Source organism: Lethenteron reissneri, chromosome 35 (genome assembly GCF_015708825.2).
Source record: "Lethenteron reissneri isolate LAM-NWPU_2019-01 chromosome 35, ASM1570882v1, whole genome shotgun sequence".
Taxonomy (NCBI): Eukaryota; Metazoa; Chordata; class Hyperoartia; order Petromyzontiformes; family Petromyzontidae; genus Lethenteron; species Lethenteron reissneri.
The window spans coordinates 13637095-13691004 of NC_083813.1; the positions used below are offsets into that span (position 1 = coordinate 13637095).

The window sequence follows — 53910 nt, forward strand, 5'->3', positions numbered from 1 at the left end:
CCTGCGTTGGGTCCTTCACAACCAGGCGCTGTCTGCGAGCTCTCGTGAACTCCATTCAGCTCTCCTCCAAGCTGCGTCGGGTAGTTGAAGGAGACGCGCATGGCTCCAAAAGGGCTTTGCAGGACTTGGAGCGATGACGAGGGGCGTCCTTGAGGCCCTGGTGGATGGGAAGGCGACCGTTCTCCTCCACTCGCGTTGCGGGAGTTGTGTGGGGGGGGGGGGGGGGGAGAGATTTGTGACAGCACGGGCAGCCTGGGTGCCGGGGTGGACTTGAGGGTGCCGGGTGGACTTGCGGGTGCCGGGTGGACTTGCGGGTGCCGGGGTGGACTTGAGGGTGCCGGGGTGGACTTGCGGGTGCCGGGGTGGACTTGCGGGTGCCGGGGTGGACTTGCGGGTGCCGGGGTGGACTTGAGGGTGCCGGGGTGGACTTGAGGGTGCCGGGATGGACTTGAGGGTGCCGGGTGGACTTGCGGGTCCCAGCGAGACGCGCCGCCCTGCAGCGCGTGGCGACGCCTGCTGGTCCCCACCCCCCCCCCCACTGGTGCACGGGGGACTTGGCGACAAGTGGCGCGATGCGCGAGGCTGGCCACAGGGGGGCGTGAGACGGCAGCCAAGCGGGTTGGGAGACGTTGCTGTGGGGACAGCCACGGCAATGTCTGAGATTCAAAGAACATCGCATTAGCAAGTAGACACGGGGTTGAGGATAGGAGGAACTGAGAAGCATCGAGCTGGCCTGCAAGCGCGTTCGCACGATGACATGTGACGCTGTTTTGTTCCCGCATTGCTATTCCCCGCACACATTCAAAGCTCTCCTGCAGTTTCCATTCTGCAGTCTGCGTCATACCTATACACATTCGACAGGAGACAGTTACGTTTGATGCAGAGAATTATCCATTTACACGCAGATTTGCTTTCTCATCAAGCTAATAGTTGCACAATAGAAAAACATGCGATTTTAGGCAGTTTCACTGGTGCTTGTAGCATTTTACCCAAACTGATGGAATAAAAAACTGTAGACCTCGTATCCCTGTCTCATCATTTTATTTTGGCACAATGACCAACAATGCACCCCGACACTGTCGCACTCACAACACAACGTAAAAGTCACTTTAAAAATGTTGATTATTGAACAGAAGATTTTAGAAACAATAGCACTTTAAAGCCACCCCGTCACATCACCTAGTTTGATCCAAAAATCTGCTGTAATTCTATAATCTGTTGTAATTAGTCCTATAGATAAGAACTGAACTATACAATTACCCTGCTCATAACCATACGCTCAGAAAGTAAAATCTCATACCGATGCATGAACCAGAGCAAATCTGTGACTGCTACAACTAATGGGAGAAAAGCAGTAAAAATGGCACAGGAAGCCAGAAGCCAGGCCACAGAGCAGCAGGAAGCGCCGCCGCCGCTCCCCCCCTCAGTAGTAGGGCTGATTGTGCAGGAAGTGGGAGAATGCAGTGAAGACCTGCAGCGGCTTGTCCTTCGGGCTCATGTGGCCCGCACCCTGCCGAGCACAGCGCAGGGAGGAGAAGCAACACTGGTAATGCCACACCCACAGACTACTGTCCCCAGTTACTTCAACAGTGGGAAATCACATCGTGACCTGTCCTATATGCAACCAAATAGACAAGCAAACGATGCACCTCCTTTTCTGCAAGGTCAGAACCCTCCACATGAATGTAAACGGATTCTTGACACATTCCATCAGTCACACTGCTTTATGAGAGTGACTTCTTCCTGCAGCACTGATTTAATAAAAGCAAACTCTGTATCGTTTTGACATTCATAGTCTCAACAGCAGAGTCAAGTTTGCTTAAAGCAATTCTGGTGAACTGCCAGATGTTTGAAGGCAAGGACCCGCTCTGAGATATGGGAGGTAACCATGTGGAGGGACAGATATGGATATGGGAAAGAGAGCCATATTCTGCTTATTTATTGTGTTACTTATATTCTCCACAACAACACGAATTAGTACCGTGTGTTGTCTATGCAAGGTGTGCGTGTGAGGAGAGAGGATGCGTGTTTGTGAGCCTGACCCGCACGGTGAGGAAGGCAAGGTTTTGGAACTCCTTGATGAAGCCACCAATCTGGTTGCTGCCCCCATCCTTGTAGAGCCAAGGCCGTCGCTCCACGGTCACCTAACACCACCGGCCATGCACACAGCGTTCACCCATGTCGCCGTGAGTGTGAAACAGTCACCTTCATTATCTGATCATAGGAAACAACTGAAGACGTAATTATCATGACTGTTACCACTAAAATGTGCCCAAGAGCAGAATAAGACTCTATAAAACTAAAGCTCACATCTTGTTTTACAGACCAGTTTCAACAGGCCAACAATCATTACATGCAATACTGGCTGGACGATTGGCTAAAGACCATGGGGTTTTCTGTAAAGTGGTTGAGCATAGGCTCAAAGGCCAAAACACATCAAGCTACCAGCAACAAACAGACTATCAAATGTAATAAAGCAAGTAACACGTTCCTTCAACCGAGTAGGGTTATAAGAGTTTGGGCAGAGACAAACAGGTGGGAATTCCGAAGTGGAGCAGTGTGAGGGAAGAAGCGGCAAGATAAAAGTGATTTAACCTGCAGTGTGGCGAGTTAAGTGGCCTCGAAGTGCACCTAGCATGGCACAAGCGCCGTGGTGACGTTCTTGTTGTTATTATGAGTGTGTCATTGCAAACTGCAGTGTGGTGGTTGTACGGTGTGGATGAGACAGCTTGGTAGACAGTCCTCAACATGGGTGGAGGAATCAATGAGTGAAGTTCACAGGAAACGTAACCCTGGTAGTAGCGACTGATCAGTGGTGAATGCAGTGGTCAAGACCTAGAAAATATAATCTAAACAGTGGTTAACTCTCACAATTTCTTGACATGCGAGCGAATCAAGTGATAGCAGCAGTGACGCTTCGCGTCCACGAGAGGGCAGCATTGTTCAACTGAGGCCCAACGCTTGTGCACAACTTGGTGCCTGGCAGCTTCAATACAACGAACGAGTCGGAGTCTCTCTGAAGCACCTTCTGCTGCAAGGACTCAACGAACCACTCCTCCCCCAGGAAGTTGCAGACCATGTCCACGTCCCCATTGTAGAAGAGGATTCTGTATTTCTGTGAATGACACATCACAGAATCAGAACTTGTATTTAGACTGGAGGAATCCAATGAGCTATGGAGTTCTTGTTCACAGATGTCCAGTAGGGACTGGTCAGCAAGGTACAACAAAGTAAAACAATGATAGGAGAGCAAAAAAGAGAAAGGCACTGCACCACCCTCCTTTGAAGGTTTCCTGGCTTGGTTGGGAAGTTGGGATTGTGGTCTGGGACGTGTAGACGACCTCATGGAATAATTTATTTGTCGTGACAACTTTTTGGTTGTTTTTGGTTAATGTTTATTCTTGTTTTATTTTTGTTTCATTTTGCTTGGTAGTAGGCTTTTCACTTGCTTGGCAGTGGCTGTATATGGGATTTGATCCTGATATATAATTATTTTATAGCGTTGTGGGATGCTATTAGAATGAATTACGCTATATACATTTGAATCATTATTAAATCACGAAATATAAATAACAAAAATAATAAAAAAAAAATTTATCCGGGTTTTCAAGACTAAATGCAAGCATGGGCAAGGCAGCAAAACAACGAAAACAGTCCTAGACCACACCAAGACAAAACACCGTCCCTCAATGAAATGGGACATTAAAATTGCTTCAGCTGTAGAGTTCAATCAAAGTGGAAGTGTTCATTAGAAGTAAGACCAAGGCATTCTTGAGGCAGCGCATGTCTTGTCCAAGTGGCAAATAAAGAACCTCACCAGGGATCCCAGGAGCCGGAGATGCTGTTTCCGCATGTCCTCGTATTGCCACACAAAGTGACGATTCACAAAATCACTGCAGGGAGATAACCAGTCAGAGTTGTTAACGGCATCATCGTTTCTGTAAACATCACACTATGCACTCTCGTCTACCGTAGAAAGGCACTTAACGCAGTCTTGGTGGTGCCGTAGAGCAGTGGTTCCCAACCTCCCTGGACCCACGGACACTGTGAATCCTCAACACCAGCGTGAACTACAGTTGCTGTCAAGGATTTTGGTGTTTGGTGAAACTAATGTTTCGTGGAGCACTCCTTACTGACTTGTGGAACGCCAGTGGCCTGTGAATCACAGGTCGGGAGCCAGGCGCCTAAGTAAACACGATTACAGATTTGCAGTGGATGCAAAGGTGACATTACGCCAGAGACTAAGAAGCGCAAAGACACTTGATAAATTCAGACACCGCGCGTGGGAAGTGCGCACTTCCCTTCAACAACAGTTCTTAGCTCTTGATCACGATCAAGCACAGAAATGCCTCACACACCCATTTTCAAGATGGAATTGTTTAAATAAATGGGAGTTTTTAAAAACTCTTCAATGTGAAAAACAGGTTGAAACCCATCAGACTTGTCAGCACTTGAGCTTCCAGACAATGGGAGGCAATTTCAAAAAAGCACCGCCACGGCTTAAGGAGAGGGGGGATTGCCACGATGTGACGACAATGTAAACTCGCCCCGCCAGGGCCTGTGGACACAATGAGTCTGGGAGTGAGCGCAAAGACGCGATGAAGCGCGTCTACATCCCCCGCTGCAGGCTGTGTCTCCACGCTGCATACCCACAAACCGTGTACCCGGCCACCTGCTCCCCCGTGACTCTCAGGATCAGACGCGATCTCTCACGGTTTGCACTGTTGGTTCCCCATCTACCAGGTAGAACAATGGCTCACAACTGGAAGGTTGCGAGTTCAAATCTGGTTGGGGGTTGATCAGCCCATCATCCCTCTGGGTTGATAAAAACAAGTACTATGTTGTGGGGAAGTCATCCGTGTTTTGCTTATGGGCAGACCTGTCCCCGCTATAGGAGTGAGGAAATTCCACCACTGGCTCAAGGCCATATACATGAGATAAGCACCGTCTCATTGCTCAGTTGAGATATTTTGCAAAGCATTTTTGGATATGTTTCAGTAGGAATGGCAAGGCTACCACGGTGCTGGCCACGATATGTGGCTGCCATGGTCAGAGATGGCCCTGGCCACAACAATGCACCGGTGCAGATTTACTTCAGAAAAGGAGGCTGTGACATGTAACAGGATTAGGGAAATTACCGGGCCATACAATGGCACGGTAAACATTTCACCAGCTGCCTGTCACTTGCCGGACACTGCCAAAGCGCCTAATCCACTGCTCGATTGTTCTGCGAGAAGCCCCGCCTCCACCTCCACCATGGGCCCCCGGGGTCTCCGCCGCGTCCCCCTCGTCACCTGCAGTCCTCCCAAGGCGGTAGCACTGCAGGGATGTGTAGCGCCTTCCTCACCAAGGGGCTGTTCAGGTACGAGGCCATGGTGCTGGTGTTGGTGCATGGTGAGTCGCTGTTGAGGCCTCCACGCTGCGCATTGAATTTCCACAACCGCATGCAACAAACGACAAACAACATCCCTCAAGGAAACAGGAAAATTTACTTGCAAAACGCTTAATTTGGAAACAGAGCAATCGTGAGCCCCATTCAGCAATAACTTAGCTGGACCTTCCTAAACAAGTCAGCTACATTAGGGCTTTCTGGGAAAGCAAATGCAATAATAATGAGCAGAATTTACACTTGTGTCATGACCAAAACAAAAGCGCAAGAACACATCACACATCATCCTCTCCAACAATGCCATGGTTAGAAAGCTACACATCGACGTGCTCATGGGGGTTGGCGGCTTTTCAGTGACACGTGGCTATGGGAACTGGGACGTAATGGTGCTCAAAAACACAGCAGCAACAGTTAAAACACAATTTCAACGTCACCAAATGACGAAAAACATCAACTGATATATCAAAACATCTCCTTATGCTCATATACAAAAACGTATCGGTCGTGTTTTCACCAAGGGTAATGGAGAATACAACAAGAGTGGAACGTCACAGACTCGCAACGGTCCTGCGCTTGGACGCTTTGCTCTGCTCGTGATATCGGGGCCTCACCTCCATCACTCGCTGGTGGAGTCGGAGTCCGTGCTTCCTCAACACCAAGGATCGGCGAGGATCTGCACCGAGCGGCTTGCTGCCATTCTGCCTGTAACGACAACGACCGCCACGGCCGTCATTGTCCCCATCGACCACGATGACCCTGGGTCTCCCTTGAGACTTTCAAAAGATGTTATTTGTAACGTGGTCCTTACCTATGTATTGATAGTTAAATTATAATGTGCAATTTTATTGAGGTACGGTGGTCTGGGACTGTTGTTGATATTGTTTTGCAGCTTTGCCAAAACTTGCATTGTTTGTAAAAACCAGCAGGAACATATATATAATAGGGTTTTCCCCTTTTTTCTGGCAACAAAACACAGCAAGTTTTTTTCTTGCTGTGGTTGTCCCACCTGATGACGATTGCTTGTGTTGCGATTGAAATGTCGTGATCTATTATTTTTCTACCTACGTGACTTTACCGAAATAACCAAAGAGGATGGATTCCTGCAGTCACGAAAGCTTCAAATCAAGGTGTTAAGATGTTAAAACACCAAACTGAAACCTTTTACAAGGAATCATGTCTGCATTAACCACAATGCTTGTGGTCAGAATGCAAACACAAAACATACTCTGATAATATATGCATTGTCCTTGAAACTGATTGGTCCACGCCAGAAAAAAGGGGAAAAACCTATTATCATATTTTGGTACTAGCAAAGGAGGTCCCATGAAATATATATATACTTTTTCCTATACTTTTTCTATACAGTACTTTGCACTCCTATAGGTTTTTGTATTGTTCGTTTCTGTAACTTCTGACCCACCCCTACTGGGCATCTGTGAAAAAGAGCTTCATAGCTCCTCAGATTCCTCCAGTCGAAATAAAGATTCTGATTCTCCCAGTTGCTCGCAATCTTCCCATTAGCAACAACACCACATGCTGAGCTGTGGAGCGAGCAGCTCGCAATGGGAAGGTTGCCGTTAAAATCTTCGTTGGGGTTGATGCAGCTCATCGTCTCTCCTTCCAGGCTGTATAAAACGAGGAGCACTTTGTGGGGAAGTCAACACTCCTACCATGGGAATGTTGAATTTCCACCACTGGCTCAGGGCTGGAAACAGAAGATGAGCACTGCCTCAGCGCTCATTTGAGCAGAATGTCACTTTGATTTTGAATCCTCACAAGTGCGGTCGCCCTGGTGGCGGCTTCACGTGGTTGGGTTAACACTTCGCAAAATGGGTCATAGCAGGCACAGCCGGAATCAAACCCAGTGAGAAACCAAGGGGCAGCGTGGCGGAGGTCTACAGCTCTGCTTCCGCGAGAGCAAGCGGCGGATTGGCGGTACGCAGATGTTTACTGCACGACATCGGAATCCGTCGGTGCGCGCCTGCAGCTGACCTGGGAGCTCGGACTCCGCCCGCACATGGTGCGTACAGGTTGTAGGGGTCCAGGCCCCCCTGGAAGATGTGGCGAGCCGCCTGCTGTACCTGTAAGGGAGGCAAAGACCATCACACACCGGTGTCAAAATCAACACACGGCCGTAGCTGACATTAACACAAAGCCACAGCTTTGCCTGCACATAACGACAGATACGCGTTGGTACTCGGTGCACGCACACTCCCTTGTGCAATGCTGTACCGCATCGTTGCACTGCTTGCTCTCGGAAGAAGAGAAGTCGCACTTGCCCTGGGAGCAGCAGTACTGCTGCAAGAGGGCCCACAGGCTGCATGGCGGCACCGAGGGGGTGGCGAGAGAGGGATGGCACCAGACGGGACCGTGAGCTCAGTTGTAAGCGATTCACAGAAGAAACAAAGAAATGTTCAGTACACATGACACATTGATGCATCACTTACTCTGCTCCAAAGATGCCGTGGTAGTAAGCAAAGTAGATGGCGGAGTTGTCATTCGTAGCAATGCTGCTCAGTCCATTCCCAATTGCCAGTCCCTGGATAAAGCACACACGACTCATAGAGCAAATATGTCTCGTGTTTATTTCTTACTAGCTTTACTACACGGCTTCGCCGGGACTTGGATTCACGACGCCCGGCCGCCTTTGTCTCCCCAGTGGTGATGTTCACACACCACACCAGGCACTCGTTTGAGGCTGAGTCGACCTAGGGGAGGCCCAGGACCGGTTCAAATAATCGTCACCGGTGGTGGCCGTGAGCGGGAATCGAACTCGGGTCGCCGGGTTCGTAGCGCAGCGCGCTAACCACTACACTACAATGCGTTGCGCTTCCACGTGCGCGGGTCACGTGACAGATGTGACGTCACAGCTCACTTGCTGTGCAAAAATATATGCATTATTGAGCCCCCCCCCCAAAAATACTAAAGTCTATTTTTATAATTTTTGCATGGTGTACAGTCTGAAAAGTACCCACATGGCAAATTTCAAGTTTGTTGCATGTCGGGAAGTACGTTAAATATTTTGAACAAACACACATAATCACAAATTTCCCTTTTATATATATAGATTTTTCATATTCAATCATTCTCACCATTTCTCTTAAAATGAATGGAGTTGCTAGCCAACATAGCACGTGTTGCTTTATACTTCCACTTTCCTATTACCCCCACAGGGAAGTTACAGCTCGGCCTCAAATCCCCCAGACTCCTTGCATCACGTGCCCCTTGCCCTGTGCCCTCCAACCCCAGCATGTGCACGTCCTCACCTTGAGGTTGATGCTGGGATCCTCCATGACGCGCACGGCGAGGGTGGGCAGGTAGAAGCCCGCGTAGCTCTCCCCCGTCAGGTACAAGTCGTGTTTGCTCCACTCCGGGAACTTTACAAAGAAGCTCTTCAGCGCCAGGTAGTTGTCCATGGACACCTGTGAGCGGGGAGCAGAGGAGGACGCCAATGCAGGACGAGAGCTGTGGGAAGTGCTCACGAAGAGCAGAGCCAAAGAGTGAGGCCAGCCTTGGCATCTGGGCGACACCGACTCTTACTGCGTTGACGATGAGTGACGTAAGGTTTGGGAAGATGGCCACTGTTTGGCCGTGCCCGCTTCTTACTCCTCATTGTGTTGAGAAGGTTGAGCACTTAATGACGTCACCATCTCACCAAACACTTTTCCCAATCCATTCCTTTGCCTCCCCATGATTTCGATGTTAATACATTTTTCCCCCATTTTCTTTTGTTTTGCTCTCCCGAATCTCTGGCCCTGTCCCTTGTCTGCCCTCTTCTTCATGCTGCCTGGTGCTCATTGAATTTGGCTCCCGGTGTTTGTCCCGGATCTCAATTGGCATGGCAGCTTCGGATCTTGTCAGCACCGGAAGTCATCGGCATTGAGATTCTGGATTTGTTCGTCCCTGGACATTGTTGGTGCCAGGTCGCTGGACATTATAGATGCTGGGTCCTTGATCCGCGATGCCTCATTCACAACGTGTAGGTGGTCTCGTGTCTGCTCTGGGTGCTGTCTTCATCTCAGTCTCGCTGCCAAATCTATGGATCCGACCATCTGCCGCTGGTTCTGGCCACTTTAGCCTGGTACTTTCCCTGGCCTTGATTCACCTAATTTTTGTACAGCATCTTGCAGTTTGGCAGCACTGACACATTGAGTTCATTAATATTACAATTGTTTATCTCAGATAGCCTCACCGAGTCTCAACACTCTTGAGTCTTAAGGAGGGTCCTGCCAAGTTTTAAAGGGGGTGATGTTTGCAATGTACTGTATTTCCCAATTAATGTTCGAGTAGTTTTTCAATTTGGCCAATTTCGAGTATGACACCAATGCACAATGGCCGACTCATCCTCGACTGATGTCTAAGGAACTTTAACATCCCGTGTGACGTATACTGCGCACAGTCACTTGTTCATAAACTTGTAGTATTAACCAGGGTAGCCTTATGGATTAAAACCACTGGGCTGTGTCACCGCCATGATGCAGCGTTGATAACGAGCAATGCACGATGACGTAAAATGTTGACGTTCGGTATTGAGATTGAGTGGGACAGGACCTGGTCATCGCCGGTCGTGTAGTTCTTGTCGGCCGAGTAGGAGAAGCCCACTCCGGCTGGGGCCTCAAGGTAGAGCACACTGGAGATCTGGGCAAAGGGGACGAGGGAAGCGGGAAGAGGATGCGGTGATGCAAGGTGAACACAAGTCATGGAGAAATCAATTGGCTCATTTGAAGACTGCTCTATGATCAAGTGCTCCATGTACTTGATGTTATTGTGAAACTTGATGTTGAGTTAGGGTTTCGTGCCCTGGCTCTGGCGAATGCACTGTGGGCATGGTAAAGCGTTGTACTCGCCATGTTCCAGGAGTATGGGTTGTATTCGAGGTGGATTCCATCTGACTGCACCTGGGAAAATAAAGACATTTATTTGCCGACAGGATTTTTTACTTATATATTTATCCCGTACATTTTACAATTGTAAACTATTATATTATTAGAAACACACACCTACCCTGTACAGAGTATATATGATTATAGCTGAATCTAATTTTCCGTTCAAGTGCGAAAGCTTGGTGAAGAAAGGCTCCACACACAGCCAAAACGTGGAAAACTGCACTTGCATTACAGGTGGATGTGAGAAATGCAGGTGTAAAGATTCCTTTGTTGTGATTGGCCAGTAAAACACATTCTACCTCATGTAAAACATGTGTGGTGCAGCACTGGCTCAGGCCTACTGGAATACTGCACTCAGTACACACAGCGTTGGCTGCATCCACAGCGCCTCCAATGGCTGCCAAGATGACGCAACCCCAATACGTATGCATGTAATTCCCCAATACATATGCATGTAATTCCCCAATACTTATGCATGTAATTCCCCAATACATATGCATGTAATTCCCCAATACATATGCATGTAATTCCCCAATACATATGCATGTAATTCCCCAATACATATGCATGTAATTCCCCAATACATATGCATGTAATTCCCCAATACATATGCATGTAATTCCCCAAGCACTGATTGCTACACTTGCAATGCGACGCTTGCATCGTGAGCATACACATCCATTCGAGTGATTTCTCCCCGGCGGTGGCCGTGCAGGTCGGTGCGAGTGTGTAGGCCTCACGAGGTAGGGCCCGTTCTCTGTGATGAGCCCCTCCAGGGAGCTGCAGCCGGGGCCCCCGTTCATCCACAGCACGAGGGGGTCCTTGGAGGGGTTACCCTGAGACTCCACAAACCTGGCACACGCATGGCAAAGTGGTGTCAGTACCCAACGACAGACATGGCACCACACTCCACCTTCTACTGCCTCTGGCGTTACTGGTGACTAATACCCTCGTCTGTCTACACAAGAGTGTACTTATCATCAGAATTACATTTCACTTTGCTGAACTCAATTGTATGTACTATCAACGCTTTGAAAAGCAATTTGTCCAAGCCAATTTCCATTACAGAATTTTTAAAAATGTAATTTATGTTTGTGCAGTAGATTTTATGTCTTCTGTAATGCGTTTTGTATTTATTATTGCTCTGATTTATATTTGTTTCATTGTGACACTCTATGTTATATTGCTTTTGACATGTTGGTACCCCAGGCCACTCTTGCAAATGAGGCTTCCCTTCTCTTGCGTTCTCCCCTGGTGAAAAAAACCATTTAAAATGTGAACTAATTGGCTTTGCTATTTGCTTCATAATAAGCAAAGGTGGTTATGATGATAGTGTGGTGTCCTGGCACCGTAGTGCAGGTGCTGGTGAATGAGTGATTGCTACTCACTCACCAGTGGTGCAGGTGCAGGTGAATGAGTGATTGCTACTCACCAGTGGTGCTGGTGAATGAGTGATTGCTACTCACTCACCAGTGGTGCAGGTGCAGGTGAATGAGTGATTGCTACTCACTCACCAGTGGTGCAGGTGAATGAGTGATTGCTACTCACTCACCAGTGGTGCAGGTGAATGAGTGATTGCTACTCACCAGTGGTGCTGGTGAATGAGTGATTGCTACTCACTCACCAGTGGTGCAGGTGAATGAGTGATTGCTACTCACCAGTGGTGCTGGTGAATGAGTGATTGCTACTCACTCACCAGTGGTGCAGGTGCAGGTGAATGAGTGATTGCTACTCACCAGTGGTGCAGGTGCTGGTGAATGAGTGATTGCTACTCACTCACCAGTGGTGCAGGTGAATGAGTGATTGCTACTCACCAGTGGTGCAGGTGAATGAGTGATTGCTACTCGCCAGTGGTGCAGGTGCAGGTGAATGAGTGATTGCTACTCACTCACCAGTGGTGCAGGTGAATGAGTGATTGCTACTCACTCACCAGTGGTGCAGGTGCTGGTGAATGAGTGATTGCTACTCACTCACCAGTGGTGCAGGTGAATGAGTGATTGCTACTCACCAGTGGTGCAGGTGAATGAGTGATTGCTACTCACTCACCAGTGGTGCAGGTGAATGAGTGATTGCTACTCACCAGTAGTGCAGGCGCTTGGTGCCGGACGCGTCGAGGTAGCCCGAGTAGTGGCGGAAGGCCGGCTGCTTGGCCAGGCCGGGCAGGTAGGAGATCTCATCCTCCACAGGCGCCGCCAGCACCAGCACGCCCGCACTTGCCCCCAGCAGTAGCAGCAGCAGCATCATCGTCATCGCCTCGCCAGCCCAGTCCCAGTGTCACCCTGCGGGCAGTTTCACAGTTTCACAGTTTCGCGAGCACGCTTACAGCACCAGCAGCTATAGCCCTTCTCGAGCAGTTCCTGTACAAATATCGTAGCGCCTTTGATAGACGTTTTAAGGCGTGGGCTGTTCGCGAGCATCTTTAAGGGCCGACACGGCACGGGGGGGGGGGTAGCAAACTCCACATCCAGCCTCCTTTGTCTCCCCAGTGCTGATGTGAACACGCTGCACCAAGTAGTCCTCATTTAAGGCTGAGTCGACCTCGAGGAGGGCTGGGTCTGGTTCAGATATTGGTCAGCAATTTTGGCTGTGAGCGGGAATCAAACTCGGACGACCAGGTTTGTAGCACAGTGACCACTGCGCCACCGATCCACATTTGCGTGACTCCACGCACAGAATGGGAACCTTGTCACAGACCCGGCCCGCGTCCACTGCCCGATGCATCTGTCGGGGTTCGCACGGAGCCGCACGCTGTACCAGGCGCACGACGAGGGCGACACGCAGCGCGAGAAGACGACGAGGGTGGGTGGAGGAGTGGAGCAGCAAGAGAGGCGAAAGGCGACAGAGCGAGTGGGGAGAGGGGACACGGCGGCGGTGGGACACGCGGCGCAGATGCCGGAAGCTGCGCCGCGAACCGCACGGGGCTTTCCGAAGCATCGCGACTTCCTCTTCGTGTGTGCAACATATCAAGGGCGACTTTCACCCCACGATACACACAACACACAGCACCACCACCACCATACAACACTGCAACAACACACACCACCACCATACAACACTGCAACAACACACACCACCACCATACAACACTGCAACAACACACACCACCACCATACAACACTGCAACAACACACACCACCACCATACAACACTGCAACAACACACACCACCACCATACAACACTGCAACAACACACACCACCATACAACACTGCAACAACACACACCACCACCATACAATACTGCAACAACACACACCACCACCATACAACACTGCAACAACACACACCACCACACTACGAGACCCCCCCCCCCACACACGTGACACACACCGCGACAAAGCTCCCCCTTGTAGCCACAACATGCTGCTGGGCTAAGTGCTGCTAGCCAGCATCTATGAAGGCCGTCCGGCTACCACCACGCCCGGCGTAGACAGCCGCAGGAGGAGGAGGAGACACCGGCGAGTCTCCCCGAGTCGCCGGTACAACACGAGTCGCGGCCGCCTGCCTCACAGCGGAGCCAACCTCCTAGTGGGGGGCTCCTAGTGGGGGGCTCCTCCTACCCAGCGACTTGAACCTTCAGCGGCTCCCTGCTGATGGGTCACCACGTGCCGCTGCCACCGTCGCTTCCTGTTCTCGTCACGTGCACATCGAGTCACGCGCTCGGCGCGCGCCACGTGACTTCAAGGTCACCACCAGCTGCGACGTCAAACACGTGTCAATAACACAGCTGCAGTCCCTTTCAACGTTTAGAATAGGCGACGTTTCGGGCAATGACCCTTCTCCACAGCACATGAAGGCCAGAGATGTAGAGTAAACTGTTAAGGTTACTGTTATTGACAGTTCTGATATTCAGGTGCAAACGGAGACACGTGGACAACACGTGGGGTTGATGGAAACATCAAAGGCCATGCTCGCCCCAAGCCACGTGCGACTTGCATGGCACTATTACAGTTCGGAATAAGGGGCCTTCCATTTAGTACGGACGCATGGAGGGGGTTAACCCAAATGCGTGGCTTGCGTATGGGGGTCTACTGACAACGTACGCATAGGAAACGGGGGGGGGGGGGTGAAGCTTCGATAACAATTTGTCGACATTGGCCTTCAATTGAGTTAGTCCGGCGGTGAACTATCCGTTTGCTTAAACACGTCAATATTATTCATCCTTGATCGTTTCTGCGTCAATAAAATATCGGCCGTTCTATAGGATTCGGGGGTGGGGGGGGGGGTGTAAAAATACAGGGAGGGGGAGGGGTCAAGTTTTGACAGATTTTTGCGTACCTACTAAATGGATGGCCCCTAATAGGCGCTTACTAACAGCACTCGCCCCAACAGTTTGTATGGGCGCTATGGGGGATCTTTGGTTCTATAAATGCTCGCTTGTTAGTCATCATTACACGCGCCTTTGTCCAGCTTACGGTTCAGCAATCGTGAAAGCCATCAAAGGGGTGACAGGCGTGCGGTAATAATGAATGCCTTTAACCCGCCATTCAAGTGGCCGGCAAAGGCCGACAGTAAAATCATCTGGTTTCTTTTTTTCTCAAAGGCAGACGGAGACGCAATCGCGTGAGCTTGGAGGTGCCGAGAGAATGGGTTGACAGACCACGTTTTAGATGACAGACCACGCATACATAACAGAAACAAATAATTAGCTTCGTTGTGGAGAATATAAATATCAACATAAATAAGCTGACAATATGCCTACTTCGCAAAGGTCATTCTACATGTAAAAAAATAACTCGTCCCATCGGCCGCAAGGTCCTCTGTTAATGCATCATTTCCGCAGTATGGGTTCAACACCAACCTACGGGCCGGTTTTTACATGTAAGGTCTCATCAGCAGAGCCAGGCTTGCTTGAACCAATGCAGGTGAACTGCCAGAGGACCGGGAACTAAACAGACATGGTCATTTGCCCATGGTCCACTGATTGGAGAGAACGTACGCTGGTAAAAGACACAACTGTAACTCTTCTTATTGGTTCTTTCGGTAAAGTCACATAGAAGGGAAGTAATAAAATAATAAAATAAAACATAATAAAATTATTCTCACGACGTTTCGGCCACAACGCAAGCAGCCGTCCTCAGGTGAAAACCAGGTCCGTCGAGGCGACAGAGTCAGACTGGTTTTCACCTGAGGACGGCTGCTTGCTGTTGTGGCCGAAACGTCGTGAGAATAATTTTATTATGTTTTATTTTTATTATTTTATTACTTCCCTTCTACGTCCCTGGAAGGGATGACGACTGACGGTCAACAATAATAATGACAGTGGCAGCCAAGGGATGGAGCGCATCCTAGAGAGAGGGATAATGCCCACGAAGGAGATGGAGCAATTCAATTGTGTGCAAGGGGCTCTGTGGATTGGTGCATCGGAGGATCGTGAGGGATGGTGACATTTTGGGGAGGCCTTTTGTCCAGCAGTGGATTAAACATCACTGACGGCAACGACGATGATGATGACAAATGTGAAGATTTATTTAAAATAATGTACGTTGAAAATGGAGCCATATTAGCAGCAGTTGCGTTGATGTGAAGACAGAAACAGCCATTGCTTGCAGATCAGCAATCAACCAGGCCTGCAAGCATAGCACAGTACAACATTTTCCAAGCGTAGTATGCGTTAATATTAGTGTGGAGTAGAGATGTACGCAGTGCGCGCAGTTGAGGACGAGCAGGTGTGCACGCTGGGGCAGGAGGTTGGCGCCGGAGATGGGGGCGATGATTCGGGATTCATGAGTGCGAGAGGCGCCGTGGAGGCGACAGCTGGAGTGGGGAGCACGGGAGCACTCGGAATGAGGAGGGGTATCGAAGCGGGAGTGTGCGCGAGCTCAGGGAGTTGTCCGGGGACCAAGGGAGAAGACTTCTCGCCGCTGCCGCTCGAGCCGTCAAGGGGACCTCGCCCCTCACGCCGTCGCCGGGCGGATGTTGGCTGAACCCCCCGCCCGGGGCAGCGTAGGAGAGGGCAGCGGCGAGCTGGGAGAGAGTCGGTGAGGTTCAGAGTGGGTGAGGTGTGGAGTAGGTGAGAGCGGGTAGCAGAGTGTGTGGTGGCAGTGGAAGGCAGTCATAGGAGTGCCTACAACGGGTGCGAGAGTAGGATTAATAAAGTGTACCCATCCTCTCGGTTGAAGCATGGTCTGCTGCTGTGTCTCTCTGGGCAATCATTGGAAGGACGTTATTAACCAGGTAGAGTCTTAACTGACTGTGATGTTTCCATCCTACCTGCCTATGTCAGCTGTTATTTCCGTCTCTCTCTCTCTATGCCTCTCTCTTAAATCTCTCATGCTCACATGTTCTTGGCATTGCACTCTCATGCCTTTTTGGATTGCACTCTCATGCTCACATGCCCTTTGGATTGCACTCTCATACTTACAGGCCCTTTGGATTGCACCCGTTGGGTTGAACTCCCTTGTCGAGGAGGCCACTCTCCTCCTATCTTATGGTTACATGCTAATTTCTCACATTAACATCATGCTAATCTCTCGCATTAACATGGCCACTTCCGTGCCCTAGTCGAGGAGACCGCTCTATCTTACAGTTACATGCTAATTTCTCACATTAACATCACTAGCCCCGGCCACTTCTTTATGACCCTTGGGCTACACCCATTTCAAACCTTTTACAACAGTCTGCCTCAGCAGCAGACCATGCTTTCCCACCTGACGGACGCTTGTGTTGCGCCCAAAACGTCGTGATTTATTTTATTTTGTACCTACGTGACTTTACCGAAAGAACCAAAGAGTATGGATTCCTGCAGTCACGAAAGCTTCAAATCATAAATATATATTCTGCTGTTTTCCACTTGTGTCCTGTCAACAAAGAAGTTAGTCAACCGATGTATGAAATGTTAATACGGAAAACAAATACATCTATCAGTAAATGAGGCTTCAATCGTTATTATATTCCAAAAGGGAGACATGCTTTTAAGAATTATAGACACATTAGCCTCATATCACAAGTGTATAATTGTCAAGGTTATATTTAAAGTACACTTCGATATGAATGTAGTTTGTAGACAACATAAGCTGGCAGGTCCTCACAAAAACAACACAGGATTATAATTGGTGCACGTGGACCTAGAAGTAAGATGTACACGGTGGGATGGTAATCCACAACTTGTCCAAAGTTGAAATTTTATTGACCATTGCTCAACACACAAGTGCACGTGAAAAATACCATCTGACAGAAAACACCTGCAGTACGTACAGACTTAAACAAAAATAGTGCTGCAGTAGTGACTCAGATCTGTTTGAACATAATTACAGGAGCCTAGTAAAATATAAGAAATGATTCTGACATTTAAAAAAATGCATTATGGTTATTATGCATAAGGCTCGGTTAAAGTTGAAACTTATTATGACAGATTCAAGATTGATCAAGATTAAGGAAGTAATTGGACAAGCTTTCGAACATCAAGGCCCAAATGCAGCAACATGTTCCAGCTTGGAAAATCTAGCAGCATGCGGCCGGTGCTGGCCTTTCACTGGAATCAGAAGGGCTGCTTCTGTATGAAGTGTGAGAACATCGTGTAGGCTGCGCGGGGGTTGTCCGTGGGCACCATGTGGCCTGCACCCTGGGGTAGACATTCGCACACGCGCCGAGAGTTAATCTGCACAGTGACATGCATGTGCAGTATTCCAATGCAGGGTAACTCAGCGAGTGTGCACTGTCAGTGACGCAATGGTACGAGACAACCACGCACTCGAGATAAGTAAGCTGCACCTATTGTCACAACATTAACTTTCCTTGTACAAGTGTAAATACTCCCTCACATATAAAGCAGCTGGGTTTCAGATGAGGCCATATGTCATCATATTTCACCATAACGGCTTCCAATTATATTGACAGAAGACAAGTCACAGTCTGACAACAAAGTACGGTGTTTTGCACATCCCTTCAGTTTTTTTACATTGACTTTACAAGACACCTTGCACCAAGGCCGCCGCTAGCATCTACGAGTTCATGACTGGAACCCTGTGAGGCTCCAAATGATGCTTACATTGTCATCACAATGCACGCTGAGGGTAAATCACGGAAACCAATAAAAAAATGCACCCATGTCCTGTGCTTTGAGGGTTGTTTGTTATTTTATGCTCGTCTTTCAGAGCCAGGTGACAGCGACTTAATGAGCAGTGTGGAGGGCCCTGAGAGCACCAATGAGTTTTGTCAGGGGGCACTTGTCAACAATATGCTACTTGGTCTATCGCCAACTACATCCACAGAGTGGGTTGTCGTCATGTTGGCCCCAGATGTGGAGATTGGCTGCACATGCCCAGTATGGAACCTCTTGAGCAGGGCCCATGCCTGGAGTGGCAGGTCAAATCCAGGAAGATGAACGTTGGGGTCAGCGACGGAGCAGTGGTTTTTAATGTCTTGCGTGGAGCAATCCTCAAGCCACCTTGGTACCACCGACAGGACCCGGTGCGGCACGTTGGTCCACACGTGGTGCCTCAATGACAAGCGGGCTCGTCGATGGTTGAACATGTTCAGGTGTAGCTGGAGACTTGTATCTGCACGAATCTTCTCCAACATTGGCCACTGCCACTTCATGACAAATGCGAGGGGAAGCCGATGTTGCTCAGCACCGGCAGCCAAAGCAGTGGGGTGGGCTGTCGTGTCCTTGTGGTTAAATGCGGTTGGATGTCAACCATCTTTGTGAGTGACGACTAACACCAGACTGGTGCACAAGACTCGGCGGTAGCAGAGCAAAGGGCGACAGCAGTTGTGTGCAGCGTCTGTGTGCCTGCACCCCAGGTTAAGCTGGCCAGTTTGCCGAAGGGGTTCTTACTTATTGTCACATTGGCTTCCGTCTTCTTCAGGTGGTCTTGGAATGTGAGAGACCTGTCTAATGTCATGCCGAGGTATACTGGAAGAGTCTCATGTTTCAGGCACTGCCTATTTAGGAGAATGTTTAATTCACAGCTTCGCTAGCATTGTGAAAATGAAACACGCTTGACACCGTTTTGCATCACCCTCGGTTAAGGGTGCAATCTGCTTCAGCATTTGGCCAGTTTGACCATGTCGGTCTTCAAGACATTCTCAAGTTCTGAGCATGTGTATGCCCGTGTGCCACGGCAGATGTCGTTGCCATAGATCAACTTTCATGATTACGTGGGTGGAAAGTCATTGGTGGAGAGGTTCAACAGAGCCTAAGCATGTAGCCCTGTGGTAGGCTGTTGACTTGCAATTTCCACGTTATTACTCTGTTCCCCATATGTATCCTGAACCGCTTGTCTTGAAGTAGCAGATCAATGGTGTCCACTGTCCACCTTGGCAAGACTCTGCATATTTTAACTAGGCCAGTGTGCCAGACCATGGAGGTAGCTGTCGGGTCGATAAATACAGCTCCTGTTTTCAGGTTTTTTTCTGGAAGCCGTGATCGATGACTGTTGTCAGTGTCTGGACTAGGTCGCAAGTACTACGTCCTCCTTGAAATCAGCCTGCTCCACATGGAAAATATTTTCCACTTCTGGGGATATGCACTGAAGTACAAAATGCCCCAGAATCTTGAGGCAATACAGCCAGCAATGATATTTGGCGATATATTGCCCAATTGTGTAGGTCTTTTCCTAGTTTTTGACATCCGCTAGATCCTTTGTAGCCTCCTTTCGTTGGGCACCCATGTGATCCAATTGACCAACCACTTCCATTGAAATGTTGTCATAGCCTGTGGTTGTGCCAGATTTTAGAATGTACCTTGTCTAGTTCCGTGATTGTGAAAGGTTCCAGATGGATCTGATTGGGGCTTCTCCAGTTGTAGTGTTGTTATTTATTGTGAGGCTGCTGTTTAACAAGCCTCTCCATTGAGGCCCTTGCGACACCTAGCAAGTAGTAGGCAACTTTGTTTCGAATTGCCAAGCTAATGGCTTGGAGCTGGTGGTTGCTGAGCTGCGCCAAGACACCAACTCAGGTTCCAGTACCCGGAATGAGTGCTTTGAGGGTAATGTTTTTAAACTCTTCTATGGGATGTGGCGCACACTACACACAGCCACTTACGACTGTGACATTTATGAGGGATGCCTCTGCATTACACATTGTTTAGAGGTGACACTTTGCACCCTGTAACTTCCTAGTACAACATCTCTGTACATGTGCAAACAAAGCAAAAACACCACACTGCATAGACCGCAAGTTTCCCACATGAAAGGGCTTTTGATAGGGCAGTCACACGATGGGGTGGCTGGGAGAGTACCTTGACGGTGAGGAAGGCAAGGTTGGAGAACTCCTTGACAAAACCGGCGATTTGGCTGCTGCCATCCTCAAAGAGCCACGGCCGCCTCTCCACTGTCACCTGCACACACCGACGCAGCCCGGGGTTCAGTGGAGCCGCACACCGCTCCGGAGACACAGCTCCACACCTCACACAAACGGTTCTTGCACCATCATCCACATTGCAAGGAATCGCTTGAATGAATGAGCACTTCAGAATACTTCTTTACGAGAATGTACTCTAGCCGTAACAGTTGCAGGTGTTGTACAAATTACTCTTAATTAAAGATTTTAGAAGGTTGAGACTGGGGGCATATTTTAGCGTCTGAAAAAAACATTCCATGTTACAGCAGCTCTGTGTCTTCAGGTTTTTCTTGAAGGGACAGGTAGAGTGCTATAATTTTTGGACTGAAGAGCATACTTCATATGAATCACTGTATTTGTTTGCACTGGAATCTAATAGGTGCCTCCCATTTGATACAAACTCAAAGCAAGAGGTACTTTACTTTTACCCACGTTCTTAGTTCCGTGAGCTATGCCACACCCAGATGCCAGCTGAAGGTATCCGAGATTTGCTTCCCACCCCTGACCACAAACAAGATGGCATCACCGCCTCTGTATAGCCCTTTCCTTACTCTTTTGTCATGGAAGACGGTTTGAAGTGGCTTTTCATGCAAACTAGTCGTCTGGCATCATAGCCCCCGAATACCCCTCAAAGTACATTACTTTCATATAGCCACCGTATCGGCAGTGATGAGCATTGCCTTGGCATGGGGCAACACAGGGCAACGTGTTTATGGCCTACGGCACTGGGCCTCCTGCTTTATGTGACATAATCAGAGACCAAACGAGGGAATTACAACCACAAACATACGAATTGTCAAATACGCAGTCACAATGTGAACAAAGCTGTCAACACCCACAGGAATGTTACAATAACACAGTATCGTGTTAAAAAAAGTCGTGCGTATGTATAAAATGTACAGCATTACAATGTGTACTTCAACACATATCATCATCATCCCACTATACATTCCACATGTCAAACTTGAAGAAGTAATCTGCCCTTCACAGTATGAAAGAGAGGAAGCTTCTAGACCAAATGGAATACCTGTGGAAATCATGAAAAGAGTGAGACCAGCTTTGGATCAAAATTATTGGACATATTTACTCAATGTTTAAACAGAGACGAAATTACATTAACTGTGGAATGATGCTTTTATCAATATTTTGTCAAAAATAAAGAAAATACCGATTTTAAGAATGACCTTTTGGCCTCATTCCACATACGTAAATTGTTTTGACAATTTAGAGGTCAACCAATCACATCCAGAAAAGCTGCATTACCACTGATTACAACCATATTCTAGAAAACACAAATTAATATCAAACGCTATAATACCTGGCTTCTGCAGACAATGAAACAGCAACTGATTCAATGGTAACTGATGCAGTCATCCCGGGCCTCACAAACCAAGGCCTGAATACACAAACATAGAAAATATCAAACTATTTGTAAAGATTGAACAGATACACTGCAGTTGTCTGGAGAAATAAAATGAGTAAAGAGTGAGACAAAGCCATTTGCTCTCAAAACTACTTCTCTCGGTGCCATTTGAAGAAACTATGAAAATTATATTAAAGAAATCAAGTCTTAGGCAATGGAGAAAAGTTTGAAACATCTCAGATTTGCTGATGACATAGTCACTGTTACAACAACAACACCAAATGAAAATAAACTAGAGGAAATTAATGAATAACTTCACAAAAGGCTGCAAAGTTAAATCTAAACGTGAGAAAAACAAAAGTAACGCAAAACAAGTTCTGTCAAATGAGAATCATTTGTGGAGGTACACAACTATTTTATAAACATTGCGATTATTGAAGGCAGACCCGGATCAACATGAAGAAGTAACGAGGACAGGAAAAGTCGGTTGGAGTGCTTCTGGAAAACGTAAGTGAATAATGCAAAGCAATACACCAATGTGCCAAAATAAGCATAGCGTTAAACAGTGCATGTTGCCTGGCACGATTTGTGGATTGAAACATGGACACTGGGAAAGACGGTGGAACAAAAACGGAATGTGCACAAAGGGTGGAGAGATGCACGTTGGGATTGCACTTGAAGACAGAAAGAGGAACATGAATCGGAGACGACGTGAAACATCATGTTGCCTTTAGAGAAAGGTGATCTAGTTTGACTAGAAGACAGCGCTATAAGGCATGATGGCTGATGGACACGGCTGGTGACAGCATGGAAACTAAAAGGAGGAAACAAGCCCCACAGTATGGCCACCATGGAGATGTAGCGATAAGACCAAGATGGGGTGTGGCATTGAAAGGCCATTAGGGATGGTGCTGATGTGGGGATGCCTTCATCCAGCCGTGGATTGACCATGGCCATTGATGATACATTTTAGTGTAGTAAAGTTAGCCACTTGTTATTAAATTGTACTTAAAAAACCCCACTCCTGCACTTTCACTCACTCATGTACTGAAATGACAACGTGCAGTCAGAAGAAATGGTGGAAGAGTGCACAGCAGAGAGCGATAGGCGGCATTACACGGTGCATGCTGGGATTAAGCATTGCTGCAAGAGCCTCTTACGACTGTCCATCATGAGCTGTGATGTCCTGCAGAAGCAGATCATTAGTGCGTCTGTCCCCGTGAAATCCACACACTCGTGAGCTCGCTCACAGACACTAATCCCACTGCGCACGGCTTCGCTCACTCCACAGCGCCAGCCCTGACTGACAGCCAGCGTCTCTTGTTACGGGTTCACAAACAGCACGACACGACGCGGCGCAGAGACCACGGACTGGGAGCGTGCGGCGGAGCGACCGCCCTGGTGCTGCACGTCTCCCAACTCCTGACTGCCCCCCCCCGAAATCCATTTCAACAAACACAGCTGTGTAAAGCCCTGTCATCGGTGCGAGTACGGAAAGTAGAAGGTCATCACGAGGTCAAATCACCATCTCTTGAACCACTAAAGTGGCTCTGACCACTCTGACCCTCTGGCCGCTGAGGCCGTAACGACACAGTCTAGACGGTGGATTAAGCCAAGAGGCTGCCGCCATTATGTGCTTTAGGTACAAGGGCATCTGAAAGCGGGGCTGCGATCGAACAGGTGGGAGGGTGTGTGGGTGGCCACAAGGCAGCCAGCGGCCAGGAGCAAACTCATTAGTGAATGGCTTTGACTTGGTGACCTGACCTCAACAGGCTGGGTGTTTTGGAAATGAAGGCAATGTAATTTCTGACAGATAAATCTGTTTCACACAAGGCACGAGAACAACCCCTTCCCCCTGCACAATTTATTTAGAGGATGAAGAACTTCAGTCCTGAGTGGTGCACAAAAGGGAACCATTATTACAAACACCACGACATAGTCACGTGTGTATGTGACTCTTAGTATATATGTGCATACGTGTGCGTGTGTATTTTATGTGAGTGGTGGAGTGGTCAGCGCATGATGCTTGTCACGGAAACCTTGGGTCGATTCCCCTGCCAGTCACAACATCGGTGGCAAGTGAAATCCGACCTTGTTCCTGGACCTTCCCTAGGTTGACTTAGCCATAAATTGAGCAGAGTGTAACCATCAGATCTGCTGTTCAAACCACTATCTTGCGTGCTGTACCTAGTTTAATAGGTGCTCGCTAACAGTTTTTGCCCAAAAACTAAGAGGCTATATTGAATATTTATCATTAAAATAGTCAATTAATTACTGAAAATGCATGAGGTATGGTTGAGAATTGAGATCCTGGTTGGAAGTTAATAAAACCCATCATCCCTCCTGGGACGATAACATGAGGAATGTTGCTGGCCGGCTTTGAGTAGGATTTACAACATTCGGCACTACAGGTGTCCCTCGATTCATGAAAGGGATGTATTCGTCAAAAACCACGCGTAAAACGAAATTTCGTGAATCGGAACGGCTTTTCCCATAAATTTAATACAAAAAATTAGGGATATATTTCAGACACCCATTGCTATATCACTTTTCACAAAAAAAAATAAAGAACAGAAATATTAAAACGATTGAATAATAATTAATAAAACTTACATAATTAACCTTCTCAGGGAACTCACCAAAAGATCAGCATGTTTGAATAAGTAGAAAGGTGATGTGGAGGTGTCACTGTTGCACTGTAGGGACACCGTGACGCCGTCGCGGATGGATGACGCAGCTTCCCAGGTGCTTCTGGTTTGATCTCGTGGCACATGCCGTGGGACATTTCGTAAACTGAACATTTGTGAAATGAAGGATGCCTGTACCACGAAGGTACACGGTACGCCTATACCAGCGGTGGCCAAATGGCATCTCCCAAGCCGTATGTGGCTCTAATCCACCATATGCGGCTCTATCAAAGGGACATAATGTAGAATGTACCATCACAGGAGCAAATAATAATTAATTAAAGTTGTACGAGTGGTATCATATTATAGACACACTTGCCTCTGCAGAACTCATGGTTTTTAGGGCTCTTGGTCTGTTACAGGTTGGCTACCCCTGGCCTATACTGTACACGATAACCACCTTAACGTGGGTACAGATACAATGACATGGCTATGCTTCCAAGAATGGGACACGGTGGGTACACCAGCATTACTATGGGTGAACGAATATGACTGGCTGTACCGATATGACGACTGCAACTGAAATAAATGTTCAGCGGCGAGGCCTAATACTACACAAACATCGCGACGCGACACAGCATGTCGTGCAGTGTGCGTCGCGTGCTATGCTCCACGGAGGTCGTCCCACATGATGCTGTGTGTGGTGTGTCACTACCTTCTGCTGCAGCGACTCCACAAACCACTCCTCCCCCAGGAAGTTGCAGGCCATGTCCACGTCCCCATTGTAGAGCAGGATCCGGTATTTCTGTCAGACATTACCACCCCAGTCATGTGGAAATGATCGAGACTCGTAAACGTTGCGGGTATTAAGAATTACCTTCTAATTATTATGTCTATGGCCATTTTTATCACCAAAATAAATTAACAAATAACACACTTTCAGCCCATGTATCTCTCTTCAAATTAAAACTCAAAGTATCTTCTCAATACATCTCATTGGCCACATGGCCAATGGATCAGTTTCAACACTTGGCATCTCATCAGCAGTCAGGCTTGCCTGAACCAATGTTGGTAAATTGGCAAATGTTTTTGGCAAGGATGCTCCCTAGGTTTTAGTTTTATAAAAAAAAATACAACACAAAATCATCAGAAGTGTTGTGGAGAATATAACTAGACAAGAAGACAACTCAGTTTAACACGTAGGCTTTCGCGACCAATATTATTCATAATCAACAGTTGTTAAGATATTAAAACACCAAACTGAAACCTTTTACAAGGAATCATGTCTGCATTAACCACAACACCTGTGGTCAGAATGCAAACAAAAAAACACTCTGATAAGATATGCATTGTCTTTGAAACTGATTGGTCCACACCAGAGACAGCTTTCTTTTGAGCCTCGTCTCAAAATGGTGTTAGACCAGAGGACACCAAAAGGCGAAAGGGTGAATAGTCTTGTTCGGCCTCAATGAGCCCCAGATTCACAAGTGAATGAAGATACGGTCTTAGGCCCTCACGATTTCCACATCCCATGGCTCGAGGGCCCCCACCCATTTCCTCCCTCCCCTCCACAAGAGGCTGCTGCTGCCGTACCAGGGCTCCGAGCAGCTTGAGGTAGTGGTCCTTCATGCTCGTGTAGGTGGACTGATAGCGCGAGCCAACTTCTGCACTGTAAGAACAAAGACCATTCACACATTCTTGAGCTCTTCACTCCTGTTGAACACTGCTTACAAATAGCATTCGTGCACAATGACACAGAAAACCACATATTCAAAGAAAGCGTGTTTATGGGTTTGGGCCAGGCAGAAGTTTGATGCCAAATTTCTTGTCAATAACCTGACAAGGTTGTCACATTTACAATTATTCATATGTGCCAATGTATTTGCCAAGAAAAAATATATATTTTAAGTTAAAAGCACAAATTATGGTAAATTTGGAAAATATAACAAGTTACATTTATTCTATTTTCAGTAGATTACACATATAAAGTCTAAATGTTAATATTGGATACAAACGCACTTAAAACTGAACGTGGTTTCCTATTCAAATGAGCAGAGGTGGTGCTCATCTCCCAATTACAGCCCTGAGCCAAGGGTGGAAATTCCACATTTATATGACGGAGGCAAGGCTATCCACAGGAAAATCACTGTTGGCTTCCCCACAAATGGTACTCATTTGATAGACCCCAGAGGGATGGCAGCCAGTGTCATCCCCCAAGATTTTAACTCACAACCTTTCAATTACAAACCACACACACACACACGGGTATGTGTATACACAGACAGCGCTCTGAGAGTGAACGTGATGGCAGGCGGTGTCGCCGGCACGCTGGCGACAGACGGCTTTACCGCCGTTATCTCCGCAGCCATCAGTGCTGCGAGCACCGCTTTGGTGTTTGGTTCCATTTACGTGCACGGCACCGGGAGGGTGTTTAGCAAGGGCGTCTGTACGGTGGTGGGAGGAACGCTTCACACACGAGGCCTCCCATCACAATTGGACCTGTGAACCCAAGTGGAAACGATGGGAATGAAAGGCTCAGGTGAGGCGAAATGGGGCCGTTTGGGGAGTCGCCGTGACAAAGGCACCTGGCCTCGAGACCTCTCCAGAGCCGCACAAGCTACGTCACGGTCTTCCAACGTCCACGTGTGGGATAGAGTGGACAGCGTGTCAACAAACACCTGCGCGTGAACTACTCAGACAATGAACCGCAATTTAAAACATGTACATCTGTGTTTCCTCGCATGAACGATTACTGGGATTTCTGAAGAAACGGGGCGGGCGACTCCCACCGCGACTCACTGCGCCCAACTCGCAGAACTCGTCCGGCCAGATGTGGGGAACATAATTTTGTCATTTTGGCAGAGCGAGGGGCATGCGTCTTCCTGCACAGCGCGGGCAGGGCAAGATGATAGTCTAGATGTTAATAGGCTGGCTCAGTCCATCATTGCCCTGATAGATAATGAGTACCACTCTGGGGATATGTCAACAGTGGTTGTCCTATGCATAAACTTCATAATATTTTATTTCCGGAATATTTTTTTATAATGGAGGAATCCGATGAGCTATAAAGCTCTTTTTCACAGATGTCAAGTAGAGGCGGGTCAACAAGCAATACAAAAAACACGATACGAGTGCAAATCACTTAAAAAAATATGTACAAATAAAAGTACCAATTTTTTTCTTACCAGGTAAAGCCCACTCAGCTATTAGTGTCTTTTTCAGAAGCGACCTGGCCACAAATGATAGCTCAACAAAGTGGCTTATCATGTAGAAATGTATAGCCACAAAGTAATACTGCTATATAAATGTAGCATTTTGTCTGTTGACTCAAGGCCGTAAAAAGGAGATGAACATTGCCTCAGTTCTCATTTGTGCAGGAAATCGGTTTTGTTAATTGTGTAATAAAGGACTCTTTCTCAGTGTCGATCTCCATTGTCCTTTATTTGGGTTCGTAGAATCTCGCTCACACGGCGTCCTCGCTCAGGCCCCCCGCGTCTCCTCCGACGATCACTCCACAGCCACCCTGCTGCTCCGTTCTGTAGCCTCACTGCTGCTCCGCCCTGCAGCCACACTGCTGCTCCACCCTGCAGTCACCCTGCTGCTCCACTCTGCAAGCCTCACTGCTGCTCCGCAGCTAGCCTTCCACAGCCTGCTAGCCCTCTGCGTCCTGACACCGATGGCTGACGGTGCCGACGTCTCCCAACACGTGGCGACCGCGCCACTCTCCCCGTACTGCCCAGCGTGGCCTCCTCCCGTTTCACTCCGTCTCAACTCCTCGATCCCCTTCCGGTTCTCTCCCTAAATCCTCTCCCCCACGTAACCCTAACTCCTCCCTCTCCTCACATGACCCAGACTCTGCCCCCCCTCAATCCTTGCTCGCATTACAATTGGTAGAAATTATTTCGTTTAAACGTTTCTATAACGGGAGATAATCTCATAGAGGTTTAGCCTGCAGAGTAGGCCTGCATGGTGTGACATTGCGGGCTGCTCGGATGCTGTTGAGGTACATGCTGTGCAGCACACACAGCTGCGAATCACGCAGGGCAGTGCAATACACACGGCATGGCATGCAGGGCGAAGCATACATTGTGCACAGTACCTGCATATCTCCCAGCTTGGAACGCCCGAGGGGATGTGCAGCGCACGCCGCACGTAGTCGTCGTTGAGGTAGGCGGCCATGTTGCTGGAGTTGACGCAGGGTGGGTCGAGACGCACCGGGCCGCGCTGGCTGTGCAACTTCCACAGCGCCGCCTGTGGGAGAGCGCACGCATTAGCTCCCCACTCGGCCGTGAGCCCAGAGCAGATGTTCCCCTGGTCGGTACCACTTGAGACGCCATATAATCACTGGTTCCAATTTGTTTACGTGGTCAATAACAGTGGATCACAGGATAACCACTCTTATATAAGCGCACAACTTTATCTATCTGTGATGAACGCTGCACTTTCCGTCGTTTTCATGCAGGGGGCGCTGCAAACCTACGCACCCCCTGCATGAACGACGAAGAAACAGGGACCTGACGTTCGATTATGTTGGAATTGATCTGCAGATGGCGGTCATCTCACACGGCCAGCTCTATGTCGCCTTATCTCGATTCCGCAATCCCAAAACAGGTGAAAGTCCGCATCGAACCGAACCCCCAGCAAGGCCATCGACTTAACGACGAGAGAAAATTCACATGAAATGTCGTTTTCAATGAAGTCTTCCAGATGTAAAATCATATAAGCGTTAGTGAAGAAATAAAAGTATCTTATTCAAAACATAACACAATTCAAGGATGTTTCATTTTAAAACTTCAAAACAGAGCATCGGGTTCTTGCGTGAATGCGTCGTTCGTGTGCAGTTTTATTTGTGCCTTTCCTGGCCAAAGGCCGTAAATGGTTGTGAGGGGGCGCCATAGGCGACCCCGAACAACCCCTAGTTTGAAAAGAGTGGGAAATCAAATAATTTATTCTTGTTAGCCTCCTATACATATTGGTACAACCATAACGTTTTGCTACCTAAGGGGGTGCCAGTTTCTGCTCTGGCCCCTAAACATTAAAAAGAAGTAAATAATATCTTTACACAATACCATTTACAAAGCATCCGAATGCAACCAGAGCCTTCAGACACTGACACATTCAGCATTCTACAACCCAGACTAGAACTAGCACGACGAATACACGTTTGAGGATAATAGGTGGAATTCATAATAATGCGTTTCCACTGCAAGAGGATTGGTAGTGGTGTATTCAAGTGCCATGGAAATGAGGTGCACAACAGACCTCACTTCATGCCAACATCCGTTGATTTGTAATGCGTTCATATACAGAAAATCCAGAACCCATCAGCCTCATCCCTCAAGCGTGAGGGGCACTGCCCGTGTGAACACAATTGGATAGAATCACATCTCACTTCCATTTTAAACTTTCTGCTGTGAACATCAGTGATACGCAAACCTAGAACAGCCAGAACATGGGGCAGTATTTTCTCCACACCTGATTTTTCCATAGCATGAACACGGTTCACAAAACAATGATCCTGAAACACATTATAGAGTTATGTGGTGAACTAGGACCCATTCATAACAGGGAGAGTCCTTGCCGATACATATCTGGCAGTTAGGCAGCATTGGTGTAATTAAGCAAATCTGACTGGTGATGACCCACTGAATGTCACAACCCATCCATAGTTTTCTTCTGTTGAAGCAATACTGCCAAGTAAAGGCACTCCCAGAAGGCCGTGTGGTCAATGGGTTGTGTAATAAAAATGTTTTATATGGAGGGACAGATATGGAAGGTGTATTATCCGTTAATTCTAGAACACAGCAGTTTGCAGTTCTTCCGGTTGCAATGCTTCCCCTTTGGTTCCCACGAAAGTACAGCATGACCGTGACAGGCATACCTCGACATGCAAGTGCTGGAATTTGTGTTGACTGAAGAGAAAACGATGGTACCATGGCAAAGCCCACTCTGTCGTCCGACTGTTGCAGACAGGTGTGAGACAATATGCAGGGAGATCAAGATGAGCACACAACAGGATTAGGGTTTATTCAAGCATTGTGGTCCCACATTTCCGTACACAAAATGCAACCGTCCGCTATTGCGATGGAAAGTGTGCGTGTGCCTGCAGCGTTCAATGGGATCAAGATGGCTGGTCACACGGTGCACCGCAAGGCCGTGACAAATGCTCAGTGGAACCGTTGTAGATCCTATGATTTCACAACCCGCCAAAAGCACCACATTTTTTACTTCCCGTTGCACAAATATGTAGATTTAGAATTTAAAACGGCCCTACAAATTATTCACTTTCTCATAAAACATTTGCAGTACTTTTAGCGGTTTTAATGTTATTGGTGCGCGGCGTCCACACATTTGTTTTGAGCAGTGACAGCGACAGTGCGCAGTCCGGAGGGGTTAGGAACTACTGCACTAATCGATCAAATAACAATGCTGCAATAATAATAATGCCTTTGGGAGCCTTCTTGGCACTTCTACCTAAAACCATAAACGAGAAACGGCACTTACGCGGCAGGAGGGGGCACGCCCCCGGCACAGGGCGCGTACAGGTTGTAGATGTTCAGTCCGATGCCCCCAACCACCACAGACACTTTCTCTACCTGCAGCAGCAGCAGCATCAGAAGCAGATACATCACTTGCCTGGGCAGCACACCTCGCCCAGCTACGCGCACGCACGCAAGCAAAGCCCTGAGAATTCACGGCAGTTGCAACAGCACAGCTATGGAGGGGGATTAAACCAAGGTGATCTTGTGTGCGATGGATTACAATATCTCTTCCTGAATTTGTGCCTAATACTGTGGGTAGGTGTCTCACCAGCTTGGAGCACTGCGGGTCACCAGGGCTAAAGAAGTTGCACTTTCCTTCCGAGCAGCAGTGCTGCTGCAGATTCACCCACAGGCTAGGGAGTAGGAAGGAGGAAACATTCACCTTGGACTTTAGATTCATCACTCAAGTCTATAGAGCAAATAAATGGGAATGAACGAGGTGTCTCCATGTCGAGTTCAATAAAGAAGCATGTGGCCATTATAGACTGTAGGGGCTACTCAGGCTGTGTAGCTGCGAAACCTTTCCATCTGCCGAGAAACACAACCCCCCCGCCCTCACGCTGGACTGGAGGGGTCGCAGGGCAGTCGAGACAAACCAGGCTCCCTCTGCTGCGATCACTCCATCAGCCCCAGTGCCAAGAATTTAATTTTCCCAGAGTTTATGTCAAACGTCACTACGACATTAAGCAAAGCTATTACACTCGAAAATAAATAAATAAATGCCTTCAAATGTTTCTTTGATGTCAGTACTTACAGAAACTAAAAAAAATCAATTGAAACATGCCTGGGCAGCTAATTAGGATATCTCTTAATCCAAGGCATTCCCATGGACTGTGGACTGATGGTGATTTCTGAGCTTAGGGCCGGCTCGTGTGGCTAGCGCTCCCAGGAATGCCCTTACCTTAACCCCTAATTCTAACCTTAATCTCTAACCCACTATACCTAGTCCCTAATGACTGACCCCTAACACTAGTCCAAAATGCCTTACCTTAAACCAACGAACCATCATGACACAACAAGTACAATGTGCTGGGTGACGGTATAAATTTTGGCACTGTGACACGTTCAGAATCATAATATGTACCGTTCAAATTGCTATAACCTTTTTTTCGGAGATGTTACATTGGTTCAACAAATGTCGTTACTGTTGTTCACTATTCATGGGCATCCAGCCCGGTGTCTCAGCAGAAGAGCGAGAGGCGTGCAATCGGAAGGTTGCGAGTTTGAATCCTAGTTGGGGATTTGGCTCAGGCCATCATTCATTTAGGATCAATAAAATACGAACCGCTTTGTGGATATACTCGATCCCAAAAGAGGAATAAAGAGTTTACACCACTGGCACAGGGTTCTAAACAGGAGATGAGCATCAACTAAATGCTCATTTGGGCAGTAAATCCCTTAAGACTTTTTTTGGATTATTTATGAAAGTTTTCATTTCAAAAATAAAATAAACACCTTCAAAATATAGTTGATTGCGAGAGCTGCTTCAAGATGATTACTGCGGAATATTAAAATATGTATTTACTTCATTCACTGGAGATGATGTCATCCACAATTTGCGTGAGTAACCACGGAACCCCTACAGAAACCACATGTTACCCTCAGGGACCATATTGCCCGTGAATGCTATTTGTTAAAAACTCAAATCGCTAACATCTGAAAATCTTAACAAGCCAATGATTTGAGTGCATTGAAAGTGTTGGTTTATTGATGGGATTCCATCAGGCACGGGTGGTCGGTTTCCTTGACCCAGCAACCTCCCGCACCCCTCTCACTTCACATGCAGTGGCGTGAGCAGCAGGGGGTGTAGTAAGTGGAGGAATGTGGTGCGGCTCCGTAATCGCTGCAATGGAGGCGAGGGTATCATCAGTGCCGCGAGGGCATCATCAGTGCCAGGAGCGCGGACGGGCAACGTAGGTGACTTCTACCATGAAGCAGTGGGGGAAGGGGGTGGGAGCGATGAGTGTGGGGGAGTGAGGGGTGGATAGGAACGAAGGGAGGAGGGAATGTTGGGAGCTTGGAAGCAACAGATTCTAAGAGGCACTTACTCCTCCCCGATCAGTCCGTGGTAGTAGGCAAAATAAACGATGGAGTTGTCGTTGATCTCAAAGCTGGAAAGGCCATTTCCCACCGCCATTCCCTGCCAGACACACAAAGCACACACAGTACACACCATGCCATGTACACACAGCAAACACCTCACACACCATGCGACAAACATACCACCACAGCGCCTTCATAATCAGAAACATCTCAAAACTCTCATTATCGACCTAAATCAGCCACGCCAGGTGCCATTCACTACACCAAACATCCCTCCGCAATCTAGAGAAGACAGAGGTCGACTATGCATCATGAGAAGACAGATCTATGACGATTGTAATTATTCACGTGCCAATTGCATGCGAGTTGGTCTCTTGTGAAGTGAGCAACTTGGTCAGGTGGTGCCACTGTTGTAATCTATTTTGAGATAGACTCAAACAGAGGCCCACAGATTCGTGATTGTGGAGTGAGCACGAGTGAATGTGGAGTGAATGAGTGAATGTGTAGTGAGTGTGAATGATTGAGTAGGTAGTGTGGGTGTGTAGCGTGTGATTGTGTAGTGAGCGATAATGCAGCGAGTATAAATATTGTGTAGTAATTGTGAGTGATTGTGTAGAGAGTGTGAGTGATGGTGTAGTGAACGATTACGCAGCGAGTGTAAATAATTGTGCAGTGAGTGCGAGTGTAGCGAGTGTGTAGTGAGCGAGTGGCTGTGTTGTAAGCAGTCACGTTGAAGACAGAGTCATAGACAACGCCCCTGTGGAGATGGCGGCCTTTCAAGCAATGGCCACTGCCATTATCACAGCCGCGGGGCTCCGGGGAAATGTCGTGCGTAAGCGGCGCATTGGAAGCGGGACAAAGCGAGGTAGAGGACGGTGAGCATTGCGCTACAAAACGATCCAAGTCAGGGATGCCGGCGGCAGGAATGGCAGCCAAGTCTGGCAGCCGGGACAGGCGTAGGCGCAGGATGGCAGAAGCCAGGGCAGAAGGTTGGGTGGGGGAGAGATTACGCTTCTAAATAGACTGGTAACAAATGCCAGCACTGTATACGCACTCGGTGCTGTGAATTCCAGATCTCGGCCATCTCTCTCGTCTATATTTGAAAATGTTTTTTTTGGGGTCTCTCACAATGATAGTAAAGTGCTGCGGAGTGTCACACGCTAAAAGGCGAGCGTGCCGGGCTCCACGGGGAGGGCGGCTGGGAGCCTGGCTCCAGCGTTATCCACCCTGGCGCCGAAGCTTGGGCCGAGACCGCGGGGGTGGTACGCAGCACCACTCTGCCCGGCCGCCCGTGCTATCGCGCCAGTGAGAGCTGGACGGCGATACGGAGCCAGAGCCTGGGTAATCTTTCTTCTCTGCTTGCACCGTAGCATGGAGCCATGGGCTGCATTGACATGAACACGCAAACGCGATAATAGAAACTGCACACTAAATGAGGCTGTTTTGTGCACTGAACACAAATGGAGTGCGTATTGAACCGATGGTGCTGAGGCCAATTAGAGCAATGGGCTATTGTAAAGAACATTTTTTAAGTCCTGGGGTCAATGCATACAACAAAGTGGGTACAATATTCCCTGAGCTTGAGTTTAAATCAGGGCCACTCAAGGGAGATGTTCACTTGAGGTGTTGAATGCCTGATATGCATGGCTTCAAAGTAGATCTATATAAAAGGGAAATTTGTGATTATGTGTGTCTGTTCAAAATGTTTAGCGTACTTCCCGACATGCAACAAACTTGAAACTTGCCATGTGGGTACTTTCCAGACTGTACACCATGCAAACATTATAAAAATAGACTTTAGTATTTTTTTGGGGGGGGGCTCAATAATGTATATATTTTGCACGGCAAGCGAGCTGTGACGTCACATCTCTGTCATGTGACCCGCGTGTGCGGAAGCGTAACGGAGTGTGCCTGCTGACGTCACGCATCCCCCCCCCAACCCTCCGCGAGGTAAGTGCCATACAAATGTGTTGCGGGTCTAAGGCGTTCGTTGCGCAGCATTGCTGCTTTATTATTGCAGTCGTTTACTGCCGTACGCACCCTGAAAGTTGTGTGTGTCTGCAGCAAGCGCGTGTATGTGTGCCTATGGACGCGCGCGGGCGCGCGTGCGTGTGTGTGGGGGGAGTGGTAGTGTAGTGGTTAGCGCGCTGCGCTACGAACCCGGCGACCCGAGTTCGATTCCCGCTCACGGCCACCACCGGTGACGATTATTTTAACCGGTCCTGGGCCTCCCTTAGGTCGACTTAGCCTCAAACGAGTAACTGGTGTGTTGTGTGTGAACATCGCCACTGGGGAGACAAAGGCGGCCGGGCATGGTAATCCAAGTCCCGGGCGAAGCCGGGTAGTATAGTTAAAGCATAAAAGAAAAGTGTATAGTGTGATTTGAGTGTATTCTTCTTTCAAGAAATAGAGTTCAAAGAATACTGCTCACGTATTTTCAAACAATGCCTTAAAAGGAAAATATGCATGATCATCAATATTTTCCCAGCCCGTTGCCTATTATATATACCGTCTTCTAGTGCTATTGATGAATGTGTTGACTTTTTGGTTATTTGAGCGCATGCACCACTGCCACTGGAGCATCACAAACGGAACGTGCACACACACATTGGGTAATTCATTGTCACAGCCACTGGACAGGCACCTCGGATGTCACCATCTATCGCGTATGCAGCACCAATGTCACACAGCACAGCACTGATTGATGGGCCCATAGCAACACCATGCATTGTGAATGATTTAGAACTGCAAGCATCTCTTTCAAAATTACATTTACAACATTTAAAATGGAGAAAACACGCATTCTTATACAAACAACACTGTAGACATGTGTGGCAAGTGAAGCAAGTGAAGCAAGTGAAGCAAGTGAAGCAAGGGAGCACAGAGATCACGCAGGGAGAGGAAAGCAGAAGTGTGATGTGAAAATAATTGAAGGCTCCGTTTCGGTTAATCAACTCTAGAATGTAGCTGGAATCTGACGTGATGAGATTTGTATCCACGAGGCTCTTGTTTAAATGCCTCGGCAACTCAAAGCGCCTAACATTTAATCTCAACCATTCTGATGTCCCGGTGTCGTCTAGCCACGGGAACTCCAGCGGCAGCTGTCCCCTTTCGATACAGGCCCTAACTAGCAACTAAGAAGAAAGGCCTCGAATGTCCCAGACTCCTTGCATCACGTGCCCTTCCTCTGTGCCCTCCGACCCCAGCATGTGCACACCCTCACCTTGAGGTTGATGCTGGGATCCTCCATGACGCGCACGGCGAGGGTGGGCAGGTAGAAGCCCGCGTAGCTCTCCCCCGTCAGGTACAAGTCGTGTTTGCTCCACTCCGGGAACTTTGCAAAGAAGCTCTTTAGCGCCAGGTAGTTGTCCATGGACACCTGTGAGCAGGCAGCAGAGGAGGACGACGCCGACAAGAGCTGTGGGACGAGTCGGAAAAGCCTTCGAGTGTGCTGGCCGACACTGCGCTATTGTTACTGGATTTAATTGGACACGCTATGCCTTGCTTTGTATTTTATTTGTTCACGCAGGTAAGAAATAATCAGCCTTAAGTTGTTTTACAAGAATGGACCTTGGAGAAAAAAAGAAAACTACAGCATCGTAGACAATGAGTAGCAAACACGTTGAGGAAAACAATATTCAAGTTATGAGCCGCTCAGGTAACACTGGCAGCAGGTAACACAGACATATAATACAGCAACTGGAAAAGGGTTCCCTCAGCACACGTGTGAGAAAAGTAAAAGGCAAAAGTGTTGAGCAAATATGATGAAGTGGTGATGTTAGTATGATAGTGTTGAAAATAGAGATTTTGAGTGACATATAACACAATATAGATGTGGAGTGTTGATATTGAGTGATGTGTGATGCTGTTTCGCTGTTAAATGTTAAAACCATTGATTGTAAATACTGAGGCAGAGTGAGATAAGCATAATTGGTAGATCGATCTTGGGTGGTGTCGGGAGACCTGGTCATCGCCGGTCGTGTAGTTCTTGTCGGCCGAGTAGGAGAAGCCCACTCCGGCTGGGGCCTCAAGGTAGAGCACGCTGGAGATCTGGGCAAAGGAGAGCACGGGTACAAAGGGCGAGTTCCTTCCCAACATTGGGTGTGTTTGCTGGTGGACTACGTGTGTGAGCGTGTGCACGCATGTATAAGCGTGTGTGCGCGCGTGTGCGAGCGTGTGCGAGTGTGTGTGAGCATGTGTGAGCATGTGTGCGAGCGTGTGCGAGCGCGTGTGCGAGCGTGTGCGAGCGTGAGCGTGTGTGAGCGTGTGCGCGAACGCGTGTGCGAGCGCGTGTGCGTGTGCGCGTGTGTGAGCGTGTGTGTGCGCGAGCGTGTGTGCGTGGGTCGCTGCGGTGCCGACGTCAGAAGCGGACGGCGTCGTGGTGCCGAGCTCGGCGTTGGGCTCCGCTCACCTTGTTCCAGGCGTACGGATTGTAGAGCAAAGACACCCCATCAGGTTGTACCTGCCAATCACATGCACAACTGTGAATGGGGTGGTATCTTATCATAGATTTAGTCATATAAATTACAATGTTTCACCTGGATAATACCTTGCAATGGAACATTTTGTTTGCAGGGGTGTAAATTGACGAGTACATAGCAAACATGGAATGACACGTACACAACCAATTAATCTGTAACTTGTTCAGTTTGCATACATTTACAAGCGAATTCAGATGTGCAAACTGCCGTTACATGTACACTATTCTTCAGCTGTAATGATTGTAAACGTTGCGGGATGATGTTCAATAAGTTGAGACTGGCGGCATATTGAAATGTGTCTGGGAGATCGTTCTGTGTTGAAGCAGCTCTCTATCTCAGAGCGCTGCTGATTTGCCTCTTAATGCAGAACATAGTTGAATTAGTTATGATTTGGGATCCGAGGGCATAGTTATTGTTGGAGTAAAATGATAGTTGTTTTGCGTTAATTAAGGAGGGGCATTTAAATGTATACATGTGGACTTAATTATTTCCCATTTTCTAGCACCAGACCACTCAGGAAAGTCTGACTCGGAGCAGCGGCTGCCTGTGGGGTCATACCAGGTAGGGTCCGTGTTCTGCCAACAGCCCCTCCATGGAGCTACAGCCGGGGCCTCCGTTCAGCCACAGAACCAGGGGGTCCTTGGAGGGGTTACTCTGAGACTCCACAAACCTCGGACACACATGCACACACGTAACTATACATACCTGCACGCACATGGGCACGGAAGCACTCGTGTACCACAAGAAGTCGCTATTTGCCATCAAGTGATTGTGACATCACGCCAGAGCTTGTTCTAGGCTACATGCACTTTGAGACGGTGTGAAATGTTGAAGGCTCACTGGCAGCAAGTCACAGGGCAAGCCCATGTGTAATAATTTGACTGAGATGGCTGGCACCACGTGTGCTTCCCACTGCGTCAACTGGTTAAACGCCATGCACACACGAGCACACACGAGTACAGACACCGGAAGTGAGACCCGAGCGAGACTGCATCGTGAATGAGGAGCCACTGGTGTGCGGCCACCTCAGCTGTCGCATGTCAATAATGACATGGTCCTCACATGGTCCTCACACGTGCACAGCGACAACTGAAGCATGACAACTGCACCCTCGGACTCGGCAATGCTGGTTTTCGTTTTCATTGACATGCTAAAAGTATTTTTTACAAATAGGATTTGAACTCACAACCTTCCGATTGCGAGTCTGCGTGAATGAGTGATTGCCACTCACTCACCAGTAGTGCAGGTGGTGGGTGAATGAGTGATTGCCACTCACCTGTGGTGCAGGTGGTGGGTGAATGAGTGATTGCCTCTCACTCACCAGTGGTGCAGGTGAATGAGTGACTGCTACTCACCAGTGGTGCAGGTGAATGAGTGATTGCCACTCACCTGTGGTGCAGGTGGTGGGTGAATGAGTGATTGCCTCTCACTCACCAGTGGTGCAGGTGAATGAGTGATTGCTACTCACCAGTGGTGCAGGTGAATGAGTGATTGCCACTCACTCACCAGTAGTGCAGGTGCAGGTAAATGAGTGATTGTCACTCACCAGTGGTGCAGGTGAATGATTGCTACTCACTCACCAGTGGTGCAGGTGAATGAGTGATTGCTACTCACTCACCAGTAGTGCAGGTGAATGAGTGATTGCTACTCATTCACCAGTGGTGCAGGTGAATGAGTGATTTCTACTCACTCACCAGTGGTGCAGGTGAATGAGTGATTGCTACTCACTCACCAGTGGTGCAGGTGAATGAGTGATTGCTACTCACTCACCAGTGGTGCAGGTGAATGAGTGATTGCTACTCACTCACCAGTGGTGCAGGTGAATGAGTGATTGCTACTCACTCACCAGTGGTGCAGGTGAATGAGTGATTGCTACTCACTCACCAGTGGTGCAGGTGAATGAGTGATTGCTACTCACTCACCAGTGGTGCAGGTGAATGAGTGATTGCTACTCACTCACCAGTGGTGCAGGTGAATGAGTGATTGCTACTCACTCACCAGTGGTGCAGGTGAATGAGTGATTGCTACTCACTCACCAGTGGTGCAGGTGAATGAGTGATTGCTACTCACTCACCAGTGGTGCAGGTGAATGAGTGATTGCTACTCACTCACCAGTGGTGCAGGTGAATGAGTGATTGCTACTCACTCACCAGTGGTGCAGGTGAATGAGTGATTGCTACTCACTCACCAGTGGTGCAGGTGAATGAGTGATTGCTACTCACTCACCAGTGGTGCAGGTGAATGAGTGATTGCTACTCACCAGTAGTGCAGGCGCTTGGTGCCGGACGCGTCGAGGTAGCCCGAGTAGTGGCGGAAGGCCGGCTGCTTGGCCAGGCCGGGCAGGTAGGAGATCTCATCCTCCACAGGCGCCGCCAGCACCAGCACGCCCGCACTTGCCCCCAGCAGTAGCAGCAGCAGCATCATCGTCATCGTCGTCGTCCTGTTGACAAGGGCGCGGGGCTCCGTGTTATTCCGTGGCGACTCACGGCCATGGCACACGCACTGCCTGCTGGTTCACTCCTCTGGGGCATTCTCCTACAAAACTTCACAAGACTCCGCTGGCGATATCGTCTTTCCGCCAGTGATCTGGCGACAGACGTGGTTAGGGGCCATCCATTTAGTCCGTACGCATGGAGGGGGGAGGGGGGTAACCCAAACGCGTAGCTTTCGTATGGGGGGGGGAGGTCTACTGACAATGTGCGCATAGCAAATGGGGGGGGGGGGGGGTGAAGCCTCGACAATAATTTGTCTCCAGTGGCCTTCAAATGAGTTGTATAGTCTGGCAGTGGACTATCGGTTTGCTTAAACACGTCAATATTATTATTAATCCTTGATCGTTTCTGCGTCGATTAAATATCGGCCGTTCTATAGGAAACGGGAGGGGGGGGGGGTGTGCGTCAGACGAACCTTCGCAGGTGGGAGGGGGGGTCCGTGTGCCTCCAGGGAGGGGGCGAGGGGTCAAGTTGACAGGTTTTTGCGTCCCCACGGCATATGGATGATGGCCCCTGAGTACAGGAGAGTACTGCCGAGTGTCCGCGGCTGCCTGGTGTTGTTACCTCTCAGGGTGCCGTCTCCGCACGGACCCAGAGAGCCACGCAGCTCGTAGCCCTCACCGCAACTCCCCGAACCCCACACAACACAAGGCCGCTCGTGCCGCCCCCGCAGCAGCAGCAGCAGCCCCCAGTGGAGCCCGGCACAGCACACGGCGAGCGGCGCACAGCGACAGGCGACGTCGCGTCAGGCGCCGCGGCGTCTACGAGCAACAGGCGGTGGGGCCCTCGCACCTCAAGCAGCAGCAGCAGCAGAAGAAGCACCTCAAACAGCAGCTCCTGAAGCAGAAGCAGCAGCAGCAGCAGCCAGAGTCGCCGGGTCCAAAGCGGAAGCCGGGGCAGCAGCGGCCCCAGTCAGCTGATCTGCGGTCACGTGATACGAGCCACACGCGAGTCAGCTGATCTGCGGTCACGTGATATGAGCCACACGCGAGTCAGCTGATCTGCGGTCACGTGATACGAGCCACACGCGAGTCAGCTGATCTGCGGTCACGTGATACGAGCCACACGCGAGTCAGCTGATCTGCGGTCACGTGATACGAGCCACACGCGAGTCAGCTGATCTGCGGTCACGTGATACGAGCCACACGCGAGTCAGCTGATTTACCGAGCGATCGTCGCTCGTGGTGATTGACGCGTCACCTCAACTGAAATTTTAAGATCACATCGATTATATTGGTAAAAAGACAAAAATAAAAATTGGGTTTCTGTATCGACACAAGCACTGCTTCCCCCCTATGTTCCGTTTGGAATTGATAAAAGCTACCATACTGCCTCTACTTGATTACTGTGACGTCGTGTATAAATCAGCCCCCAGTACTGTACTGAAGAAGCTTGACTCAATGTATCACTCGGCCTTAAGATTTGCATTGAACTGCCCATATCGGACTCACCACTGTGATCTCTACATTGGGTCAAACTTAACATCTCTCAATGTTCTACGGCTTGTGCATCAGATCTTATTTATTCATGATGTAATTACAAAAAAAAATCCGCAGATTACCTGCTGGATCTCCTCTCTGTTTAAAAGAACAAATTTGACCTAAGGTCTTCGCTCATTTACCAGCTTCACATTCCCTATTGCCGTACAAATACTGGAGGAAGGGACTTTGCTATTGCCAATAAACTGCAACTTAAATCACTACCTATGAGATCTTCACTCAAAACTGCTCTAGAGGAGCTGTACACCCCTAGCTGCCAATGCAATTTAGTGGCTTAAAATACAATGTTTCGCTCCGGATGATCGCTGCACAGTATGATCTGTGTTTTGATTTAGTGTGCTGATCTTAAAGGTGCATTGAAAAATGTTGATACTCCGACTGATGCTCCTGCTGTTGTGGAGTGACTCATGCAGCCAGCTATGGCTGCAGGGTTTGGTGGTACATGTTGTTTATGTCGTTTATTGTGAAAATTCGGTCACAGTTCCTATAACCACTGTTTCATTGCTTTTATGGCTTTATTTTGGTGATTTTCGAAAAGTTTTTTGGTTTGGCCATGTTTGTTTGTTGTAGTACAGAGTTAGACTGATGGCCTTAATCTAAGTTGTCTTGTGGTTGTTGTTGTTTGACTTGCATCCCACTGGGATTTTTGCACACAGTGTTGGTGTACGGTGCTTTTTCTGCAATATTTTACTGTCTTTTCTTGGATTTTCTGTTTGCACTCAGTCACATATTCACTTTAAGATTATTTTTTGTTCATGTTTTTTTTGTTGTTGCGGTTGCACCCGATTCAAGAGCCGAATGGCTCACAGGGCTATACCTAATAAATGAACTTGAACTTGAACAGTGGACGGCTGTGTGAGGGTCACTCTGTGTGTGTGTGTGGGTCACTGTGTGTGTGTGTGCATTAGCCAGTCATCTCGGTCATCTCGGTCAGTCGACCCGTGGCACCTGGGTCTGCCCCGTGACCTCCTGCCAGCGGGCGTTCGACACTTCACGTGGCCTCAAGGTGCACTTGGCCTGGCACAAGCGTCGTAGTGACATCACCGCCACTTAGTGGCGAATGGCGGTTGTTATTGTTGTGTGTGTGGGTCACTGTGTGTGGGTCACTGTGTGTGTGTGGGGGTCACTGTGTGTGTGTGTCACTGTGTGTGAGTGTGAGGGTCACTGTGTGTGTGTGAGGGTCACTGTGTGTGTGTGGGAGGGTCACTGTGTGTGTGTGAGGGTCACTGTGTATGTGTGAGGGTCACTGTGTGTGTGTGAGGGTCACTGTGTGTGGGGGTCACTGTGTGTGTGTGAGGGTCACTGTGTGTGGGGGTCACTGTCTGTGGGGGTCACTGTGTGTGTTGATTGTTACTGTGTGAGGGTCCCTGTGTGTGAGTGTGAGGGTCACTGTGTGTGAGTGAGGGTCACTGTGTGTGTGTGGGGGTCACTGTGTGTGTGTGTGGGGGTCACTGTGTGTGGGGGTCACTGTGTGTGTGTGTGTGTCACTGTGTGTGTGTGTGGGGGTCACTGTGTGTGTGTGAGGGTCACTGTGTATGTGTGTGAGGGTCACTGTGTGTGTGAGGGTCACTGTGTGTGGGGGTCACTGTGTGTGTTTTAGGGTCACTGTGTGTGGGGGTCACTGTGTGTGGGGGTCACTGTGTGTGTTGATTGTTACTGTGTGAGGGTCACTGTGTGTGAGTGTGTGGGTCACTGTGTGTGAGTGAGGGTCACTGTGTGTGTGTGGGGGTCACTGTGTGTGTGGGGGTCACTGTGTGTGGGGGTCACTGTGTGTGGGGGTCACTGTGTGTGTTGATTGTTACTGTGTGAGGGTCACTGTCAGTATGTAATAAAAGACTCGGACGCTTCTCTCTGACTCCGTGTCCTTTATTTGGGTTCTTCGTAATTACCCTCACGGCACTCTCTTAGAGATACTCTGCTTGCAGCCTCCGGCTGCTATCACTATTGTAGCCTCCTTCCTCTCCTTGCAGACTCGCTGCTAACCCCGTGTGCAGACTCCCGCTGCTAACTCTATATTCAGACCCTCTTGGCCTTACTCCGTATGCAGACACGCTTGCAACTCCATATGCAGACCCGCTGCTGACTCCGTATGCAGACCCGCTGCTGACTGCAGCCTCCTCGCTGCTTCGGGTCGGTCACCGCTGGCCGACGGTGCCGATCCTCGCTCCCCGTGTCCGTGGCGATCTCGCCACCCCCCGCTCTCGCCCTACGTGGCCTTACTCGTTCCTGGTCTCCCGTCACTCCCCCTCCTCTTTCGGTTTCTCTCCCTATAGACCTGACCCCTCTCCCCCACGTGACCTAACTCCTCCCCTCATGACGTCACCTCCGGGAGGTCGTTCACGCCCGCATTACATCACCCTCCCCCATAGAGAAAATCTAGCCGACCTCGGCTGAACAACAACCTAACGAGTAATGCGAGCGTAAAAGACCAATACACTAAAGGACACGAAGCATACAACACAATATAACAAGAACACAACACAAGTTAACGAAATGTGAGGGATTTTGAGCGAGTACGGGTAGCCGGGCCGTCCCGGACGGTCGGCAGCCCACCCGCCGAGCGGGAACGTGGCAGGGTTTTAAGGGCGACAGGAGCAAGTTCGTCCGTCGCCATTGGAGGCCTGCCAACGTCCCGGTCGCGTTCAGAGACGTCCCGTAATCGCGTCCGCGGAGGGGTAGGAAGGGCTGCAGGTCCCGTAGTTTCCGCGGCCCCGGTCGGCATCCCACGAGCAGAACGTCCTCCCTCCTGCGGCGTCACGGCCGGCTTGTCTGTAAGGGGTACGACAGGCGCTCTTGCAAGGTCAGCAGGCACAGGCAAGGGCGAGTCGGCAGCAACAGACCCCGGCAAGGCAACCTCAGGAGATGACGCATCCGGTCACGGGGCAACGTACGGTTTCAACCGGGATGTATGCACGAACCAGCGCCGCGAACCAACCCGAACACGTGCCGACTGTGGGTTGGGAACCTCAATGAGGCGGACCGGTCCTTGCCATGGTTTATGTAATTTAGGAGAAGTACCTGGCCGCACCTGTGGGCAATGAAGCCAGGCCAGGTCCCCCGTTTTCCAGGGGCACTCCCCCTTTGAACGTCGAGCACACCGCTCGTTCCGGGCCTGGGCTTTGGCCGTAGCCATGCGGGCTCTTTCTCTCGCCTCAGTGACACGGCGAACGTTGTCCTGAATATACTCAGGAAGAGGCTTAACAGGTCCCCTCGCTCCGGTTCCCAACTGCTCATTAATCGGCGGCACGTTTTCACGGCCGTACATAAGAAAGAACGGCGAGTATCCAGTAGCCGCGTGCGGCGTCATGCGATACGCCGAAAGCACCCCAGGGATATGCAAATCCCAATCAGATTGATTTTCACCGACTGTATGGCACAGCATGGCGGACAGGGTCCGATTTAACCGTTCCACCATACCATCCGTTTGTGGGTGGTAGGGGGATGTCCGTATCTTTTTAGTTCCAAGGGCCGCACACACCTCCCCCAACAATTTAGACGAAAAGTTACGGCCTTGGTCTGTAAGGAGCCTCTCCGGCGCCCCCTTGTCCATAACATACCCGAATAGAAAGGCGTCGGTGATAGACGCCGCTGACTGGTCAGGCAAAGGCCAGGCCAGCGGGAGAGGTACTCCACCCCCACCAGTAAATACTTATTCCCCCTAGCGGATGGCGGAAAGGGTCCCAAAATATCTAACGCCACCAGCTCATTAACTCGAGATACCTGAATAGATTGTATCGGCGGCACATATGGATGTTTAGGCGGCTTACGGCGGGCACAATCGGGACACGCGCGAACGTGACCGACGACATCTGTCGTCATGCCGTGCCAATAGTAATCTCGCTGCAGCGTCAATAGGGTCTTCTGCACCCCCAGATGTAAAAGTGTGTCACAATGCAGAGACCTAATCAATTCGTACCGCAATGACGCCGGTACAACAAGACGCCAGCGTTCCTGTATCCTTTCCCTCCACATCAGCAACCCATCTCGGAGAGCAGTTTCCGGTACACCACCCGCACCGAGTCCCTTACTCGCCCTTCTCCGGTTGCTTCCGTAACGTCACCAAGGAATCGTCCAACATTTGCTCCCGAATCCACACAGACCTCGGGAGACGCAAAATCCCATCAGCCGGTCCCCCATCAACCGTTCCCGGCGTAAGCGGAGTTTCAAGCACATCAACCGCCAGCGCGACAGGCTGAGGGGGGAGCTGAATCGGTCCACACCTATGCGTCCCCGACGCACACGCGCAAGGGGATTGTTGCGGCAACCTGGAAAGTGCGTCCGCATTAGCGTGACGCACACCCTTCCGATGGTGAATTTGGAAGGAAAATTCTTGCAGCGTGTCCAGCCACCTCGCCAATTGTCCGGATGGCTGGTCCATCTTGAGAGCATACTGCAAGGCCGCATGGTCCATGCGGACAATAAACGACCGACCGTACAGATACGGTCGAAATTGGCGGAGAAAAAAAACAATGGCCAAAAGTTCCCTGCGAGTGACGCAGTAGCGGGTTTCCGCAGGAGACAAAACCCGACTACCATACGCCACCACGCGTTCAACTCCACCTTTTGACTGAGACAACACCGCCCCAATACCAGTGTCGCTTGCATCCGTATCCAGAATGAAAGGATGTTCAAAATCCGGATAATCCAACGTCGGTGCAGTGGCCAATAAATCGCGCAGGCTCCGAAACGCCGCCTCCTCCGGCGGTCCCCAAGCAAATTTGTGTCCCTTCCCAGTAAGGAGATGCAAAGGCCTCGCGATAGTAGCAAAATTCGGAACAAACCTCCGATAATAAGAGGCGAATCCCAAAAATCGACGCACATCACCCACCGTGGCCGGGGTTGGCCAATCACGAACACACGCTGTCTTCTCCGGATCCGTGGCCACCCCGTCCGCACTAACAATATGTCCCAAGTATCGAACGGAGTGCTTCAGTAGGTGACATTTCTTTGGCTTGAATTTCAATTTAGCAGAACGCATTCTGGTGAATACAGCCTCCAACCGCAGTAAATGCTCATCAAATGTGCGGCTGAAGACGATAATATCGTCTAAATATATCAGACATGTCTCCCACTGCAACCCCGTTAATACCAACTCCATCAACCTCTGAAAAGTGGCAGGGGCCGCATTCAACCCCATCGGAAGACAGTTAAATTGGAATAACCCCTGCGGCGTACGGAAAGCAGTCTTTTCTCTCGAGGGCTCGTCAAGGGGGAGCTGCCAGAAGCCCGAAGAGAGATCTTGCGTTGAAAAAAACTTGGCCCCCGACAAGGCGTCGAGAGAATCGTCCATACGCGGCAGGGGATACGCATCTGCCACCGACACTTTATTCAACTTACGAAAATCCACACAAAATCGCAATTTGCCATCCTTCTTTTTAACCAACACAACAGGCGTGCCCCACGGGCTATTAGACGGAGATATAATGTCCGCTTTCAACATGTCATCCACTGCCCCTCGAACATGCTCGCGCTCAGCCGGGCTCATCCGACGCGAGTTCAAGCGAATAGGGGCAGCGTCCCCTGTGTCGATATGATGATAAAGCAGCGAGGTGCGTCCCAAGTCCAAATCGTCGGAGCTGAACACATCCGAATAACTCGATAATAATTTATGAATCGCACAACGCTGTTCACCGGAAAGGGCCGAATTCTCCCCACACAATTCAGCGATCCAACGATCATCCACCGCCCCATCGTGTGAAACACCACCCACCAGCCCCCCGTCTGGCAGATCACTCTGAGCCGTAAACGCCGTAGTGGCATGTGCCACAACGGTACCAGCCGGCACACACACACTTTCAGTACTCGCATTAAGCACCTGCAAAAACGGCCGCTGATCTGGCCGAACAATAGTTTGCACCCCCACTAGCGCCAATCCGCCCGTAACAGCGGCGGACGGCGACAGCAATACCCCAAAAGCTCCCTGCCGACCCGGCACCGGCTTCCGGTATCGTAAGGGAATGAGCATCTGCGAGCCAGGTGGAATATCAACCGAAACTTCCGATAACGCCTGCACCTGGGCGACAGGAGCCGGTCGCCCCCAGGCGGACGGTAGAAATGCCAATTTCCGGCCCCCCGGTAATTCAATGCAGTTTTCATTGATTCGAATTAGAATGGGCATTTTGGCCAAAAAATCAGTACCCAACAGGCAAGGAACCGCAAGGGACCTCGAAATTAACACAATTCCCGAGGCCGAGACTCCCCCGATAGATATGTTAGCGTCCACCTGGCCCACGATGCCCATGCTACCCCCGTTCGCAGCGACGCAGGAAGCGTAAGCCGGCCTCACGGCCCCCGGCGGGATGTTCAAAAGGTGGAATATCACATCCGAAATGATGGTCGCGGACGCACCGGAATCCACCAAAATACATACGTCCACCCCTTGGATCGACCCGGGTACAGTGGACGAACCGGTAGCGGCCGCGACAACCCGCCGAGCCAGCTTACGCCACTGCGTTACCGAGCGACAAGGCGCAGATACTGGCCTCCCGTATTTAACAACATCCGCGTCGCACAACAACGGCGATGAGTGAGGTGTCAGGCCTTGCCGGGTGTCTGGTGCGCACCGACTTGCCTGTGCTGTAGGATCTTTCTTAGGAGCGTCCGCTGTCGAGGCCTCCTGCTGGGGCGGACCCGGAACGCGGGCCCAGCAGTCCCTGGCATAATGGCCCCGACGCCCACAGCGGAAGCACTCGACGTCGGTGCGGCGCGCAGCGGGCACCCCGTCCCGACGCGGCCGTACCGGCGGCGCAGCCCGCGGCCCCGGCCCACTCCTGGCCGGCCACGGAGCAGAGGCAGCTGACAGCTCCTGCTGGTTTCTCCCATCCGGCACGTACACAGCCTTTTTAGGGTCCCACCCTAAGGCACCCCCTTCGACGACAGGACCACCTGTCCACGCCGTAACTTGTTTCCAGCGGCGAAGGTTAAACTGGGCGTCCAGACACCTGGCCGCGGCCCGGGACGTGAGCTTTTCGTGACCGCACACCGGCATAGGAATGCCAAGATCTCGGGACAGCTCCAACATCTTCCCCAGGATGAGAGGTTCCAGCAGGTCAGGCTCCGTCTCCGGGTAAGCGGCCATAGCAAGTTCCAACACGGCGCCCCTATACGCTACCGGTGACTCCTCGGGTGCGCGTTGACGTTGCACGAACCGGCGATGGGCGTCATCCGGCGGCTCATACGCGTCCGCCATCTCGTCGAACACCCCTCGCAGAGTCTTCTTCTTTTCAGCTTTTATGGAGCGAAAAAAACGGACGGACTCATCATCAAGAAGAGTCGGAAGCACCTCCAGTGCCTCGGCGTCCGTCCACCTCGCTGTGCGTACCGCTGCCAAAAATCTACAGGCGAACGCACTCCAATCGCCACCGATGGAGAATTCCTTGACAGTTGTTAGGTGACGACTGCGACTCCTTGGCTTGGTTCCTGCAGCCGCGGACTCCTCCGGTGGTAAATTCAACAAGGCGTCGCAACGCGGTGTCGACAAGATGGCGGCTGACCGTCGCGGCGGTCCCAAAATGGCGGCTTCCCGCTTTCCGTCGTGCGCCACGCCCAAGATGGCGTCTCCGTGCCGCGTGGCCGATGGCGGCGCCATCAAAGACGACCCGGGCTCCTGCTGATCACCAACATCTCCTTCCAACGCCGCCCTTGGCGTGACAAGGTCACACAACTGTGTAATGACGTTTTTAAGAGTTACCAGTTGCTCCGCCATCTGGGTCCATCTTGAATCCGCGTCCTTTGGAGCAGACGGGTCTGCCGACACGGCGACCTCTTGGACTCCCGGACCCGCACTCACCCCATCACGGATCTCTTCCTCTGCCAGAGTCAGGCCGACTGCAGGAGGAAGATCGTCGTCGTCGGAAGTCGAAGCCGACGCCGGAGATGGAATATTCTTTTTCCTCAGTTGTTTCGCCATGCCGTTTCACTTCTGACTCCAGTGTAATAAAAGACTCGGACGCTTCTCTCTGACTCCGTGTCCTTTATTTGGGTTCTTCGTAATTACCCTCACGGCACTCTCTTAGAGATACTCTGCTTGCAGCCTCCGGCTGCTATCACTATTGTAGCCTCCTTCCTCTCCTTGCAGACTCGCTGCTAACCCCGTGTGCAGACTCCCGCTGCTAACTCTATATTCAGACCCTCTTGGCCTTACTCCGTATGCAGACCCGCTTGCAACTCCATATGCAGACCCGCTGCTGACTCCGTATGCAGACCCGCTGCTGACTGCAGCCTCCTCGCTGCTTCGGGTCGGTCACCGCTGGCCGACGGTGCCGATCCTCGCTCCCCGTGTCCGTGGCGATCTCGCCACCCCCCGCTCTCGCCCTACGTGGCCTTACTCGTTCCTGGTCTCCCGTCACTCCCCCTCCTCTTCCGGTTTCTCTCCCTATAGACCTGACCCCTCTCCCCCACGTGACCTAACTCCTCCCCTCATGACGTCACCTCCGGGAGGTCGTTCACGCCCGCATTACAAGTATATAACAATACCCATTTTCATTTAAAGCTTTCGCAACTGCAGGGATTCATATTCTTGGTTCTTTCGGTAAAGTCACGTAGAAGGAAAATAATAAAATAATATTAATATAAAACCTGATGAAGATTGCTTGTGTTGCAGTCGAAACGTCGTGAGAAAATATTTTTTTTATTTTTATTTCTTTATTTCTCTTCTACGTGACTTTACCGAAAGAACCAAGAATATGAATCCCCATTTTCTTCTATGACATGAGACCGGTGTGCGAGCAAATGCATCTCACGCAACGCTGAAAAGAAAGCCAGTTCATATTTAACATCACTGAATATAAATACGTGGACAAGGAGAAGATTGCTTCAGTCGTAACGTTTATCACAAGATTCACAATACAAAGCGTAAATATAAATGCGTCGTAAGGTGTGTCACGTAAATAGAACGCGACATGTTCTTGTTGACGTGACACACCTTACTCGTTGACTGTCGGGTGGTGGCGGGTTTAACGACACATTTATATTTACGCGATCTAACCCAAAAACCGATAACATTGTAGTTGTTTTGTGAAAGTGCTCTAAAACGAGTGTCGAGGCGTGTGTTTGAGTGAGGGTGAGTGGCGAGGGGGTGTGTCGGCGGAGAGAAGTGGCGCTTCTCTTAGCCTGGGGTGCACGCACGCCCTGCCCCACTTCTTTAGAAGATACATCATCGAAACACAAATGAAGCACGGGCATTTAAGTACAACTGCTTTGAGTCATCAAAGCGATGTATTTATGTATTAACATTATCATGTTTTAAGGATAGAGAACCAGAGTGGACTGCAGTTAAGGTTAAGAACCACAGATGTAGAGGAATGGTGACGAGATGTGGCTACTCATTTGGGTGCAGCGAGCGAGCGATACGCGTGGTGTTTGTGTGAGTGACCTCAATTAAATATCGAAAGGGCCTTGCCCTTGCAACAACTACACAGCAATTAGGGTGGAGGTGACAGGGCGGGTAGCGAGAGCAAGTAGCGGCAGGGATAGAACGACTGCGCCCGTCTCCAGGGGCGGGGTGGGAGGCGCAGCGCGACTCCGAGTCGAGCGCCGTGCCCCCCCCCCCCCGTGGATCACGGCAGCGGCAGCTGGAGCAGCAGCAGCTGCAGCTGCTCTAGCTGCTCCAGCAGCAGCTGCTTCTGCTGCTGCTGGAGCAGCAGCAGAAGCAGCTGCTTCTGCTGCTGCAGCAGAAGCAGCTGCTTCTGCTGCTGGAGCAGCAGCTACTGCTGCTGGAGCAGCTGCTTCTGCTGCTGGAGTGATTGATGCCGATGACGAGTTGTGTTTCCTCTTTGTTCTTTGTCACCGCAACTTAAATGTCTTAAGATAACATTTTGGCGCTTGCAACGCCATCACCCCAAGAAGAATAACAGAAACGGAGCCAAGGAAGGGAGCGCGTCCACGAGGACGCCCCCCGCGTGTGGATGGGGCTATGGTGGCGCCGTGTGCTCGGCCCACACACTCACTCCTGTGGCATTGCGAGACCCTGGGGGGAGGGCCTTCATCCAGTCGTTGATTGATCATGGCTGGTGATGATGATGTCATTTTGTCAGTTGCAAAAGTATGGGCTGGATTATTAATTTACTCGGTGTCGCTTGCGTCGGGGACGTGTTTCACGGAGACTTTGGTAACTGTCCATGAAACAAACGCGATATGAGGCAAGTGCGTCAAAAAATGGTGGCAAAACGTCATCATTTATAAAACATGATCTGCATATATTTGAAAAAACGGGAAAGATGTCTCGAGAACTCAAAACGGTTTAGGAAATTAAATTAAAAACAGAAAGACAGATTAATTGTTTGATAATTTTACACAGGACACATTCGTGTTTGTTTTATCCGAAACATCATAAGACACGGGACTGTAACTTGCCATTTCTGACAATACACGTGAAGTGGATCCTGGGTTTGACCTTTTGCGTCTCATCAGCAGTCAGTTTTGTAAATTACGGACCAATCTATTTGCCCTCTCCCCGCTCTTTAGAACAATTACCTGCGATGCGTGCCTGCTTATGATAACCCTCGGTACGCGTTATAAGGCACCATGCGACTCGCAATCCCGACATGGCCAAGTCTCTTGACTCACCCCGCCTCTCTTGACGACTCAGCGATATGAATGGTTACATCGCCGTTAATCGATGGGCAGGTAGTGTAAGGCGAGGTAAAGTGTGGGTACGCCGACCTCACGTTTGGCCAGTGTGTAGTAGAAGCAATACCGCGAGAATTCGCTCCAGTAGGGGGGGGGGGGGGGGGGCTTTCCTCCAGCAGTGGCGTGAGCGGCAGTTGCAGGACTGCACCTTTTCCTTATTTAGTTGCAAAACGCATCGCATACACAGACGGAAGACGTATTCTAGGAGATCCATATTTTAGAACGAGTTCCTGTGTCTGAATGTAGCCGACCAGGCTGCTAGAGCGAGTGGTCCGCAATCGGAAGGTTGCGAGTTAAAATCCCGGTTGGGGGTTGCCTCAGTCATTCAAAATGAGTACCACTTCGTGAGGCGTCAACAGTGGATGTCCTAGGGATAGACTCTCCTCCATGGGAAGCTGGAATTTCGAGCACTGACTCAGGGCTGCAAACAAGAGGTGAGCACCAATGGTCACTTGAGCAGGACATCACCCGCATTTCCTTCAACGTTCCACGGCACAAGGTTGTGCACAACCATGTCCCCTGTCTCTGCCGGGTGGCACGCACTCGCGTATCCGCTGTTCTGGCGCCGCGCTGTCGTGCACAGCACAGACGCCGGGTGCACATCGCCTTGAGTGCAGGCGAGGCCTCGTGTTCCCCGCGGTGTCGCGCGTGGTGTTCTTGTGTCATGTGCATCAGGTGGGTGCGGGCTGAGTAGATTTGCATTGATTGGAATGTCAGTGGCATAATGGCCCCGCGTCGCTGTCCTGACACATCCCCTTGTGTAAGTGCGAGGCGAGGGTCAAGGCGTGTGGTATCAGGGGGTCACGCGGGTGGCACGCGGCGAGGAGCGCGTAGCGAGAGCGCGCACGCACATCTTTGGCATTGCCTCTCTGGGCAGTTGCCTTCTCGCTCAGAAGTCATCATCCCCCTCTCCATGCACCTCCCAGGTCCATCTCCGCCCTCCCCCCTGCATGCTCCTCGCACGCGACAGTAATCTGATCACGGTCCGCGATGCCATTTAATCAGTACGCCTCCTAATCGGATCCGAGCCCCACCGACCCTCGCTTCAGCTCCGAAATCGAGTTATGGCGCAGACGCGCCCCACGTCGCTATATACTTCATCTGCTAATGTGCACGGGGACGCGTAACCCGGGCCACTGTGCCCCGTCGCGCGCTCTGCTCCCCCGGGTCCCCGTTTGACATCGGAGCCGCTCTCCGCTCCGAGTGGCTGCGCTACGCGGCGCTTCATGTCGTCACCGCTCCGGCCGGAGGCCGAGGCCTGGTCACAGGAGCACACGGGTCCCCTCCCAGGGAGGCCGATCCCTTCCCCCCCCCCCGTCTCAGTCGTCGCTGACGAGCCGCAAGGAATGCAGCTCCACGCCGTGGCAGCACGGGTCTCCCACCGACTGTTACCAAACATCTGAGACGTGGCTTAACGTGTCACTTGTGTAACATGTATGTGGGGATATTTGGTTGTATACAGGTGTGTATTGTGTTATGCATACAGGTGTGTTGTGTTATGCTTTCAATGCCTCTACCAGAGGAATTTCCATCTGGTACAGATACAATGGGAGGGTGATTGATGCCTCATTGGTCAATCATGTTATGTATGCGTATAATCTGGTAACTGCTGCTCACTCTGAGGAGTTGGTGACTGCTGCTGAACCTGGAATATGACGAAGAGGTGGGACCTTACAA

General features: G+C 49.9%; 2 protein-coding genes across 7 annotated transcripts; both read right to left on the minus strand.

Moving 5' to 3' along the window:
* Positions 1–1022: 1022 nt before the first annotated feature.
* On the minus strand, positions 1023–13969 carry LOC133350990 (lysosomal protective protein-like). 3 transcript variants are annotated; one of them, XM_061565870.1, is made up of 15 exons: positions 13834–13969; positions 12356–12554; positions 11016–11127; positions 10237–10287; positions 9941–10027; positions 8656–8811; positions 7837–7928; positions 7622–7706; positions 7382–7470; positions 6001–6091; positions 5295–5419; positions 3818–3893; positions 3026–3115; positions 2043–2144; positions 1023–1510 (listed from the first exon to the last, which is right to left on the minus strand). In XM_061565870.1, the coding sequence occupies exons 2-15, from the start codon at positions 12523–12525 to the stop codon at positions 1424–1426; spliced, it is 1413 nt and encodes a 470-aa protein (XP_061421854.1). In that variant the 5' UTR covers positions 12526–12554; positions 13834–13969; the 3' UTR covers positions 1023–1423. The 3 variants fall into 3 exon arrangements, with proteins under 3 accessions (XP_061421854.1, XP_061421856.1, XP_061421853.1); XM_061565872.1 differs by having other exon boundaries at positions 13796–13913; XM_061565869.1 differs by lacking the exon at positions 13834–13969 and adding an exon at positions 13030–13169.
* A 3403-nt stretch (positions 13970–17372) lies between these two features.
* On the minus strand, positions 17373–41059 carry LOC133350991 (lysosomal protective protein-like). Of its 4 annotated transcripts, none has more exons than XM_061565876.1 (15): positions 40928–41059; positions 39874–40053; positions 38172–38283; positions 37544–37594; positions 37096–37182; positions 36356–36511; positions 33138–33229; positions 31358–31442; positions 31052–31143; positions 30429–30507; positions 28647–28798; positions 26141–26216; positions 25263–25352; positions 20457–20555; positions 17373–17837 (listed from the first exon to the last, which is right to left on the minus strand). In XM_061565876.1, the coding sequence occupies exons 2-15, from the start codon at positions 40041–40043 to the stop codon at positions 17754–17756; spliced, it is 1425 nt and encodes a 474-aa protein (XP_061421860.1). In that variant the 5' UTR covers positions 40044–40053; positions 40928–41059; the 3' UTR covers positions 17373–17753. The 4 variants fall into 4 exon arrangements, with proteins under 4 accessions (XP_061421860.1, XP_061421857.1, XP_061421858.1 ...); XM_061565873.1 differs by having other exon boundaries at positions 40898–41046; XM_061565874.1 differs by lacking the exon at positions 40928–41059 and adding an exon at positions 40670–40873.
* Positions 41060–53910: the final 12851 nt, after the last annotated feature.

Coding starts and splice junctions, on each gene's coding strand:
- LOC133350990 (XM_061565870.1), bottom strand. CDS start 12,525: ATGACGATGATGCTGCTGCTGCTACTGCTGGGGGCAAGTGCGGGCGTG. Junction 11,128..12,355: donor ACCAAGCGCCTGCACTACTG/GTGAGTAGCAAT, acceptor TGCGTGTGCCAG/GTTTGTGGAGTCTCAGGGTA. Junction 7,707..7,836: donor CACGGCATCTTTGGAGCAGA/GTAAGTGATGCA, acceptor GCCGCCATGCAG/CCTGTGGGCCCTCTTGCAGC.
- LOC133350991 (XM_061565876.1), bottom strand. CDS start 40,043: ATGACGATGATGCTGCTGCTGCTACTGCTGGGGGCAAGTGCGGGCGTG. Junction 36,512..37,095: donor ACACGACCGGCGATGACCAG/GTCTCCCGACAC, acceptor GCCTGCTCACAG/GTGTCCATGGACAACTACCT. Junction 20,556..25,262: donor TGGAGTCGCTGCAGCAGAAG/GTAGTGACACAC, acceptor CGGTGTGTGCAG/GTGACAGTGGAGAGGCGGCC.